The 64,896-nt window shown below is 33.3% G+C and overlaps 1 protein-coding gene and 1 non-coding gene across 2 annotated transcripts; both read right to left on the reverse strand.

Annotated features, from left to right (window-relative positions):
• Positions 1-25,314: 25,314 nt before the first annotated feature.
• LOC113870029 (uncharacterized protein At5g23160-like) lies at positions 25,315-26,363 on the reverse strand. Its single transcript, XM_027506625.1, has 2 exons — positions 26,115-26,363; positions 25,315-25,716 (listed from the first exon to the last, which is right to left on the reverse strand). Exons 1-2 carry the CDS (start codon positions 26,361-26,363, stop codon positions 25,315-25,317), a joined length of 651 nt encoding a protein of 216 aa, XP_027362426.1.
• Positions 26,364-50,424: 24,061 nt separating this feature from the next.
• Positions 50,425-50,531, reverse strand: LOC113870536. Its single transcript, XR_003505559.1, has one exon. It is a non-coding gene; the product is annotated as a small nucleolar RNA R71 (small nucleolar RNA).
• Between the last annotated feature and the right edge of the window lie 14,365 nt (positions 50,532-64,896).

Below are 64,896 nucleotides of genomic sequence, written 5' to 3' on the forward strand. Positions count from 1 at the left end.
GCATTTCTGGATGAGAAACATGAAAATCCAGTCATCATTAATAATGAACTTAAGGAAGAACAAGAGGAAAAATTGCTGAGAATTTTGAGAGAACACAAATCTACAATTGGATGGAGTATTGCAGATCTAAAAGATATAAATCCTTCATTTTGTAAGCACATAATTTTATTTGAAGAGAATTTTAAGCCTGTTGTGCAGCCACAAAGGAGGTTAAACCTAACCATGAAAGAGGTAGTTAAAAAGGAGGTCATGAAGCTATTAGACGCAGGAATAATATACCCTATTTCTGACAGCAATTGGATGAGTCCAATCCAAGTTGTTCAAAAAAAAGGTGGTATGACAGTTGTACCTAATGAAATTAATGAACTTATCCCTACTAGGACTGTGACTGGATGGAGAATGTGCATAGACTATAGGAAGTTAAATGATGCAACCAGAAAAGACCATTTCCCACTACCATTTGCAGATCAAGTGCTAGAAAGACTTGTTGGACATTCATTTTATTGTTTTCTTGATAGGTATTCAGGATACAACCAAATAGCTGTGGATCCTTTGGATCAAGAGAAAACTGCATTTACATGTCCATTTGGAGTCTTTGCATATAGGAGAATGCCATTTGGTTTGTGTAATGCCCCTGCCACTTTCCAAAGATGCATGCTTTCTATTTTTTCTGATTTGGTAGAAAACATCATAGAGGTATTCATAGATGATTTCTTTGTTTTTGGTGATTCTTTTGATGATTGTTTAGCTAATCTATCCACTATTTTGCAGAGATGTCAAGACACTAACCTTGTGTTGAATTGGGAGAAGTGCCATTTTATGGTACAAGAAGGCATTGTCCTTGGTCACAAAATTTCAGAGAAAGGAATGGAGGTGGACCAAGCTAAGATAGAAGTCATTAGTAAATTGCCTCCACCTATCAATGTTAAGGGAGTTAGAAGTTTTTTAGGACATGTTGGTTTTTATAGAAGATTCATAAAAGATTTTTCCAAGATTGCTAAACCCTTGAGTAATTTACTTATAAAGGATGCAGATTTCATATTTGATGATAATTGTTTACATGCATTTTCTATTTTAAAAGAGAAACTAATTTCTGCACCTATTCTTGCAAAACCAGATTGGAAATTACCTTTTGAACTCATGTGTGATGCAAGTGATAGTACAGTGGCTGCTGTGTTAGGACAGAGAAAAGATAGGAAATTACATGCTATCTATTATTCAAGCAAAGTGTTAAATCCTGCACAAGTGAATTACACAACAACAGAAAAAGAACTTTTAGCTGTTGTATATGCTTTTGATAAGTTCAGATCATATTTAATGGGTTCGAAAGTGATTGTATACACTGATCATGCTGCTCTTAAATATCTTTTGATAAAACAGGATGCAAAGCCCAGATTATTAAGATGGATTCTACTCCTCCAAGAATTTGAGCTAGAGATCAAAGACAAGAAAGGGAAAGAAAATAGTGTTGCTAACCACCTATCCAGATTACCTTTGGAGAGTTCAACCACTGAATCATTGGAAATAAATGAAGAATTTCCAGATGAAAAGCTGTTTGCAGTGGAAAACATGCCTTGGTTTGCTGACATTGCAAATTTTAAAGCCACTCAATTCATTCCAAAAAGGTTTACTTGGCAGCAAAAGAAGAAGTTCTTACATGACAGCAAATTCTATGTGTGGGAAGACCCATACCTGTTCAAAATTGGAGTAGATGGGTTACTTAGAAGGTGCATTCCACAAAGTGAGCAAGCTGAGATACTATGGCATTGTCACAATTCAGAATATTGAGGCCACCATGCAAGTTCAAGGACTGCTGCAAAAGTTTTGCAAGCAGGTTTCTTTTGGCCTACACTCTTCAAAGATGCCAAGAGGTATGTGGAAAACTGTGACAAATGTCAAAGAACTGGAAATATCTCAAGAAGACATGAGTTGCCATTAACCAACATCCTAGAAGTGGAACTATTTGATGTATGGGGGATTGATTTCATGGGACCATTTGCCCCATCATTTTCACACGAATACATTCTAGTGGCAGTGGATTATGTGTCTAAATGAGTAGAAGCAATTCCCACTAGATCAAATGATGCAAAGGTAGTGATTTCTTTTATAAGAAAGAACTTTTTTTTAAGATTTGGTATGCCTAGAGTGCTGATAAGTGATGGAGGTACTCACTTCTGCAACAAGTATCTTGAAGCTGTATTAATGAAATATGGTGTGAAGCATAAAGTTGCTACTCCATACCATCCACAAACAAGTGGACAAGTGGAGGTTTCAAATAGAGAAATCAAGCAAATTCTAGAGAAAGTAGTGAACAGCTCAAGGAAGGATTGGTCAAAGAGGTTGGATGATTCATTGTGGGCATATAGAACTGCTTTTAAAACTCCAATTGGTATGTCTCCATATCAGTTAGTATTTGGAAAGGCCTGTCACCTACCTCTAGAGCTAGAACATAGAGCATATTGGACTACAAATTGGCTTAACTTCAATCTGTCAAGTGCTGGAAGGAAGAGAGTTCTGTAGCTGCATGAATTGGAGGAATTCAGACAGCAAGCTTATGAGAATGCAAAGTTGTACAAAGAAAGAACTAAGAGAATCCATGACAAGTTCATTCTGCAAAAAGATTTCAGACATGGCCAGCAAGTGCTGCTATTCAATTCAAGAATAAAATTGTTTCCAGGGAAACTGAAATCTAGATGGTCTGGACCATTTTTAATTAAGGAGGCTTCTCCCTTTGGAGCAATTCTTATAGAAGATCAGAAAACAGGGAGGGAATTCAAGGTCAATGGCCAAAGATTAAAGATCTATCATGGAGAAGAGTTTGCAAGAAACATATCATGCTTGAAATTGGTTCCTCTTGAGTGAGGAACAACTAATGTCAAGCTAGTGACATTAAAGAAGCGCTTTGTGAGAGGCAACTCACATTTCTAACCCAGTTTAAGCTTTCTATAGTATTTTTAGAATTTTGCATATTAATGTTCTGTAAATTTCTGATATTCTGCGAAAATTCTGCAGAAATACTGCTGAATCTGATTTTCTGAGGTGCATTTGGATGCTTAAATTGAGAATTGATGAGGTGAATGTGAATCAAAGAGTTAAAATTCTGCATAATCAGATTTTCCAATTTTCTGTTGCTATGTGATTCTGCTGCATATCTTTGTTGAGGTGAAATTAATATGAGAATTGAGATCTAATATGTCTAATGTGTATCTGCAGAATTAGAAATATGTATAATCATGTTTTACAATTTTATCAAAGTTCTGCATATATGTTGCTACAACTGTCTTTATGAATTAAATCTGATAAATAATCAGAGGTTTGAAATTGAGATTCAATGTAGAGAGTGTGTATTTGATGGATTCGAGAGTGAAAATTGAATTAATTGAGGTTTTAGAGGTATTTGATTAATGAGAGGAGTCACTATTTTGCAGAAAAGAAGCTACCCAGAGAGTTCAGTTTGGAGGATCCATGCTGGAACAATCACTTTTTCTGATAAAAGTGATCATGTAGAGACAGATGGCAAAACTAGCTCTCTGGATCGTTCCCTTTTATTGGCAAAAGTGACTACGCACAGGTAAGTAAACTTCTAATATTTATGCGTTAGTACTTTTATTGAAAAAAGTTATCACTTTGCTGCGCGTTATCACTATCACTTTGCTGCGCGCCTCACTCTGAAAAATCCACTTTTTGGAACATTCACTCTTACGAATAATAGTGATTACGCTCGGAACAATTAGTTTTACAACGTTCATTTTTGTTAAAAAAATTGTCGCGTGCCCAGCGTAACCATATATAATCCCTAACTTGAGCACGCACACACACTTTTCATGCTTAAAACTTCATCTCTTTCTAAGTTTTCTCTGCAAATCTCACTCTCTGTGTGCGTCGACCTAGCATCAACAAGCATTTCTCATTCAATACTACATCTTCCTGCAAGGTACACTTACTCTCATCCCTCTGTAACTGTAGTTAGGGTTTTCTGCGTTTGAAGTTTTTGGAAAAATGTGGAATGGGTTACTGAGGCACTGTAGGAACAATTCACTGAAGAAGTCTTCCTTGTCATTTATTAAGCATTTGAAGCTGCATTGTACATATTTGAATAAAATTTCTGCAGAAATTAGGATGACCTAAAAAGACTTCAGTAAAAATGATTGAACTAAAACTGTTGAATGAGATTAACTGCAACCATACACTGCATGTAATACAATCGAATGTTTGGAAAACACCAGGACAATCAATTCTGCATTACTTTGATAGAATAAATTTTTGCTGAAAATGATTGGGTTGCAAAATATGTTTGAAAATTGGTTAAAACTTGAACAGATTGCTCTGCACTACCCTAATTCTTTATGACAGTGAACACATCCTGAATTTCTAGATTAGGAGTATCCAAATTTATCTGAATGTGATGGATTAATGTTGAGCATCTACACTTTGCATCTGTATAATACGTGTTTTGACAGTAGACTTGAATTCACACTCTGAGGCTATTTGGTTCAAAATAGAATGGATAATTCTCTAAATAGCTGTTCTCTGTCATGTATGTTAGTTGATGGGATAGTTGAAATCACATTGCACTATATGAACCAAATTTCTGCACAATCTGAATTAATGGCAACAAAATTTTCTAAAACTGTGGAATTGGAAATTAGAATACATAACTGTGCTGAAAGTGAGTTAGACATTAAATTTGGAATATCTGAAATGCATACTTGATTGCAAAATGAATACAACTTGTGAATTTCTGCTGACAGCACAAAATTAGTTTGAAAATTTGGTCAAGGCATGTAATTATCTTTCTGCGTTACCCTGATATTTGATAAGAGTGTGCACTCTAAAATCCTACTGTTAGATTTTGCATGTTTTGACTAAGTTGTGCAATTGGGTGTTGATATTTGCATGTGAATGATATTATTACCAGATGGCATGCTGTGAAGCATTAGAAAAATTAAAATTCTGCAAATTGCTTGATTGAACTTTCTGTAGTATAGGATTATTCTATGATTCTAAAATTTTAAACTGACAATTACTCCTTTCTTGCAGAAAAGTACAAAATGGTTAGGACTTCATTCAACACACCTGTAGGTCCTCCTAAGAAGAAGCAAGCTGCATCTTCTACCACTCCAAAGAAGAAGCGAGTTGCATCTTCCACAACCCCAACAAGAAGATCCAGCCGAAATCTCCAAGCTGCAGCATCAAAGAGGGCCAGAACTGATGGTGTCTCAAGTTCCTCACCTATTCAAATCTCTGAACCCTCACTTTCTCCCTCACCTCAGACAAGATCCTCTGCACCTGCATCTGAACCCTCACCTTCTCCCTCACCTCAGATAAGATCTCCTGCACCTGCACCTTCATCTTTGCCATCACCTCCACCAAGAACAGCTGCACCCTCAGGATCTTCACCACCTGCCACACATGATCCAAGATTCAGAAATTTGGCTCATGAAAACTTTTTCAGAGCCAACATTCTAAGAAGAAAAATTGTTCCCGACAGAGCATTCCAAATAGCTGGGAACAATTACCCTGAATTCAAGGAGGAAATCCAGAGAAGAGGCTAGGAATTATTTTGTGCAACAGCTGGCCTAGGTTGGAGGGAAATAACTCAGGAATTCTATGCCAATGCCATGAGGTTTAAAGGAAAAGGAATCCCTAAGTTCAGCTCTATGGTCAAAGGCATAAGGATTGACTTCTCTCCAGCAAACATCAACAGGGTGTTGGAAATTAATTCTGCACAACATGCTGTACAACTGGACTTCAAAACATTTAAGGAAAGTCCAGATATTGATTTTATGCAAATTCTGGAAAGGATTGGGAAACCAGGCACCACATGGGAGCTTAACCAGTCTAAGAAGCCAAAGCACATTATCACCAAAAATCTTCTAGCCTTTTCCAAAGTATGGAGCATGTTTATCTTAAATTCTTTCATGCCTGTCAAACATAGCTCCACACTAGCTGTCGAGAAGGCTGCTCTGCTTTTTGCCATAGTCTCTGACATCTACATAGATGTGGGAGAAGTAATAAGTGAATGCATTTTGGGAATACTAAAGACAAAAAGGGATTGATTAGCCTTCCCTTCAATAATTACATTACTTTGTGAAGATGCAGGAGTAGAGTTTGGCGATTACCAAGAGAAAATCAGAGTTGCACCATCCATTTCTGCAGCTCTGATAAAAGAGACTTATGCAATTGTTTCCTGCACCTCTGCAGCCCTAATTCCTTCACAATTCAAGAAAGAGAAGTCGATGATGATGAAGGACACTCTAAAGCAGCTAGCTGAAGGGCAGAATCAATTGGCTAAAAGGCAGACTGAGCTGCACAATAGCCTCAAAGCTGGAGTTATGTTAATGGAATGTATTATGCTGAATATTGGTCAGAAATTGGGAATGACCAAAGATGAAATGTATCATACTCCAGACTTGGCAGAGAATGCCCAGTGCCTTCGTTCTTCTATTTTCAAGAATATACCAATATACAAAACTCACTTTCCTCAGCCACCATTTGAAGAGGTAGTGGAAGAAGAAGAAGAAGAAGAAGAAGGTTCTGAAGAGGAAAGCTCAAAGGAAGATGCAGCAGAAGACTAGTTTAGGAATTTATTTTCTGTTATTAGGAGTTTGTAAATTTCTGGTAGTTTTAAACTTTTTGGGTTGTAATCACTATTTGGTACAATTTGGGTTAATTTTCACATACTTGTTCTGCATTTATATTAGTTTTCTAACTAATTACCTTTCTCTTGCTGCGAATTGATGGAATTCTGGTGTTTTTGTGCAGAGAATGTCACACACACAACACTCACACACATTGGATGGTGACACTTGCATAAGCTGCCATGAAAGGAGGGTTTCATTCTCTACCTCTTATTCATGTGTTAGCTTCACATTACACTGAATTGTTTTTTAAAAACACCAAAATACTAGAATAGATAATAAACTGCTGGCTGTGAATCAAATAAAAATGATTGACAATTTTGTAAATTCTGTGTGAATTTCTTTTTAAGTTGTTTTTCCCATTCTCAAAATAAGATCACACTTGTATTTAAAAAAAAATGAGGCAGTCTTGCCACTAGGTGCATATATTTCTGAAAAGTGCATTGTGTTTTCATTAATCCACATGATCACTTATAAATACCTAGTGAGATTTGAGTTGTCTAATTCTTTTTCTTGTGTGATTAATCATATTTGGCTGCATTCTCTAGAACTTGCCCCTGTTCTTAATTGAATATGCATGTTACAGTTTCCACCCACATGATATAGGCCATGATTGATATCCTTAGTTAGCCTAAAATGCCTTCCCTTATGATTATTTGCCCTAGTTTACCCCTTTGAGCCTAATATTCCTTTTTCTTGAGTTAACTTCATTACAAGCCTTGCTGAAAAACCAATTTTACCATTCAAATTAATCAGAGGCATTGTAAGTTTAATCAAGAATGAGTTTTAAAACTAAGTTTGGGGTAGCATCCATTTGTGTTGCTTGAGGACAAGCAAATTTATAAGTTTGGGGTAGAGGAATAACAGGCTATCTAAAGTCTGAAAAGCTATCTAAAGTCAGAAAATAAAAATACAATGTTGCAGAAAAATAAAGAGATTATGCAGCAAAACTGGCTGCAGGAAATTCTGAAAAGTGAAAAAAAAGAAAAAAATAAAAATTGAGTTCAAGAGAAATAGAATTGCAGTAAAAGGCTGCAGAAAAATTTTTGAACTCAGAAAAGCAAGGAAAGAAAAATCAACATGATAATTCTGCTGCACAAAAACAAAGTGTTTGCTGCAATATTGAGGAAGTTAAGGAGAAATGAGGCAAAACCAGATTAGTTTTTAAGTCATTCACTCAAAATGCCTCTGATTTTTTTTTGAAATTGCAAATTAGTCCTTATTTTGTTCAGTATCTGCCTTAACCAAAGCCATGCTATAACCTGTAAAAAGCCCTCTGGATGTGTGATTAATTGTATTAAGCAGAGGAGATGGAGAAATTGGGCAAGCATATGGTAGAGTGTAGCTGAATTGAAGATTATAGAGAGAAAACAGTACCTAAACACTGTTGAGCAATGAGGGAAACACTGTCCAGTGAGAAGTGATCATGATTTTAATGTTTCTCACATGAACTTGGCTGATATATATTCACTTAGATAGCAATTCGTGCTTAAAACTTGAGGAATGCATTGTGATTGCCATGCTGAGTAATTGGAAGAACATTTTAAATAAAAATTATGCAGAAAACACAGAATTACAAATTGGAAAATTCTGATATAGCAGTTTGTGAATTAGTTTTTGAAAATTGGAAGAATTACCCTTGGTTTAGTTTGATTTGCTTGAGGACAAGCAAAAATTTCAAGTTTAGGGTAGTGATGAATCCATATTTTTACTGATATTTTAGCATAATTCTAACACAATTAATAAGAAAAATATACGAAGAAAGTAGAAAAACTCAGAAAAAAGAGAAGGAATTGAAGTTTGTTTACATATGTAGTTATTTTAGTAATTGTAGAAATTTTGCTTAGAAATTAAGTTTTTAATCTTGTTTTTGAAAGAATAAATTGAGCAAGGATCATGGAAATGGAGGTTTGATGACAAGGAAGAAGAAAGAAGCAAGTCTGGACTCCAAAAACACAAGACCAAGAAAGTGCAGATTGGGCGTGATCACTATTGTCAGTAAAAGTGATCACTCCACAATTCAAAAAAAAAAGAAAGCTTGGGCGTTATCACTTTTATCAGTAAAAGTAAGCGTTCCAGAGAGGCAAATATCAGGAAAAGCTCTGCGTAACCACTATTATCAGCGAAAGTGAACGTTCTAGAGAGCCTTCAACCTGGCGAGTTGCGCGTAATCACTTTTATTCATAAGAGTGATCACGCGCAACCACTTGAACTTTGCGTAGTCACTTTTATCAGCAAGAGTGATAGTTCCAAAGAGCCTTCAATATCAGGAAAGTTGCGCGTGGTCACTTTTTCTCATAAAAGTGTTAACGCACAACCATAAACCTTCTACGTGGCTACTATTTCTCATAAAAGTGATAACGCATAAATCTGGGAAATTCTATAAATTCTATAAATCTGAGAGATTGAGAGAGAAGATTGGGGTCAAGTCTTGAAGCTTCCACAAAGAGGAATCGGATTGGAGCTTCCAGCTATGGCTTCTTGGAGTTTTTCTTCTTCTTCTTCTTTCTCTTTCTCTTCTCCCATGTCTGAGTAGTTTTCTTGTAGTTAGGGGTTTATGAAACTCGAATTGATGTATTGATTTGAATCTTGCTTCTGAATTTTGAGTTCTTGGATTAATTGAATTGTGAATTCTATTTTTCTTGCAATCTATGAATGGAAATTCGTTTGATTCATCTTAGAGGAACAATTACCAATGGAAGTTGGATTTGCTTCTCCGATCTGAGTTAGCAATCAGAATTTGGGGATTTCTTAGGGATAAGGAGACCTAATTCTGCAATCTTAAGGTTCTAAGTCTTAATGCAACTTGAAATTGAACTTCACCTAAGGGATTAGGGTGGTTTAGTTGCTTGTTAGGGTCAATGAGTTAAGGGATTAACCTTTGGCTATTGCTATGCGAAACTGATTGTCAATTAACCAAGTTCTTGAATGTTCAGAGGCATAATTGAATTAATACTGATATTTTTGTGAAGTAAATTTCTAACTATTCTTCATTCCTATCTCATTTCATTACATACTCTGTTTTTCTGCAAGTTAATTCTCTGTATTGTGCTAGTTTACTGCTATTATACGTTACAATTCTCTTTCTAAAATTCGTATGACTCAAATGGTTATAATTCTGTGAAGTGGTACTTGAAATCTAAATTCCCTGTGGAGATGATATTTGGATCTTAAATTTACTCATTACTTACTGCAATCCTAGTGCACTTGCTAGTGTTAGATTGCGAACAACATTATAGAAATCTTTTTGGTTATAGCATAAAAGGTCAATATACATGTCCAATATGTGAGGAAAAAATAGATTACCTAAGACTAGAACACTGTCACAAGAATGTTTTCATGGGGCATCGTAGGTGGTTGGCACGAAATCATCCTTTCAGAAAAATGAAAAAAAACTTTTAATAGAAGTTGTGAAGAATGACAATGTCCTTATTTGAAAAGTGGAGAAGAAATCTTTGATGAGGTTAAGCATATTAGAACAACATTTGAAAAACCTTTTGCCAAACAAATTCTAACTGCAGGTTGGAAGAAAATGTCAATTTTCTTTCAGTTACCCTACTGGAAATCTTTATACGTAAGACACTTTGTTGATGTTATGCATGTTGAAAAAAATGTTTGTGGAAGTGTGATTGGTACATTATTGAACATCATGGGAAAAAAAAAGATAGCATCAATGCAAGACTTGACTTGGTAAAGCTGGAAATACGATCCGATTTGGCTCCAGCGAGGAAGGGAAAGTAGATGTTTTTACCGCCCACAGCATGTACCTTGTCTAGAAATGAGAAATGTACTTTATGTGAGACTCTTTATTCAGTTAAGGTTCTATAGGGGTATTCATCAAACATTAAAAGTCTTGTATCATTTAAGGAGATAAAGTTAAAAGGATTGAAGTCTCATGATTGTCATATCCTAATGGAGAATTTAATTCCTATTGCTATACAGTCTATTCTACCCAAAAAAGGTTCGTGTGGCAATCACAAAGTTGTGTTTCTTTTTCGAAGCAATATATAGCAAAGTGATTGATCCTTGGAGATTACCAGCTTTGCAAAACCAAGTAGTTAAAGCTTTATGTGAGCTTGAAATGTATTTTTGTTGTCATTCTTTGATATCATGGTTTATTTGACCATTCACTTGGTGGAAGAGACAAAATTGTATGGCCCTGCATATATGCGATGGATGTATTCCGTTGAAAGATATATGAAGATTTTTAAAAGGTATGTTAAGAATAGAAGCAGACCAGAGGGTTGTATTGCTGAACGATATTTAGTGGAAGAAGCAATTGAATTTTGCAATTGAATTTAGTAGAAGAAGCAATTGAATGTGGTATTTCAAAATCACGTCACACAGGAAGAACTTTAGAGAAAGGTAGCAGTGGTTGTCAACAAATAGAGGTCCCTAGACCGCAATGGGATCAAGCACGCTTGTATGTCTTACAAAACACCCTTGAAATTGAACCTTATATAAGCATGCACAAAGATATTCTGAAGCGTAGAAATCCTAACAGCGGTGACAATTAGATAACAAAAGAACATAACCAGCGATTCATTGGATGGCTACAAGAACATGTATGTGAACAGTTGGTACAGACGAATAATTTTGTTTCAAAAAAGATTCGATGGTTGTCAAAAGATCCTTGTATTGATGCTTTTTCATACACTTCTTACTTAGTCAATGGATTCACATTTTTTACAAAAGAACATGACGACCAAAGCACAATGCAGAATAGTGGGGTAACTCTTGTTGCTAAATCATTACATATCTCAGTGCAGAGGATAGAAATCCAATATATGCGAATATGTCATACTTTGCAGTCATTGAACACATGTGGGAGTTGGACTACACTAGGTTTCGAGTAGCAGTGTTTGGACGCAAGTGGGTGGATAACAATAGTGGGGTTCAAATTGACGATTTAGGCTTCATAAGGGTCGATTTTAAAAAGGTAGGTTATCAAAATGATTTGTTTATCCTTGCATCACAGGCTCAACAAGTGTTCTACGTCCCAGATCCTGTTAACAAGTCATGGTCAATTGTCTTGCTGTCTAACAAAGTAAATGCTAAAACTGATGAAGAATTAACAGAAGAAGAAGTTAATGTGAAGGACGATCCTTTGAGAAGTGTTGAACACATGTCAATTGCAATACATAATCATCAAAAGCGTATTTGGTTAAATCCATCATTTCATTCCATAAAAGGTCATAAGAAACTTAGTAAGGCTTCTAAAAAAAGAAAAAGGTGCATCTATAACTAAATTTGAATTGATTATATTATATTTTTATGATTTTACTTCTTACTTGTATATAATTATTTAATGTTAACCTTTTTGTTATTGCTTGCAGAGATAACTCATTCAGATAACATAGACAGAGGTTCCCCACATCACTGCGCAGAGGCAAAAAAGAAAAATGGTTGAGGAATTACCAAACTACAGGTAATTTGAAACCATCAATTAATATTACTGATTTTATTGATCTTTTATGCTAATATTAGTAACACTTGTATGTCTTATCACTTATATTTGCATATAAATAGATTGGAATGCAAAAGGGCAACCTATTGACCCTAACAAATCAAAATTTGCACATTTCATTGGATTTGTTACGAGGAGCGCAGTGCCAATTAGTTATTCTGATTGGACAAATGTCCCTAGTAATCTTAAAGAATGCATTTGGGAGCAAGTTGAGGTACACGATTACATTCAATAATTTTATTTGGTTTAGTGTTTGTGTGGTATCTGATATGTTTTTTGAATCCATTGTAGCAAACTTTTGAGGTGAAATCTATCTACAAAGATATTGTTCTTTCATTAGCTAAATGGGATCTTCGTGCATTTTGCACACAGATGAGGAAACATATCTTCGACAAAGATGGAAATCGTGTCCCCCAACCTCTAAAGAAGTATTATAAATTCATCACAGTCACTGATCACTGGATGAACTTTGTCAACCAATCCTGCACAGAAGATTTTAAGGTAATTTGTCTCGGGCTAATACTTCAATTATCATTTCATGTACACATGGTTATTGATTTGGTACATTTTTTAATGCCTAATTTCAGAAAGAAAGTGAGGCTAATGCAATAAGGGCGAAAGGAATGTCGTACAAATACAGGCGATCAACTAAGGGATATGTCCAATTAGAGCAAGATTTGGTATGTAATTTTGTGTCATATGTAACCTTGTAATAGTTTTTTGACTCTTATGTTTTCTTTAACGAGGGCATTTAATCTTAATTTTTGTGTAGATTGCTACATCTAGGTCTAATTTGACCTCAGTCCCTCGACATGTCCTATGAAAAGTTGCTAGGGTCAACAAACAAGGTGGCATTGATGACAAAGGAGTTCAAAAAATGGTTCATGAATTTGTAAGTGGTTATTGTTAATGTGTTAGTATATTCGTTATACATAAAGTTGTATATGAATTCTCCTTTAATGACATGCAAGTTTATGTTATGTTTAATGTAGGAAATCCTTTCAAAGATCACTCCAGACGCTGAGTCTGAATCAACAACCCGAAATAACATACTCTCTCAAGCACTTGGTGTAAGAGAGCATCCACGTCGTGTGAGAGTTGTAGGTTTTGGAGTGACCCAAAAATCTGCATTTGGGTCAACACCATCATGTCCACATCCATCATCTACCAAGTGGCTAAACATGAAGCATTGGGTAGCGCATTTGACCAATGTAGTGACACAGTTGAAGGGGGTCAGGGACTGCCTCATTCATGTTAGGTCAGATGTCGTTCAACCCTACTGTCCCTCCACCACCATGTATGTCACCCCCTTTCAATATTGCTCTTCAAATGCAACCAATGGCAGATATTGGTCGAAAAATGATTGGAGATACACCTTCTACCAGCCATAGAGGTAGCTGCACACCAATTACATCTGTTGACATTGCAGAGGTATTTAAGCTCCACTAAATCATTATTTACCTTTTAATGTTTACTACTTTTGATTTAATTAGAAAAGAATATAACAAACTTGTTTTTGTAGGGTGATCATGACTGTTTGCTATACTTGAACACTCCTTTCACCTGGTCGCAAGAAGAAGAGTATATCATACAGTGGTTAGGGACTCCTTACATAATATGACTCTTCCTCTAGAGCATGGTAAGGTTTCACTAGAGGTAGTGCAATGACATGAGGAGGAGTCTGCATTGCTTATCCCAAATAAACAAGCAAACCTAATTTGTGTGAGAGATGTCATTGGTACTTATGTTGCTTGGCCATTTTCCCTAATCACTTTAAGACCCAATGTATGTATGCAAGCTTCTGTATAGTTTGGAAGACTAGATGTTACAATTAATACATATATATTTCAGGTTGCCCCTTCATCAACTAAAAGGTTAGGGAAAGAGATAGGCTACTCAAAAGAGTCCATTGTTGGTCCATCCAATAAAGGTAGCAGTGCTTGTGTATCATCAAAGATTCTTCAATTGGTAAAAGCCCAAAGTGTTGCATGCTTGGATATGATGAAGCTTTTTGTGAGAAGTGATCAAGTCATTGATACAGCTACAATTCATCTGACAACTCTGCATTGGGGTAAAGAGTTTTATGACATTGTGGGGAAGAAAAACATTTTAGAGGTCATACGTCGACATTGGTTGAGTGCCTCTAGCATTAACATTTATATACAGTAAATTACTTTATAAATTTTGTAATTCTTTAGCAATTTATAACTTTTTGTACATTTCATTGTATAATGCATTTCAATTCTACTTTTACAATACCAGATATTTGTGTGAAGCTTACTTGCATGGGACAAGAATGGCTAATAGATTCTCATTTATATCTCCTTATGAAATGTACAAAAAGCTCAACTCGAACCCACATCAACATATAGCTGAAATGTTGAAGTGTCATATAGGTGAAGATCACTTGATTTTTGCACCTTATAATGTTGGGTAAGTCAATCTGATTGAGACTTTGCTTTATGTTTTATAAATTAGCAGATAACTTTTAATTCTTGTAATATTAATCTTATATTTATACTCTTGATAGGCAACATTGGGTCTTGGTTGCAATCAATACCTCTGACAAGACTATGTATTATATGGATCCTCTACACAATCAGCTGAAGATCAGAACACATATGCAGAACTTATTTATTAAGTAAGCATTCATTTATGTCATGTTAAGTGGTTCAAATGTATCTAAGTTCTTTCATACACCATTGTTAGTGCTCTTGTCACGTATTGAGCAGAGAGGGAAGTGTAGCCCTCTAGGACAAAGATGCATCAAACAAGATGGGTTACTGTATAGGTAACACCATCATAAAATATGTTTTTAATCTATCTTAGTAAATGCTGGTTTATTTGTTTTTATCTTCCACACAGTGTCCAAAGCAAACAAATAATGATGATTGTGGATATTATGTGTGTCTATTCATTGGGGATGCTTTGCATAATGGACAAACTGTAATCCCAGTTAATGTAAGACCCTTACATATACTAACTATCTGTCATATGCTTATTATTTGACTTAATTAATTAATTAATTTTTGTGTTTTATTGTTTTGTATTCAGTACTTTTCAGAGGTGCAGATACCAACTTTTCCTGACAACAGAATTCATCAAGTGCAAAAGGAGTAGTGTGCATATTTGTACCATAGATATTTAAAGGAGACATTAAGCACAATAGATTTGTAGTATTTTTTTACAATACTTAGACAATTTTCTTTCAAGGCATTAGGCAAAAAGTGTAAATATGAGATTATTTTCCTCCTATCAATGTAAACTCTAATTGTAATCTGTACATGTGAATTGTAATTGAATAATGTAATGTGTAATTGCTTTGAAATTCTGGTATATCAGGCTCTATTTGTAATTTATATTCTAATATGGCAGTTTTATTAAAATAATTCAATAAATTTCTTAACTTTGGAGAGTGGTTTACATAAAACTGCTTTGCAAAGTTCACTTGTGAGAGCGGTTCACCGAATAACCGCTCTCAGAACTACCATAAAGAGACCAGTTAAAGGAAACCGCTCTCACAATTGAACTTTGCAGAGCGGTTACGAAAGAACTGCTCTTATAAGTGCAAAATAAGAGAGTGGTTAATTGTGAACTGCTCTTATAAGTGCAAAATAAGAGAGTGGTTAATTGTGAACCACTCTCTTTGGTCCACCTTCTAAGACCGGTTCACTTATAATCGCTCTCCAAAGTGCTATATGAATATAGAGCGGTTACGCAATTAACCGCTCTCTTTAGTTAACTTCTGAGAGTGATTATGCGCGTAACCACTTTCTAAAGTATACATTTCAGAGCGGTTAAACAACCGCTCTCCAAAATTCAAGACATTGCATAGCGCGGGATTTGATAGCACTTATAACCGCTCTCTATGAACAATCGAAACCGCTCTAACATCTCATTTCTGGTGTAGTGTGTGCCCTAACTTAAAAATCCTATTAGATGACTAAAATATGGTGTTTCCCGTGAAAATCTACCCAAATAGTTAAATTTTTAAGTAAATCTATTAGCTTAAACTACCTAAATCAGAAACTAAGTAATATTTGGGGGAAGAATGGTCCCCTTAATATCTTGGATCTTAATGATAAATTCTTTTTGGTTAAATTTGAAAACAAAGAGAATTATAAGCATGCATTATTTGAGGGACCTTGGCTTATCCTAGACCATTATCTTATTGTTTAGAGATGGAGGCCTTTATTTATGCTAAAGGATTATAGCCCTAGAAAGATTGCTACCAGGGTACGCATCTCTGACCTCCTTTTAGAATTGTATAACAAGAAGTTCTGGTGGCAAGTTGGAGCCTGTCTGAGGTTAATGTTAAAAAATTGACCCCATACCACTTTGTTATATAAGGGTATATTTGCCAGAATTTGCAGAGATAGACCTTAGAAAAATACCAATTCCCTCTTTTAAGGTTCTAGGTCAAGAATTCAAAGTAGAATATAAGGGTTTGTATTTTATTTGCTTCAAATATGGAAGGTATAGACATAGCAGGAGAACTACACTGAAATCAATGAATATAGTTATAGTAATAATAATCTTATGACTAGCTATGGGTCCAAGTTAGAAGGGCAACATAGGGAGTCTGATGTCCAAGAGGAAAATGATATAGAGCAAACTCAAGGTAGTTAAAATAGGAGTAATATTAAATAAATTGATCAGTTTAGTCCTTGGATACTAGTAAGAAAACCTTTTAGGAAGAAATTGAGTCACTTCTAATCAAATAGTAATCCTATTAGTAATGGGAAAGGGAAAGAGACATCCTCAAGCTCTTGTTTTGATATCTTAGGTAATTTTGTCCAGAATATTGGTCAAGACAGGTCTTCTGAGCCTCAACAGGATCTTGTGTTCTATGGATCTAAAGAATTAAGTCAGCATGATGTATCTTTTCCTAAGTTGGATTATAAACATAATAATGGTTTGAGGCTTAATCCTCTTAAAAAATGACTAAGAATAAACAACTGCCTAAATATGAGAAATTGGATAAGGACAAAGAGGATAATCTCTAAATAAGAACTCTGAATGATTCATGTAATAATTTGAATAGCCAACAAAGAGATAACCATGATAATGTAGATACCCTGCTTCTAATGAATAGATTTAGAAGGAACTCCAAGATAGGAATGAGTATGTGACAACCACGTCATAATAGTTTCAAACAAAACTAGATTCCTCAAATAATTTTTCAATATAGGGAGTAAACCTAGATCATCACACAAGGACACAAATTCATTCTATTTCTAATTTTTAAACATGCAACAGTGGTTAGATTGGGGAGTTTTTGTGATTTTTAAGAATTTAAACAGAGAATTGAATTATACCCAGAAAACGCAGTAAAAGAAATTAAATTGAAATTGAATTAAATAAATGAATTAAACTATAATTCAAATTAAATCCAGAAACAAAAACGAATCAAGGGAAAACCAATGCAAAACAAAATGAACGCAAGTAAAAACAATTAAAACAAACACGAATTGAACCCAGAAATTGAAGAAAGGCAAACAAAAGCAATCAAAACAAAATCAATTTAAACATAAATGAATTAGAAAAAGAAAAATGAAAAATAAAAAATGACAAACAAAATACAAAAAATGAAATACGAAATACAAAAATGAATTGGAAAATGAAATATGAAAATGAATTGAAGACGAACCCTAGAAAAAATGAAAATGAAAAAATATTGAAAATGAAAAATAAAAATGAATTGAGAGGAAAAAAATGCAGATTAAAATGAATAAACGCAATTGAAACCACAAATCACAGGCATGAACTAGGATTACTATATCGAATTTTCCTAAATCTCAAATGCAAAAGAAATCAATTAATCAATATTACACTCAAGAATAAAACCAAATTCAATCGAATTATGCATACATCAATCTTAATGAAGAATTGCGAGAAAGTAAAAAGACAAACTCGAAGTGATCAATCAATCTTACAATCCACGCTTGAAACAAGATGGTTCGCGAGAAAAGAATAATTGAGAATGTACCAAAATCCGCAAGGAGGCAAGTAAATGGAACGAAAAAGGTTTTCTCTCGAAAGCAGGAAAAAGTCTTACAAAATCCAAAATTATGAAAAGGAGAGGTCAAGAAGTCAACCTTTTGACCCCTATATATACTGGTCTTAAATGAAAACAGAAATAAATAGGCCAAGGCTACCACAAGCAATTATAATAAAATCCCTAAATAAAAACTCTAAATATAAAAGGTATGTTTTAACTCTGAACTTTAAAAATTAATAGAAAATAGCTTCAAACTCCAAACAACACCATTCATATGTCCAAATTGAATCCCAAGAAGGAATCCATTGCAAAAAAGAATCAGCCAAAAAGGAGATCTAAAGAAAAAGTTATGGCTGAAATAGTGGACAAAAGTCAAAATAGAGAAAATATGAAATACAAAGTAAAGATAACAAGTATTCATGAAAACTCCAATTTAGTGCAAGAATTGCAAAAACATGCTAAATGAAATAAATAAAGAGAGAAAAGGTATTTTGGAAGATGCAATAAAACTATAAATGTGTGTACAAAATATGAATCATCAGTATGTTAACTTTGTCCTGAATCTAATTGGTCCTAATCTTTCTTACCATTAGAATTCCCAACACTTGTTAAATAATGCCTATATTGATAGACCCATGATAGTAACCCTTCCATAGAGATAGACATATTGGTTAAGGAAAATCCTATAGCCTTCAAAGATGACCATCTTTTTGTTTATAACAATTGCATAACCCATCATCCTAAGGATGTTGTTACTCCTTTGCTTTAGTCTTTATGAATTTTCTCTTTTGAAATTGTAGGAATACTAGGAGAAGACCTTCTCGAGGTTAATAAATGATCTGATTGTCATTTATATACAAGATTTTATAGCCTTATTTGAACCTAGGATTAGTTTAGAAAAAAGTTGACAAGATTATTAAAAAGATTAACCTATAAGAATCAGTTACGGTGGATGTTGTTGGGTTTTCAAGTGGCATTTGGTGCTACTGGAACTCTAGGAAAATCAAGGCTTTTGTTCTTAAAAAAACTAGATATATTATTCACTTAAAAATTAGTAGTCAAGGTCAGAGTGATTAGATTTTCTCCTTTATTTATGTTAGTCCTTAAGAAAGGCAAAGAGTGAATTGTTGGAGAGAACTAATGGAGTTTAGCTCAACCATAGATGCCAGACCTGTATATTCATATATGTATTATTCCTTTTGAAATCATATATGCTTGTATTGTATGAATTTTCATATGGTAGAATATAAATATGTGAGTTCTATAGTTGCTGAATAAAGAGTCGTGCGTTTGCAGTGTTGAGTGATTGCTTTATTTGATACAATTAGTAGTGGGGGGTTTGTGATTAATCATTAAGTGTTTTGTGTGTGTACTAATATAAGGGTTATAACAGAGCTTTTCATTGGGACTTGATTCTCTAACTCTACTCCTTATTTCTTAGATTTCTCTTCTCAAAGGTTTCTATTTTGTAATACTAAGGAGATCTGAGCCCTTTTTGGTACCATCATTATAGAACTAACTGGATTAGGTTAGGAGATAGGAACAATTGTTTTTTCATAAGGCTATTGTGATTCGTAAACAAAAGAATATGATAGAAGGCTTAAAAAATGATAAGAATGAATGGGAATTTGATCCTTTAAAACTAAAATTCATGACTTTGGATCTTTTGTAGAAATTTTTATTCTGATCCAAATCCTTCTGCTACTTATTTAAACAGTGTAACTTTCTTCCTTTCCTTTAGGGATTATGATAAGGATAAAATTTACTCTAGCTTGTCCATGTATGAATGAGAGCTTCTCTGTTTAGTATTAGAAATTTCAAATCCCCTAGTTCTGATGACTGCATGCTATTTTCTTTAAAAGTTAGTGGCCTTTGTTGGCCCCTATTATATTTAATTTTGTCTTAAGACATTTTCAATGCCATTACTCAAATCCCTAAGTCTGAGAATCCTGAATACATTAAAATTTTCATACCTGTATCTTTGTGTAATGTGAGCTATAAAATTGTTACTAAGCTGTTAATCAATAAAATTAGGGAATCCTTGCGTCGCTTTGTGCCTGTTAACCAAACAAGTTTTATTCCAAGGAGATAGGGCATAGATAATGTCCTCATCCTTCAAGAATTTTTTCATTCCTTCGCCAAAGTAAAGGGTATATGTGGTTATATGATTATTAAAATTGATCTAGAAAAAGCCTATGATAGGCTTAGAAGGGATTTTATTGTTAATACCCTTCAAAACAATTGGTCTAAACTCTGAGTTTGTGAATCTCATCCATCAATGTATCCATTCTGCTTTTATGTTTGTTAACTGGAATAATAATAACATCCATCCTTTTAAGCCTTCTAGAGGTATTAGGCAGAGGGATCTTGTTTCCCCTTATTTTTGTCATATGCATAGAAAGATTGACCCATTTAATTCAGGATAAAATTATAGATCAGGATTGAGTTCCCTTTTCTTTCAATAGTCTTGGTCCCAATATATCTCATTTATTCTTAGATAATATAGTTTTAGTGGCCAAGGCTGACCAACACCAAGCTAATGTCATTCATAATGTCCTTACTGAGTTCTATCTTGCTTTAGGTCTTTCAATTAATAATGGCAAATCCTCCATATTTTCTCTAACAATATTGATCTTGTTCTTTCTTAGGAAATTAGTAATTGTCTTGGTATTAAATCTTCCATATTTTGCTTTGTATGTTTGTCCCCCTTAAGCTCTTTTTCTAAGTAAAATTACCATCAAAGTCCTAAACATGCTTTGAAATTTTTCAACCATGATGTCATGTTGTTAGGACTTAGTACTTGCCTTAACTTGTTTTTAACTTTTTGATTACTTGAGCCTAGTTCCCTCCTCATAATGGCTCCAATTAATGGTTGATTTGAAAAGGTTTAGCGTTGGTTTAACTAGATAAGTTAGTAAGGGATAGCACATAAACTTAAGTTCACATCCTTGCATCATAGTTTGGAGTTTTGATAAACTCAAGCTCTTCTCTCATTGGCTTATCAATCTAGCTGAGCTCATGCTTCAATTATATTTACTTAGCTTTTCTTTCAAGTGGATTTAGCCATGCAAATGAATTATAATTTGAAGCCTTGAAATTTTGACAATTTTGTTTCCAAATTGGACCAAATTCATATAATTTGTTAGTTGATTTTGTAAGACTTTTGGTGAATTTTTTCTTTGAATTTTTAGGCACCCTATGCTCTTTCACTAAGCTAAATGTCATAAAAATTTTAATTTTCTTTTTCTAATCATGAACTTATAGAAAATGGAGTGACACTCTAGGCCTATTTTAAATTATTTTTATTTTTAGCCAATTTTATAACTTGTATTTAAATTTCTATTTTTGTTTTTATACAACTAAATATAATCTTAGTATACTTTATTTTAGATAATTAAGAATCAACTAAGGTGATTTAGAAAAATAATTTTCACTTCTAACTAGATCACACTATGTTTGCATTTGACAATTTTTCCTTAATTACTTGATTATGGGTTAATTTCATTTATTGTATTTCAATTTTTAAATTGTTATCTATTTTTTATTTATAATTTAATTGAATTAATAGATGTTCTAATTAATAAAGATTAATAAAAATTTGGGATGTTACCCTTGAAGTATTTAAAGGGTCAAAATAAGCTTAACCAAAGACATGTTAAGTGGGTGGAATTCATTAAGCAGTTTTCCTATGTAATGAAAATTAAATCTTAGAAAATATTAGAATCTCAACTTAGGGTATGTTTGGATTTCATGTTTAGGAGGGAAATGGAAGGGTTAGTGAAGTTTAACCTTAATTTGGAAGTTACTTAATTAAGAGGAGAATAGTTAGAAAGTTTTTTTAAATCCTTCAAAACTCTCGTAATGTTAGTTTAAAAAAAAAAAAGAATTCTAGAGTAGATGGAGGAAAAAAATAACTTTAGAAAAAATTATTATTAAAAAAAATCTTATGCTAAATATATCTCTAAAATTTCAATTTTAAAATTATATAACATGATCATGTCATGATAAAGTTTTATAGTTGTTATATAGATAAAATATTATTAATTCACCTAAAATAATATTTTTTATCTCTTAAAATAACTTAAACAAATCCTGTTAAAATATGTTAAAAAGAAATTATCTAATTTGTTTAGGTTTGATTAATTTTCAATTTTCTTAATGTGTATTTATGAGTATATGTTAAAAAGTTAAAAATAAATGACTTTTTTTATTAAAAAAATTAGCTATTATCTCAATATCATAAAAAAATTAATATATACTTTTTATGATTATTCTTTTGCGCTAAACCCCGCATATCTTCCACACAAGACGCTTCTTATAATAATTTAAAATATTTAATATAATATATTTAATAATTCTTAATATATGTCATTTGACACACCTTAAACAAAATTAATTAATTTATGTTTGCAAAATTAATGAACCTAACAAAATAATTTTATAAATGAGTACTAAAATAAATTAAATATGCGAATAAACACCAAACTTGTCATGTTTTCACAACTTCAATAAGAATTCACACCTTCCATCACAACGCGTGATCCCTGTGTCTAGCGAAACTTCACCAGTCCAGCCTTCAATATTTGAAAGCAAAAACTTGGAAAGATGACTTTGAAATGCATTTTGACTATTGAAAATCCTATCTTTAATAACACAAATACATGTGTGTGTGTGTGTGCATATTATGTAAACAGGGAAAGATGGGTTCCTTGATTTACTGCGAAAAACAAAATTCAACACAAAAAACAAAGCATGGACTAAGTCAAGTTAGAAAAAGTAAATATAACTCACATTCACATATATTGAATACCATATGAAAAATCCATCAAACAAAACAAATAACCGTTGATCGTTTAGTAAACAGTGGGGAAAAAATATCATCGTAAGTGTTTTTGTCTTCTTTTAATACTTCATTTTCTATTATTTTATTGCACCAATCATCTTTGTTGAGTCCGCCATCACAGTCCCAACTTCTTTTAATCATTGCATCTTGCTGTATTTAGTTATTTAAATATGTATATTTTTAATTTAACATTATTTAATATAATGAAATACTTATTAGTTTAAATAAATTATAACTTAGTAACAATGATTTTAAAGTGCAAAAAAGAAATAATATTTAGTGTGAACCTCTTTGTGCTATTTGTTTGGACTGTAATAAAAATTCAAAGTGGATAGATTTGTCTGACTCAAACAAGGGAGTAACATACAAAAGTTTCAAACCAAACCCTTAATCGTTTTACACAGATTTTCCGAGGTTTGTTGATAAATCTCCAACACAACCAGATCAATTTATCTGCATATCTATTACCATTATTTTAAATCCTAACATTATTAAATATCACGTGTCTCGCATCATACATAAATCAAATAATTCAGAAGGAAGTATAGGAAATCAAACGGATAAGTTAAATGCCCAAAGTTTTTTAATCATTAATACCGTAAGATAACAGGTTAATGAAAAGTAGTCATATTTATCAAAAATAAATCTAAAAAATATCTGTACGAATTCTTTGACTTCAATTTTCTATTTATGGGTTTGGCATACACTTTCCCGTACACGCCATTCAGAGATCGCCGCCAGGTAACCGGCAACAAAAATTCCATATTTTAATGAAGAAAAATTCGTGTTTTCAAGTCCCTATTAATGTGTACTATTCAATATCTGTTTCTTAATTATAATATTAAAAAATATAACCATTGCAAGTTAACAATAGTATTTTTTATTTAAAGTGATAAATTTGTAGATGTGATAATTTGTTTTATCAGAATAAACATATTTGTATTCTTAAAATATAATATTCAATTTGTTTAGTAATAACCAAAGAGATGAAAATAAGTTTGACTAAATTTTATATAAATAAATTTTTTTTTTTAATAATTTTAAATCTTATCTGTTATGAATTTTTATTAAGCATCTTTTAAAAAAATTATTTTACTTTATTAGTTTTTTTACTAATTTATTTTATATTCAAATTTTTAATAGATCATTAAACTATTTTATAAACAAGTTATTAAACTATTTAGATAGATATGTCTTTGTAGAAGATATAAGACATATATAAAAAAATAATTTAACACCTTAAATATGTATAATAAAATTACAAATTTTTATTTTATCAAAATACTTAATCGAGACAGTACAAATACAAATTGACATTATGTATACAACAAATCAAACAACAATAACGCAAAAGACTTTAGCAAGCATAATAATCTCTCAAAAAGTATATATAATAAAGATACTTACAAATTCCAAAAAAAAAAATTAAGATTCATAATTTAAGATTTTATTTATTTTAAAATTTAATTTATTTAATATAATATTATATTATAATTTTGATATAAAATTATTTAATATATTAAAAAATTTTAAGTTTTAAATAGATCATTTTAATAAATTTAATAAATTTTATTTTTTAAGTTTAAATCTGATATTTTTAATTAATTACATTTTTTAAAAATTTAAATTAAGTCTAATATTTAAATAGGTCTAAATTTTAGAAAACTAAATCGTAAACCTAACCTATTTTCATTTTTAATATCTCGAATCATAATCAATATAATATATTTAATTATGAGGCAAAAGTTTTTATTACTCGAATTTAATAAATTGCACCCAAAAATAAATTGCACATGGGATGACTTTATAAATGTTACAAGACTTATGGCCAACTGGTCAAGTACCGGAGAAAAATAAGAATTATTTAGACAAAAATGTCCATTTTAAATAAATATTAAATATTGATTAATTTATTTAATTAGATTATATATTTTTATTGTTAAAATTAACAACTAATATTATTCGTATCATAAAAAGTGCCGATACTGGAAAAAGTATAACAAAACTAAAATTTCATAATATATAACATATCTAAGTAATGAACAAATTTTTATTATGACCCAACAGACCTCCATAGAGATGATTTTGACCATTTGATTTAATCGGTTGAGTAGCTGCGTGCAACAATGCGAAATAAAAATAAAAATCACGATGATTTAAAAAAGAATATTATATTTTAATTTTTAGAATGTTAAACATGGATACGGTAGGGATTTTAAAATTGTTTTCACTGTAACATTGTCAACAAAAATTCGTCAATTTACAGTTTGTTTTGTAGTAATTTAGACAAAATTGGAAGCAGACACAGTCAAAACGACAAGATCAACAACCAACCCACCTACCTAATTGCAAGAAAATCAAATCACAGAGCAGCTCTGTGATTTCTCTCCAGAAGTCCCTCCATGATCACCTTTTTCTTGTACTCCTCCGAATCCAGATCCACGCCGTTTGATTTCATCGTCGTATTAGGATCACCATCGTCGTTTTCATTATCGCTCTTCTTGAAACGCGGAATAAAGTACAACCACGCGGAAGTGCAGAGGATGGCACATAAACGACCCCAAAATATCATTATCAGCAAGGTCACCGCAAGCACGGACATGCCAACGACAGAGTCGTACGATCTCCTCGCGTTTTTGTGCTTCTTGCTTGTCGTTTGGCTTTGCATTGATGACGACACTCGCCGCGCCTGCCGTTTTACTTGAGGTGGAGAAGCTCTACCTTGTTGACGCGTATCCTCTACATTGTTGGGACCATGCCTCGTCTGGAACACAACATCACGAATAAGAACAGGTTCATCCAACTCATCGAAACTGAAATCGCCAGTGTGAGCGTACACAATACCAAAAAAATTAATACTTTAAAAAGTATATATCCCTTTTATTAAAATTACGACGCACTTACATATGTTTAATTCTTATTTTGAAAATTTTTAGGTAAAAATAGAGAACTATGGCCAAATAATTTTAAAGTATTTTAAAAATAAAAAAATATTGTGAACATAATTGATAAAGAAAAGTTTAGGAGTATAATAAATAAAATTAACTTTAAAAAGATATTTTTAGGATAAATATATATCTTAAAAACAGATATAGTATACATATATTTAAACTAAGTCAATTTATAGATATTTAGATAAAAGAAATGATAGATAAATAATACCTGAGAGGGTGTATAATAGGGTGTGGCGGGAGGCGGTGGATGATTGGTTCCCGGAGCTTGAGAATTGAGATGAAGAGTTGACTTTGACCTGGACTTGGAGTAATGAGCTTGATCAGATATTGAGGCTTCAAGCGGCACCGTTTTGTAAGCTGAATTCTTGTTGAGTCGAATCCTTCGCCACGAAAACCAGCTAGTTTTCTTCTTTTTCTTCTTTGAAATAAGATCAGATCCTTTGGTGGTTGATTCCATGGCAAGGGAGGGCCCAAAGCAGCAGAGAAAAATAGAGGTTTTGGGTTTTGATGGAGTTGTGTTTCTGGGCTTGGCCATGGAAGAGAGGGTGAGAGATTAGGAAAATTAATAAGGGGTGAACATGAACATGAACATGATCACGATGATGGAGAATTTTTGAGACTCGAATGGTTGGCTTAGTCGCTAGTGATGATGTTGTAATTGAAAGCATGATTATAATAATAATGGGGTAGGGTATAGGAAATGGTTTTGTTGAATGTGTGCATTTGTTTTATTTTAATTTTGATGCATATTAAAGTTATGGTTTGGAGAGAAGACTTGGACTTTGTCCCTTCTCAGTCTCCAACCCTTCCTTCCTCACACGTTTACACCTTCCTCACGTTTCCACTTCAATTTATATATTTGGAGGCTTTTTCAAGGTACTTGTAGTTTACGTGCATGCCTGTTGCATATACACACAATAAATTGAACTAAATGAAAACAATAACCAAGAATAAGAATAAACTGAGAGGGAATGAAAACGTCACTACTCACATTTTACCTCAAGGAGATATAACCATGCATATTCAATTAGTTACGTGTAGGCTTGACGAGAATGAAGAAATGACTTGTTTATGTATGATAGAGTTATTAGTAATTGGTGGGGATCAGGTGAAATTTTTGAATTGAGGACCACTCATGTTTTATTTTAACCTATCATGTGTATTAACATTTCAGACGTATGCACCCGTATTACGATTTTAAAACGTACAATTTTAAATTATTTTACCCTTTATTCTTGTAATTTTTAATTACTGAATGAATAAAATATTAAATATTTTTATTTGATATTTATTTATTAGAGACATAACTAAAAATGATGTTCAATAAAACTCTTTTTTTTTTATATATATATCACAAGTATCTTCTATTAAAAGTAATTATGTTCGAGTTATGTAGAATTGGGCGTGAAACATGTTTTATTTCTTATAATCAAATTTCTTTCACCGTGAAAGAAAATAAGTTCTTTACGCAAGCCTATTAAGATTTTAAAATCAATAATTTCAAAATTATTTTACGTTTTATTCTTATGATTTTCAATTATTAAATGAATAAAATGTTAAATATTTGTTATCTTTTCAAAATAATTAATATATTTTCTATTTGATATTTATTTATTGGAAAAATAAATAAAATAATATACAACAATTAAATTTTTTCTTCTAAATCATAAATATCTTTTATTAAAAATAATTCTATTCAAGTTAAGTATCTAAGACCACAACAAAAATCTCTCTCTTAATATTTAAAATTATGCGTAAAACATGTTTTATTTCTTGTAACTGATATGTAATAAGATTTTAAAACTAACAGTTTAAAAATTATTTTACCTTTTATTCTTATAATTTTTAATTATTAAATGAATAAAATATTAAATATTTTTTTTATCTTTCAAAATAATTAATATATTTTATTTGATATTTATTTATTAAAAAGATAACTAAAATGATATATAATAATCAATTTTTTTGGAAGTAATTTTATTAGAGTCACCATAGCAAAACTCTCTCTTTTAATATTTAAAATTATGCGTGAAACATATTTTATTTCTTGTAATTAAATTTTTTTTACTGTAGAGGAAAATAATGTCTTATTCATTACGTATAATTTCTAAATTAATTTTTCATTTATAATTAATCATAATTTATAAGACAATTTAACATATAGTTTCACGTGTAAATGGAGTTGGTAACGAAAATCACAAAAAGAGTATAGTATTATCAATTATGCAAACAAAAATTGCGTTGGCAAATTTATTGTAGTTAGATCCAACATAAATTTATAAAAGAAAAAGCTTACCTATATTAATTAAAACATTCGTTTTGTGTGTATGATAAAGAAAGGCGACTATAGTATATATATATATACAAGGGTTTCTTTCGGTTAGTTAACAAGCGGATTAAATTAAAACATTATTATAAAATCATGTTAGTTTCAAACTTCGAGAGCAATCAAACGAAGAATAGCCTCATTTAAATTTAAATACGACGAGACAGAGACAGAAAAATATATATAAAAAAGAAAATGACACCAATTTTTCTTAAAATCTGATTGTTGTTGAGATATTCAATATTGAACACCATATCTAATTCTTATTTCCTGTCAAACCTTTAAAACAGAAGACCCTACATGTTAGAATGGTGGTTTGGACATTAGAAATGTGCAATACTTTAACTGGATGCTTCTTGATAAATGGTTGTGGTGAGGCGTTAATTGTTTTAGTTTATTGCGGGTGCAGGTATTAGAAGTTAAGTATTGCATATTAGCTTCTTTTATTCAGCGTTCATTAGTCCACAACAGATATTTTTTGTGGTGGTGTGATTTGCTGGAGGTTATTCATAAAAAAAATTCATGGCTAGATGAGAAGTTGGATAGGAGTATAGATGCAGGTTTACATACTCTTTTTGGAGAGATAAGTGGGTAGGTAGGGTGTGATTATATTAGGCATTTCCGTAATTGTTTGCCGTGGTGAGGAATGTTGAATCTTGTGTATTAGAGAATAGTTTTAATGATAGCACTAGGTAGGTTTGGGATGTTAGTTGACAAAGAAGACTCTTTCAATATGAGATCTCAATCTTTAACCTTTTGTTGGAGCTTGTGAATGGAGTTTCTATTAAGGTATTATAAGAAGATAAATGGGTATAGAGGGCAGATTCTTCATATTATTATTCAGTATAATTTGCGTATTCATGGCGATTTGAACTTTTTGGTGGTCCTAATAATGTAGATTAGTGTACAGTGAACGCCTTGCAAAGGTTATGGAGAGGGAAGGTCTCTCTTAAATGTCTAGTATTTTCTTGGCAATTGTTGTTCATTACACTTTCTTGTAAAGGTTTGCTGATTGATCGTGGTGTTTAAATTGATGATATAACTTGTTGCTTCTGTCATGGTTTGGAGGAACTCAAACTCATTTGTTGTTAACGTGCTTAGTTTCATATCAAATCTAGTACTTTACTTGCGTTAGCTTAGATTCTCACTGGTTTTACCTTCAAATTTATAAATTCACTTGCTTTCTTGGATTGGTGTTAGTTGTAGTAAAAGAGAAGGAATATGTTTATTAATTATTTGGGTAAGTATAATGTGCCAATGGTGTTTTGGATAAGAGGGAAGTCCTAGATTTTATTATTTTGAAGTCCTAAAAATGACTATCACTTGTTAGTAAGGGAGAAGCTATTTTATTAACTAATTAGTATTTGAACCTACGAAATTGCATTCGTCTTAGCTACGTATAAGTATGTTTTTACTTTTTATTTTTCTAAGTAAATATTAATTTTTTTCTCTATGTATATGAGTTTTGAGTTCTCCTTGAACTTTCTCTAATATTATATGTTTTACCTATAAAAAAAAAAAGGGCCCTACATGTTTCCACAAAAAAGTTTATTCTAAGTTGAGATCAATTTGAAGGAACGACTACCATAAATTCATATATGTAGTATCTCCTTACACTAGTGTAAGTTTAAAATTTTTTACACTTTTTATTTAACTTACATCTAACAGATTATAATTTATTACTTTTACTAATCAAATGTAAAATTTTTTAGATTTACACTTGTGTGAGAAGATCTTTTCTGATATATATATACATATACATACATTCATTGAGAAAAAGGTTATTAAAATAAGTTAATATATTAATTTCTATGAAAATTGCAATACTTTTAATCTTTCCTTATTTAATGTTAATTCCACTAGTATTAATTATCCTAATAAATTTTATTATTAAATTTATAATTTAAGTAATTAATTAAAAAATAAAATTTAATAAATAAATATTTGAATAACTGGATATCAAAATACACTCTTAAGTTGTGTTTAGATAGATAATTATAAATTTTAGAGAATTTAAATTATATTATTTAAATTTTTATTATTTTAAAATAAAGTAATTAAGATTTCCTCCATTTCAAATAGTTTTATTTAGATACAATAATTAAATTAACTGTTTAAAAAATATAAAATTATTGTTGTATTTAACAAAATTAATTAAAAATATTTAATTTTTTTTTTTGTAAAAATATTTAATTTAAATTATTAAATTATTTACAATCAAATTAAAATATGAATAGAACACATGATAAATGAAATAGATAATGTCAAATTCTCACTCTTTTACTAAGACTTATAATTTTTTAATTTTAATCTATTAAAAATTCTCATTAAAATTTTTAGAATTTTAAGTTCTTTAAAATTCAATATCCAAACAACAAATTTTAAATCATAAGATTATAAATTCTTTTAAAAATTAAATTACTCACTTAAATATCTCTTTTAAACATACTCTTAGTTCTCATTCTTTTCATAAATTTTTTCTGACTAACTAATTTTTTTTAGAATTATTATATATCCTTATCATCCATAAGATCCTATTTTAATGAAACAAATACAAGATTTGGAATATTTTTTCATTATTTTTTATTTATTTATAGGTTGCAGTATAGTTGAAGTTTACAATGAACAGTTCAAATTTATAAGGCAAAGTTGCACAATTAATTCTTAAGAAGGCTCTTTCTCAAATTTGTATGACTTTTCAATTGCTCAATAAGATCAATCATCTTGAAAACGCGTAGTCCAACTTGAATATTTTCAAGCATTGTAGACCTGAACAAAGTCTTAGATAACTAGTATCAAGTCGTCCTGCTCTGAACACTACACTTCTTCTTAAGATGTATAATGGTTTGTTGTGGATCTATAACCACATGTTGTTGTTAGATTATTTTAATAATCTTGTTATAGTGGCCTATGTAACTTATAGCATGACTTTAATTAATGATTTAATGTGATGGTGGTTAAATATAAAATAGAGTCATTGAGGGTATGATTGTAAATACAATTATAAGGAAACCCTCCCCTCTCCCTTCATATAAATTAAAGAGCGGTTACCAAATGAGGGTTACGGCATTTCTTATTTTCTCACTTTTCACTCACGGTAAACGCATAAAGGAACCTTCTCTCAACCATCCGAGAGGAGCTGAAAGAGGAAGAAAGAGTTGGGAAAAATACAAAGAAATCAACAACATCAAAGAGTGAGGTAACATCAAAGAACAATGGATTCAGGTTAGTGCTCTCTAAACCCTTAATTGTGTGAGAACCATATATTGTGTTGTGAGAGTAACGTAATTCAAGATTTAAAAAGGGAAAAGGTAATTTCATAATAGTCATTGCATAATAGAAATTACATAATGGATTAAAGAAAATTTTTAACAGTTGGTATCAGAGCTAGGTTGTCAATTTCGTTGATTCTCCATAAGAGATCGGTTCTCCATTAAAGTTTTTCCCAAATTACATGAACCCTAGGTATTTTATATGATGGATTGGCATTATTTTGATGTTGAATAATTGCTTTGGATTCAATAATTGAAAACCCTAAGGTTTTGAAAGTTAGAAACATTGGATTTGAATCTGTAATATGAGCAGGGCCATGTATCAGTGAGCAGGGCCATGCATCAGGGAGCAGGGCCACGCATCAGGAAAAAGCACGGCCTTGCATATTATAAGCACGGCCGTGCATAGGAATTTTACGGCAGAATAAGGAATATAATTCATAAAATATATAGATAATTTTAGAATTATATCAAAGTGAATTTTACTCACCAAAGTGATTAAATTCTCAAGTTAATTAATTTTAAATTACATTATCATAATAAGAACTTCACAATTTAGTGCTTAATTTTAAGGGTAGCTTGTTAGTCACCAAAGTGACCTAGCTTTAAAAATTCTTTAAGCATTTAATTGTGTGTTATAAATTGTTCAAAATTATTTGATGTTATATGGTAACATAAAGGGTGAACAATTTAGCTCATTAATTATAACGCTAGGAGATCACCCAAAGGTGGATCATTGCATATAATTAATGACATTAAGGAGACATGTAAGCACTTCATAATATGTTTATATATCCAAAGATGACTTGCATATTGGTTTAAGTGACTGGTTGTCAATTAAAGTTGTTTATTAGCATCATTATAGATAAATTGTGTATTTACGCATTACCCAAAGGTAAACTTAGATGCATAATTGATGACAGTTGACTGTCCGAATCCATTAAGTTTATTCAAAGCATAAATGTTTAAGCATGTGTTAAATATTTCAGTCTCTATGAATGCGTATGGCATGAGCAATGGCGTAGTCAAGTTTAATGGGCTTAATTATGATGATTGGGCTGAACAAGTTTGTTTCCAGCTAGGTGTTATGGACTTAGACCTAGCAATCAATATGGAACAAGAGCCTGCAGCCATCATAGAGACCAGTATTGAAGAGGAAAGAACTCTTCGTGAGGCTTGGGAAAGGTCGAATAAGCTGGGCTTAAGCTTGCTGAAGATGACTATGGCTGAAAATGTGAAACCATCAATGCCAAAGACTGAAAATGATTAGGAATTTATGGCAAAGGTAAAAAAGTATGCACAATCGGACATTACTGACAAGTTCATTACAGGCACCCTGTTGACTGAGCTAACTACTAAGAAGTTTTATTGGTCACGGCCCATTTATGACCATGTGACTGACATGATCAATCAAGCGGTAAAGTTGAAATCAATGGGCATGGAGGTAAAGGAATTCTTTCTAGTACAGTTCATTTTAAACTCCCTCCCTCCTGATTTTGGTCAGTTCCAGGTGAATTACAATACTATTAAGGATAAATGGAACATACAGGAAATTAAGGCCATGCTGGTTCAGGAGGAAGGGAGGCTGAAGAAGATGAAAGAACACTCCGTCCATCTCACATTTCATGAAGGGGCTAGTAGTAGCAAGGCTAAGCCAGGTAAGAAGGATAACAAGGACAAGAAGGATAAGGCCTCATTAAAGATTCGTGAAGGCCGAATCCAGAAAGGCCAGAGGTGCTTCTTCTGCAAGAAGACTGGTCACTTCAAGAAAGATTGTCCAAAGAGAAAGGTTTGGTTTGAAAGAAAAGGTATATATTATGTTTCAGTATTCTTTGAATCAAATCTTATTGAGGTACCTTAAAATACCTGGTGGTTAGATTCTGGTGCAACTACTCATGTGTCACATGTAATACAGGGATTTCTTTTGATCCAGCCCATAAGCAGAACTGAAAAGTTCTTGTACATGGGAAACAGAATGAAGGCACGGATAGAAGGAATAGGGACTTACAAATTGATCTTGCATACTGGTTGTTGCATAGATCTAGAAAAGTGTCTTTATGTTTCTGAATGTGCTAGAAATTTAGTTTCTGTTGCAAAGTTGGACGAATTTGGTTTTAATTTTAAGATTGGAAACAATACCTTTTCTTTGTATAAACACTCGTACTATTTTGGATCTGGTACATTAATTGATGGTTTATATCGTTTTAATCTTAATGTTAAATTTGCTAAATCTTTGTTTCATGTTGAGAGTACTATTCGTAGTAATTTGAATATGCGTAATGAATGCTCTACTTTCTTGTGGCATCAAAGGTCAGGTCACATATCCAAAGAAAGGATGATGAGGTTAATGAAAAGTGAAATTTTACCTCAATTAGATTTTGTTGACTGGGATGTATGTGTGGATTGTATTAAAGGAAAACAAACTAAAAACACATCAAAGAATCCAGGCACAAGAAGCAGTCAACTCTTAGAGTTGATACACACTGATATTTGTGGTCCGTTTGACATCCCATCTTGGGGTGGTGAAAGATATTTCATTACCTTCATTGATGACTACTCACGTTATTGTTATCTGTATGTGTTGCATGAAAAATCTCAATCAGTGGATGTCTTATAGGTATTCATTGATGAGGTGGAAAGACAATTGGATAGAAAGGTAAAGGTTGTGAGGTCAGATAGAGGTGGTGAATATTATGAAAAATCTGATGAAAGTGGACAATGTCCAGGTCTATTTGCAAAACTTTTGGAAAGTTGAGGCATATGTGCAAAGTATACTATGCCTGGTACGCCACAACAAAATGGTGTGGCTGAAAGGCGGAATCGTACTATCATGGAAATGGTTAGGAGTATGTTGAGTTACAATTATGTACCTATGTCTTTGTGGATGTACGCATTAAAGATCGCTGCGTATCTGCTTAATAGAGTTCCTAGTAAGGCAGTTCCAAAGACTCCTTATGAATTATGGACAGGAAAGAAACCCAATTTAAGACATCTTCATGTCTGGGGTTGTCCAGCAGAAGTAAGAGTGTATAATCCACATGAAAAGAAGCTTGATGCTAGAACCATAAATGGTTATTTCATCGGCTATCCTGAAAAATTAAAGGGGTACAGATTCTACTGTCCTAACCATAGTATGAGAATAGTTGAGTCTAGAAATGCAAGGTTCATTGAAAATGGTCAGTTTAGTGGGAGTAGTGAAACACGAAAGGTGGAAATTAAAGAGACACGTGCGGAAACTCCTGTAATTAGTGTCTCTTCTCCAGTTGTTGTTCCTCTTGTTGTATCACGGTCACACAACATAAGGAGACAACAAATTAATGTTCCAAACCCACAAGAACATCATATAGTAATTATATTTCCTTTTGATTTTCTTAAAGATAAAGGGGTTAAAAACACAATTTCAAGTGAAATCAAGTTCTTAAATGTCTAAATACTAGCTAGAATTTATACAAAATAGACACTTAACAAAGTTATCTAAGATGTTAGAGACTATGATTGGAAATAAAATTACATGGGTTTTGTAGAGCATTGAAAAAAAGGGAATCCATACACATTTGATTAATTTTCATCAAGTATTGAGGTAGAAACCCCAATCCTATGTATGTTTATATTTTAAGATGATGTATTTGGTGTGCCAAGTATAAAATTTATTGCTTGTGTATGTAAGAGCTGTGTTTTTGACTATTTTATGTGAGTTTCAAATTGGTTTTGAATTTTGTTGTTCAAGTGTTGAATTTAATTTGGTTGTACATTATGAAATTTGTGGTTTGTCCTTGGTCATGGTTAATCCTTATTTTTCTTTCATGTTTACTCCAATTAATGGAATTTGGAATTTCTTGTGAGTTTTTCACAAGATAGGGTGTTTGTGGGGCCTGGTCTAAGGAATTTTTTCCCCTCAAGATCTTATGTCAATTTTACTCTTCAGTATTCACTTAAGTAATAAAGTAGAATTAAAATGAGTGGATGTAAATTGAAATTAATTGTCCACTATTGTCTTATAAGATTGTTTTGCTACGTCTTGATGTAGTATTGTTAATCTAAACCATAAATTTATTTGCTCTAACTAATGCATGTAGACTACAAAGGTCCTCTTTCATGTAAGCTCAACTTCAAATTTATACCAAAGCATTCCTTCGATATATATATTTTTTTACGTTTTAAGTTTGAATTTAAATAATTTTTTCAATGTTTGGTCATTGACCACCCTTTTCGAGATGGAGAAAGGCTTTTGTAGTTTCATCGTTATATTGCTTAAATAAATATGTTGCATTACATTGATAGATGCCTTGCCACTTACTATGATAAATATTTTGGGGCATGTTTGTAGTGCAATAGCCAATGGTATTGGTCAATGGTTACATAGCATTGGCAGCAAATACTAAAATAAATAAATAAATCTATTTTATTATAGTAACCAATATGAATAATAGTAACAACGAGACCCAATTGCTTTTAAATTTTTTGTAGTTTAAAGTTATTGATGAAATTTTTGTTTTTTTGGACATAAAAAATAATTTTGCGAACCTTTTTTATTGTAACAAAATGCTTAAAAATATTAGATATTCTTCTAATTTTGATCTAAAATTTTTTATACATATTTTTGACACTATTAAGCACATTATGTTCAACATACCTTCCAATTTGATATTATTTAATTAATTAAAAAATTTGTGTTCTATTATGTGCATATGATTAATTATTGTGATTATGTCATATTGCCATTGATGAATCCATATTTTTACTAGTATTTTACTATAGTTTTAACCCATTTAATAAGGAAAATATGTTAGAAAAAGCAGAAAAAGTCATAAAAATATAATGATTAAAGATTTTATTTAAATACATAATTGTTTTAGAATTTGTGAATTTTTTGTGTAGAATTTAAGAATTTTATCATGTTTTTTAGAAAAAGCTGAGCCAAGTGCATGAAGATGGAAGATCAATGGAAGGATAGAGGAAAAGTAGCAATTCTGGACTCAAAGAACAAGATTAATGGAATGAAAGCTGGGCGTGATCACTATTATTAGTGAAAGTGATCGTTACAGAGCATAAATGAGGAATATAGTCTGTGTGTGGTCACTCTTACCAGCGAAAGTGAGTGTTCCAAAGAGTCTCTCAGAAGAACACACAGGGCGTTATCACTCTTGCTGGCAAGACTGAGTGTTCCAGAGAACCTCAATCTCAGCAAACATCAGCGTGACCACTCTCGTTGGCGAAAGTGAGTATTCCAGAGAAGACTTAATTTTAGCGAGAAGTGCATAACCACTTTTATTGGCAAAAGTGGATGTTCCAGAGAGTCCTCAATTTGGCGAGTTGTGCGTGATCACTCTTGCTCTCGAAAGTAATCACGCACACTCCTCGACCTCCTGCATTGTTACTCTTATCAGGAAAAGTGAATGTTCCAGTCTTCCAGAAACTACATGAGCCTCTGCGTGGCCACTCTTATGAAGCAAAGTGACAACGCCCAAAGTCGGGAAAATCTATAAGTTGTAGAAATGCTCAGATTTTAGGATCTTTTGTTCATTTTTCATTTTCACTTAGTTTCTGGGTGTGGAGAGAGTCTGAGAGAGAGATTGGGGACGAACACTTTCTTTCTTTGCTGCAATAGCTGTGTAATTTCTTCATAGTTAGGCATTGTAGATCTAAAACGAACATGTTGAATTGATTATGGATCTGGATTTCAAGTTTTGGAATGGATTGAGTGGTTGATTCTGCACTTTATGTAGTAATTGAATGGAAATTTGATTAACTAATTTTAGAGGAACTTATGTCAATGGAAATTGAATTTGTTCTTCATATCTGAACTAATCACCAAGATTATAGCTTTCTTAGGGATAAGAGAACTTGATCTTGCAATCCTATGGTTTCTCACACTTAAAGCAACATTGAATAGAACCAGATCTAATGAGTTAGAGTGATTTAATTGAATGTTAGGTTCACTGAGTTAAGGAATTAACCTCTGAATAATACAACGTGAACTTGATTGTCATTCTTTCCAATTACTTGTAAGTTCAAAACTTTATTGATTCAACGTTAAGCTATGGTTTCTACCTCTGTTTTCTCACATTTGCTTGTTTGTTGTTCTGTTTTTCTTTTGATTTTAACATTGCCAATTTTAATTCTAAACACTCTCTGAAATTCATGAAGCTCAACTAATTGTGGCATTGTGAAGTGGTAATTGAACACTTTTATTCTCTGAGATCGATACTTGGGACTCTAATACAGTTCTATCAATTTTTATAACTTGTTACGTCAACACTAGTACACTTGCTAGTTAATTCAACTTCTCTTCTGAAGTGTGACAAGTTTTTGGTGCAGTTGTCAGGAAATATTGTTTTTAATATCATTAGTAACAAGAAAATAACTAGATTGAGCATTTTTCTTTTGTTGTTTTGCTTCCAAATTTTTCTGCATATTGTCTAATTTTTCTGCATAACTTTTTTTCTTTCTGCATTTTGTGTAGTTTTCTGCATAAATTTTTTGTATTCTTTTGCATTTCCTATGTAACACCTTAATTTTAAATTTCTGAATAAATATGTTTTTGCAAGGTTCAGAGTAGTAAAAATTTTTCATTCAGATAATTGTTCAAGCACAATTTCATAAAACGTTTCAAATAAGAAATTAGAGTGCAGTTTGCATCATTACTTGCTACAGGACTTAAATATACATCAGATTTTCAGAATAAATTTCTAAGTCCTATAGCAGTTTCATCCTTCCTTCCTTCAAGGGCCCCCGGTGCTGATCGTCTTGGTTACCTGAAAAATAAACGTAAGGGTGAGTCCTTTACACTAGTATAAACACACAAAATTAGACTCACCTGACTCATTATACATAAATTCTAATCATATTAGGGGCATACGTCAATGACCATCATGCATCTAAATTCTCAATCACAATAGGTGCGCTCACTGCACCAATTACAAATCCACACATTTACACAAATACATGTGCACTCACTGTACGTAGCCACGCTCACTGTGGCACTGTGATCACAGATTCCTGATGCCCTTGACCACATGGACTTACTCAGTTATACTATGGATGGTCGCCCGAATAGCTCTCGCTTCATGGATACAACATGTGCGATATTGAGCCCCCGAGGCAAAGGTGTTAGTCAGAGGCCGAGTCAGGAGGAGAGTGTGTGGCCTGTGGTGCACTCACGCTCACTGTTGGTGTCACCACCACCCTCTCTTCCCCAAGGTATTTCTCTCGCCCCCATCTTCCACACCTCCAGTGTATCTCTGAACCATTCATAGTTCCAACACCCAAACACATCATCATTCATTCAACATGCCATCCACACTCATTTCCAACCATTCACATTATTCAATTAGCAATCAAGGGCATGTCAACACAATTTCATCCACATTGTAACCAACCATTTCATCACAATCATCACACATCATGCTTAACGCATTCATAATCACATTTCTATCATACACACATCATTTCCTTGCATCCAATGACAACCAACACAAATCACATCACTCAATTTCACACAATGTGCCAGAGGTCGAACACCTCCGGACTCAACCCAATTTGTACAATTCATCAATACACATATTTCCACCTCCTATTTCTATCTCATTGCCATAAACAACCAAATAGACCTATTTCTAACAAAGATAACTAGAGTAAAGTCCTTCCCTTACCTCAAAATGAAGGCCCGCCACGAAACGTTGATGGAATCGCCTCCCTACACGGATTTCATCCCTAAAGCACACAGAAATCCCGAGGAAACTTAGGGGGAACTTAAAAAAATGAAGGAGAGGGACGAAAATTGAAACCCTAACCATAGAACTTACCTCCAAAGACTCCAAACGTATTTCCAACCTTCAACCAAGATCTCAAACGTCCTTGAAGGGTTTTTAATCGGTAGGAATGGGTTTGGGTAGAGAGAATTGTAAAGGAGAGAAAGGGAAATCATGAAAAATAACCCTTTCCTTGAACCTTAACCCTTCAAATACTCCTCTAGTTGCGACATTCTCGCTATAGCGACTCCTCTCGCTGCAGCGAGGCACCTCTCACTGCAGCGACGCCCTCTGTCGCTTAAGTGAAAAACTCAGACAAATCTGTACTCTGGTTTCTGCAAAATCTCGCTACAGCGAGACCCTCTCGCTACAGTGAGATTGCACCCAGAAATGCACCCTAAACTGTCGCTACAACGAGACGTCTGTCGCTATAACGAGAAGGCGACAGTCGCATGTTTTCCTCCCAAGGACCTCTCGCTACAGCAAGATTATCTCGCTACAGCAAGAATGCCCTGCACCAGGACTTAACCTATTTCTTTCAATCCAAATTCCAATCACCCACACGTATACATACATTTACATATATCTGTATTCACACACATATTCCCATCAAACTAAGGCACATCCGTACATCTATATCACCATCAAGTCAATCATCATACCACAAAATAGTATATATATATATATATATATATATATATATATATATATTCAAACAATATTACATTTTTGGGGCGTTACATCTTGCATAATTTTGTTTTTCATTCTTTTGCATAATTTTAATTTTTGTTCTGCATAAATTTTTGTGTTTTCTACATATTTTGTTTTGTAGCTTTTCTGTATTCTTTTGCATTTTTTCTGCATAATCTTGTTTTTCATTTTTCTGCGTAATTGTAAATTCCATCCTGCATAATTTTCTATGTTTGCTGCATGTTATGTTTTATAACTTTCTGCATAATTTCATATTTCATTTTTCCTAGTTACAAATGCGATTTGACTTTCGTTTTCTTTCTTTTTGTATGCAAGGAAAAACTAAAAAAATAAGTTGCTCTATTATTTGAAAACAACAAGCATGTATCAAAATTTCCATCAAAGCCAAGTTGCAAGAGCAGAAGCTTATGAAGTAGATGCTTTTGAAGCTTTAATTACTAATTTTCGAGCTGGAGTTGTCCAAACTAACCCCTTGGTTTGTGATTTTGATAGTGAAAATGATATGAACGAAACCTATGATGTGGATGCACCAGATTTTCAAGAAGAAATCAATTATGGAGAAAATTTTTAAAGACTTGAATCTACCTTTCAGCATATATATCAACATCAAGCTAACATGAGTCAGCCATATTATGATTGGAATCAAGAAATGCTTGCTGCAACAACACCATTTTCTAGTCCTCAATCTTCATAACCTTATTTTCAAATATCATATTCTCAACCTCAAGGAGGACTGCAGCCTTCACAGACTTTTCCAAAAAGAATGAATGAACTTGAAGAAACTTTACTCCAATTCATGGAATTTACTTAGTCAAGTTTTGAGAATCAAGATGCATCTATGAAGAAGATGGAGAAGCACATAGGACAAATTTCAGAGCAATCGTTAAATAGGAATGATGAAAATTACCTAACAATACCATTGTAAATCCAATAGAGCAAAGCCAAGTTGTCTGTACAAGGAGTGAAGTGGAATGTTCAAGTCCTAAAACTGTTGAGAAAAAGAAAGCATTAGATAAATTTGAAGAGAATAGTGATCAAGATAATCAACAAGAGGATTTCAAGGAAAAATAACTAACTCTTTTAAGAGAATTTAAGAGAAAATGAACAAAGGACTGCAGCAAGACACGACCTAAAAAAAGAACCAAAAAGCATATGTTTGAAGATGTTTACATGCCAATAGAGGAAGCTAAATGCAAAAAGCTTTTATTTCCTCAAGGACTGCAGTATCCCAAGCAGGGAAAACAGAATGATAATTCTATACAAAGAGAGATCCTTGTTGCAGTAACATACCAAGATAATGAGAAGGAGGGAAAGAAACCTAATGAGTATATTAAACTACTAGAAGTCCCTCCACTTTTACTTTTTGCATGTTCAGAACTAAATGAAGAGCTGCAAGTTGGTGAGAAAAGGTGGAAATATGTAAGGATAGAGTGAGAGTCATTATCTTCAAAATCATCTCTTAGAACCAAAGATTAATAGGCGTTAAGCTAGTGACGTTAAAAGAGCGCTTTGTGAGAGACAACTCACATTTCTGAACCATTTTAAGCTTTTTGCATTGCATTTGAATTTTCATTATTCATTTTGTTCAATTTCTACAATTTCATTTATGTGATTCTGCTGCATTTGTATTTTGGGGTTGATCTGATGAATGAATTAAGATTTCATATAGTGAGTGTGTATTGGAAGGATTAGAATTTGATAAGTGAGTTATTTGAGGTTTTAGAGAGCTTTGATTGATGAAAGGAATCACTATTTTGCAGGAAAGGAGTAACGCAGAGACTGCATTTTGATGTTCCCCTCTGGAACAATCACTTTTACTGATAAAAGTGATCACGCAGAGGCATGAAGAGTAACATACTCCTCTGGAACAATCACTTTTACTGATAAAAGTGATCACGCAGAGGCTGACTGGAAAACATGCCCTTTTGGAACATCCACTCTTGCTGATAAGAGTGACCACGCAGATGTCTAAAGGAAATAACTCCCTCTGGAACACTCACTTTCCCTGAAAAAAGTGACCATGCATAGGTAAGTATGAGACATCTCTTTGTGCGTTTTCCCTTTCATTGATAAAAGTAATCAAGCTCAGGAAATAAGCTTGCGTGTTGTCACTTTGCCCAGCAATAGTGACAACGCGCATTTCAATTATAAAATCAACCTCTCTGGAACGCTCACTTTGTTTGAAAATAGTAATCACGCTGGATGCCTTTAATACTGTAACGTTCACTTTTTCCTTAAAGAGTGGTCACGTGCACACGTGTGATTATAAATATTGCTTAAAGTGATCACACACACACACACACACACACACACACACACACACACACACACACACACTCATCCCAAAAACTCACATTTCTCTCTACGTTTTCTCTGATTGTCATTCTCTATGTATCGACTCAGCAGTATTTCTTCTTTCATACACTTGAACCTACATTTCTGCATCTCCATTCCAGGTACATTCTTCTTCATTTCTAAAATCTGTGGTTAGGGTCCTTTATGTTTAAAATATTTGAGAAAATGTTTGAATAAGGCAAATGAAAGAATTTTCTGAGATAAATTGATTCGAACATGGAACTAAAAGAGAATGTGGCTAGATTTTCACTTCATTTGATGTTCTTATTGGAAGATTCGAAGCACATTATGATATATACATGAACAAATTTCTGCAGAATATGAGTTGACCTATAACACTTCATTGAAAAATATTTGAATTGAAATTCTTGAATGTGATTGTCTGAAATTAATTACTGCTATGTACTAAGACTGAATGTTTGAAAATTTTCATGACAATTACTTCTGCATTATCGTGATGAAACTTCTTCTTGCTGAGAATGAGTGGGTTGAAGAATTTTATTGAAAATTTATTGAAAACCTGAATGTGTCCTTCTGCGTTACCCTGATATTCTGTGATAGTATGTATTCTGAAATTGCAAATTGAGACAAAAATTACAATCTTTTTGAGTTTGATTGCTAATGCTGTGCAGTTGTAATTTTGCATATGCGTATTGATAAATTCACATTTTACTATATTTTTAGCCTAGTTTTTGTTAGCAAATAAAGAGTTAAATAGTAAATAAACTTGAAAATATCATAAAAATTACATTAATATTCATAATTGTATAAATAGTTTAGAATTTTAGATTTTATTCCAATTCTGGACAATTTTGCTTAAAAAGACTTAATTTTGTGCAGAAGCTTGAGCTGAAGATGTTCGAGTTGAAGATTGACGTGAAGAAAGTAGAGAAATTGAGCTTAAAAGATGAAGAATCAAGTGTTATGTGGTGGGCGTAGCCACTTTGAGTGCATAGAGTTAACACTTTGAAGAAGAAAATCTATGATGACCAAGAGAGTAGCTACTTCAAGTGTTCAGAGTAGCTATGCAGTAAGCGCATAGCCACTCCAGGTGCTAAGAGTAGCTACGCCCAAGGCCAATTCAGAACTGCACAGTGCGCATAGCTACTTCAAGTGATCAGAGTAGCTACGCAATTGAGCGCGTAGCTACTTCAAGTGCCCAGAGTGGCTACGCAGTCAGTGCGTAACCACTTCAAGTGCTCAGAGTGTCTACGCAAAAGTAACAGAATTTTAAATATCACTTCTAAGTGTCAACTTTGGACGATTTGAGTTTCTAATTCTGTTATAAAAGCTTCTAGAAGACCTTTCATGCTATAATCCTTAGAGAATAAAGTGTGAAAGTGGAAAAGGCGGGAAAAATATTATAAATAGAAGTTAAGAGTTCAGAATTGGAGGTCTTTTTCCATTTTTTATTTTCTTTTCATTTCCACACCTTAAGAGAGTTAGAGAGGGAGATTGGGGGCGATTTCCAAGCTCTGGACCTTGAGGAATTAGGCTGGAGATTGGATTTATGAAGAAATTCTGCAGCTCCTTTTCTCCTACTCTTTCTTTCTATTTTTCTTTTAGAAACATGTTATGATTTCTTTTTGTTATGGATTGATGGATCCGATTTTGATATTGTAAATTGATTATGGATCTGGATTTTAAGATCTTGATTGTATTGAACATTTAATTCTGTTCTTAATGCAATTGTGAACTAATCCTTCATTCAATTGAACTTAGAGAAATCTTCATCAATGGAAATTGAGTTTATTTCTCATATTTGAATTAAATGTCAAGGTTATGGATATCTTAGGGATAAGAATTCGTGATCTCTTAATTTCTAATGCCCAATGCAATGTTTGATTGAATTACACCTAAGAAATTAGGGTAGTTTAGCTAGATATTAGGATCAATGAGGCAAGGAATTGTCCTTTGATTAATCTAGTGAAATTGATCATCAATCAATTAAGGAACTTAAGAGTTCAGATCTACTTCAGTTTGGCAATTGATAAAGAGATGAATCAATCCTAACTTCATTTACATATTATTTCATTTCTAAATTCGTACCTTTATTTTGCTGTATTTTTCAGATTTTTGCCCTTTATTGTTTTTGTTTGTTAAATGATTCAAAACACTCCAAATTTGTTTGGCTCAACTAGTTATTGATTTGTGAAGTGGTAATTGATAGAACTAATCCCTGAGGACGATACTTGGGACTCATATTGATTTCTAAATTTTATTACTTGCTACAACTACCTAGTACACTTGCTAGTTAGTTCTCCAAATTTGTGACACGTATAAACAATTGCATTGTCTTGACAGCGGATTGCACTTTAACTTGTTCAAATTAATTTTTCTTAACAGAATTTGAAAATTACAAGAACTTCAAACAACACTCTAGTAGGATCTTTAAAGGGAACCCCAAGGACTAAGAGGGGCAGACTAGCAGCAGCTTCATCCTCAAGACCTGTTGCTGAGCATGATCCAAGGTTTAGGAGCATAGCTCATGAGAACTATTTCAAGGCTAACATTCTGAGAAGGAAGATAGTTCCAGATAGAGCATTTGAAATAGTTGGAGACAACTACCCTGAGTACAAAGAGGAAATCCAAAAAAAGGGAGTGGGAATTTTTTTGCTCAATGGCTGGTATTGGCTAGAGGGAAATTACACAAGAGTTCTATGTCAATGCCATGAGGTTCAAGGGAGACCAAATACCCAACTACCAAACAATGGTCAAGAGGATGGAGTTGATTTTTCTGCTGCTAACATCAACAGGGTGCTAAACGTCAACACTGAAAGGCAACTTGGACAACTAAACTTCAGTGTCTTCAAGAATAGTCCAGAGAAGGACTATGTGGAAATCCTACAGAGGGTTGGAAGACCAGGGACAACTTGGCAGCTGAACCAGGCAAAGAAGCCCAAGTGCATCACCACCAAGAATCTTCGGCCATTTGATAAAGTCTAGAGTACCTTTATTCTGAACTCCTTTATACCAGTAAAGCACAGTTCAACACTAGCAGTAAAAAAGGCCAAACTCCTATTTGCTATTGTAAATGACATGTATATTGATGTAGGAGAAGTGATCAATGAATGTATTGTGAATATCCTGAAAACAAAAACAAATTCATTGGCTTTTTCCTCATTAAGAACTGTGCTGTGTGAGGATGCAGGGGTAGAAATTGGTGATTACCAAGAGAAGATCAGAGCTGCACCTTCAATCTCAGTTGCAATGGTGAAGGAGATCTATGCAACTACATCCTGCACTTCAGAAGCTCCTATCCCTTCTCAGTTTAAGAAAGAAAAAACTAATGAAAATGAAGGACACACTATCATTGATGGCTGAATGGCAGAACCAGTTGGCTAAGAGGCAAACTGGACTTTATAGCAGTGTTAAAGCTGGAATCATGCTGCTAGAATGTGTTATGCTGAACCTTGGTCAGAAGATGGGAATGACCAAGGATGAGATGTACCATACTCTAGATTTTGCAGAGAATGCTCAGTGCCTTCGTTCCTCAATATTTAAGGATCTGCCAATCTACAAAACTCACTTTCCCACATCCAGATGAAGAAGTGGTGGAGGAGGAAGAAGATGAAGAAGAAGAATCAGAGGAAGAAGCAACCTCAGATGAAGAGGATGAAGCATAAGATTTTAATTTAGATATATGTAAATTTTAACAATTAGGAGTTTTTGTTTCTGTAAATGCAGTAGTTGTTCAGAACAATTTTAATACTTTTCAATTGTAATGAAGTTCAATTTCTTTTAGTTTTAGAATTCTGCAATTTTCATTACCTTACTTTTCTGATAATTGATGGAATTTTTGGTGTTTTGTGCAAAAATTGTCACAATTACACAACACTCAAATACATGGATGTTGACACTTTCACAAGCTGCCATGAAAGGGGGGTTATTGTTTACCTCTTGTTCATGTGTTAGCTTCACAATACACTGAATTTTTTTAGAAAAACACAAACATATTAGTATAGATTAGTATAGATATTGAATTGTTTTCTATGCAACGATTACATTTCAATTGATAATTCTATGAATTCTGACTTAATTTTTCTTTTTAAGTTGTTTTTCACATTCTCAAACTGATATCACACTTGTAATTGTCAAAATGAGGCAGTCTTGCCACTATGTGCATATAATTATGAAAAAGTTGAGTGTGAGCTTCTTTGATTAACATGTTCACTTAAATATAGTTGGTGAGACTTGAACCTCATGCATTTCTTGTTGTGTGTTGATTGATCTCATATTTTGCTGCACCTCTAGAACTTGCATTGTTTCTTAATTGAATTTGTAAATTGTATAATTCACATATATGATGGAGGCCTTCCTTGTTCATGCTTAGAGCCTAAATAAACCTCCCTTGTGCTAAAAATCCTAGTTCACCCTTTTGAGCATTTTACATGTCTTTTGGTAAACTTCAATACAAGCCCTACTGGAAAACCATGAAACCTGTCCAAATAAGAAAAAGGCAATTTGAGTTTAACCAAAGATGATTTTCAGAATTAAGTTTGGGGTGACATGTTGTGATATTGTATGACATTGCTTGAGGACAAGCAAAATTTTAAGTTTGGGGTGGGTAACAGCAAAAGTATGAGTTACTTAAAAAGAAAAGAAACAGCAAAAGCTCCAAGTTCTGAGTTAATTGAAAAGAAAAATGAAAAGCAAAGATTGAAAAGAAGAAAGACAAAGTGTGAAACACAGAAAAGAAATTTGTGCATAAATGCATAAATTGATACATGAAAAACAATTGAAATGTTGCAAATATTAGAAAATGTCGTGCAGGATTGAATGGAAGATAAAAAGAATGCAATCTCACTCTAAATTCTAAATCTCATCTACTTGAATTGCATTTTTTCTATTTGGCATAACCTACATTGTTTCCCAAATTGATTGAACATCTACCAGTCCCTTAACCTTAATTTTACCTGAAATGTCTTCTTGATATGTGATTTGTTACATTTTTATAGAGGAGATTGAGAATATATGCAAGCCTATGGTAAAGTGTAGTAAAAATGATGATTTAGAGAGAAAATAGTACCTAAACATTGTTAAGTGCTGAGGGAAACACTTCTTGTGAGCTGTGATCATGCTTTTCAATGTTGCTCACATGAACTTTGCTGAGATATATGAACTTAGATAGAAATTCTTACTTAGAGTATGATTAATGCAGTGTGACTATTATGATGAGTAATTTGATGAACAACTTGATTAAAAATTTTGCAGAAAAACACAAAATTGGAAATTGGAAAATCTTAGAAAAGCAGTTTGTTAATTGAATTTGAAAATGGAGGAACTTACCCTTGATTTAGTTTGATTTGCTTGAGGACAAGCAAAAATTCAAGTTTGGGGTAGTGATGAATCCATATTTTTACTAGTATTTTACTATAGTTTTAACCCATTTAATAAGGAAAATATGTTAGGAAAAGCAGAAAAGTGATTGATAGATTACATTCAATCTCAACAAAAAAGTGATTTAGCTACTCATTGTAATGAGTGTCAATCTGATAAATCCATATTTTACCATATTTTTAGCATAGTTTTTGGTTAATAATTAGGAAAATAGTTCTAAAATAAACTTGAAAAGATCACAAAAATAATATAATTAGTGTAAATTGTTGTTTTGTTGAAATATTAAAAATGGTTTAGATTTTTGTAGGAGTCATGCAAAAAGATGAAAAGTTGTTGAAATTTCTTAAAGGAAGGATTAGCAGCTGAAATTGAAGAAGAATAGTCAAATAATCAAGATTTAAGAAATCCTAAGAGCTGGGCGTTACAACTCCAAGTGATTGGCGTTTGAACATGGAAAGAACAAAATACAGCACTTGGTTTACGTGGCCACTTTGAGTGATGCACGTTAACACTCCAGCAACTGAAACTGGATAACTGTCATTGCGTTGAAATGCACATCACCTAGCGCTTTGGTGCGCAACAGAGCGTGGAAACGCATAGCAGATGGCATAGCAACGCAGAGCTAAGCACATAGAAGAAGCATTCATTGAAGTGCTATGCGTTGAAACGCACATCATTTGAAGCTTTGCCGCGCACGAGCGCGTTGCAACTCATAGCACATGCAACCAAGGCGCACCTTTACTCCAGCCACTGCGCGTTTTGGCGCAGAATTCTGTAACTTTATAACTTCTTCTTCTTTCCAATTTTGGACGTTTGGAGCTTTTGTATCACTTTTAGAAGATTCCAGAACACCTGGGGACAACTAACTTTTAGAATTTCAAGGGTTAAGTCGAAGAATTAGGGGAACTCTATAAATAGGAATTAGGAATTTAAGAAAAGGGGATTTTTGTCATTTTTTGTTTTGGTATTCATTTTGTAACCGTTTTAACTTCCAAGGGAAGTCAGAGGGAGAGGAGAGGAGCGACTTTTGTTCTTCTTTGCTAGAGGAATCTGGGAGAAGGCAAAGTTATTGAGATGACTCTCTGCTTTTCATCTTCTTGCTTCTCTCCATTTCATTGTAATGTGTTTCTAACTCTTTTGTTAAGGATTTATGGTTCTAGAATTGATATATTAATTTCGTTTTGACTTTGAACTTTGAGTAATTGATTTGATTGAGGGATTAATTCTGTGTTTACTTGATCTTTGAATAGAAATTCAATTGATTAATCAAAGAGTAACCTTTACTAATGAAAATTGGGTTTGTTGCTTGGATCTGAATTAATTCCCAAAACTCTTGATTTTCTTAGGGATAAGTGGTCTTAGTTTTGCAATCTTTTGGTTCTAATTCGTAATGCAATATTGAACTGAATTTGGCCTAAGGAATTAGGGAGATTTGGTTGAATATTAGGACCAATGAGTTGAGGAATCAATCTTTGGTTATTATAAAGAGAAACTGACTGTCAATCAATCAAATACTTGAATGTTTAGAGGTAGAACTGAATTGATATTGATATTCTAGTGAAATAAATTCCTAACTTTTTTCCATTCATGATTCATTTTAATAGTACAAGTTAACATTCTGTTTTTAACAATTTCTCATTTCCTTAATTTTGAATTTTACTTTCTTGCATATTGAAATTTGTTCAATGAATTGTTTGGTGCAAATGGTTATTATCTTGTGAATTGGTGATTAAAAATAAGATCCTAGAGGACGATACTTGGAACTCAATCTGATTTCCACATTTTATAACTTGCTACAACTACCTAGTACACTTGGTAGTAGTGAAATTACACCATTTAACTGCTGCGATAGAAAAAGCGTGTAACAAGTTTTTGACGCCATTGCCGGGGATCTTAATTTTTAACATCATTAGTAACTAGAGGATAGCTAGATTGTACCACTTACTTTTTGTTTTAATTCAGTTCTGTTTGATAGTTCAATTTCGTATTAAGTTTTGGTAGTTACTTTACATATATTAGCTGTTATTATTTTAATTTTTGTAATACTGTATTGCTGTTCTGTTTTTAAATAAATAAAGATTATCTCTTTTAGCTCTTGAAGAATATTTTGATTGTAATTTCTCTGCACTCTACTGCTCTGTGTTCTAATCAAATTTCAAGTATTAGTGCTTGTGTTTAGTTTTCCTTGTGTTATATGCGTGGGAAGAATAAAGACAAATTTGTTCTTGTATTTGATCTGGACATAGACAGAACTTTGAGAAGGATAAGGAACGAATTAAGGGCAGAGAACTCAGCTAAAAAGAAGCAGAATTCACAGTTTACACCTTCTTCACCAAACTCAGCAGAAAGAAAAGCTAATTCTCCAACTTCACCTGTAAATTCAGAAGCAAAAATGGCTGAACCACATAGACAAAGGACTTTAGGAGACTATGGAGTACCTAATATGCATGGATACAGTTCTTCTATTGTCAAGCCAACCATTTTGAGACTAAACCTGCCTTACTTCACCTAGTTCAACAAGATCAATTTTCTTGTTTAATTTCAGATGATCCTAACTTACATATTTCTAATTTTTTGCAGTTATGTGATCCCATAAGGATTAATGGAGTCAACAAAGATGCAATTAGATTAAGATTGTTCCCATTTTCCTTGAGGGACAAGGCAAAATGTTGGCTCCAAGTCCAACCACAAGGGAGCATAACTACTTGGACAGATCTGGTCAACATGTTTTTCTCTAAATATTTTCCACCTTCTAAGGCTGCAAAGCTAAGAGGAGAGATCACATCCTTCATGCAGAAAAAAGGAGAAACTTTATATGAGGCATAGGAGAGATACAAGGAACTCTTGAGAAGATGCCCACACCATTGCATACTGGAATGGATGCAACTTGAAACCTTCTATAATGGGATGAATCCAGCAACTAGAACCATGATAGATGCAGCTGCAGGAGGTTCATTGAACACCAAATCACTAGAAAAAGCTCAAGGAATTATAGATATGATGGCCTCCTCTATGCATCAAAGCTGTAGGTTAAGACAATCAACAAGAAGTAGTGGCTATGAGGCATAACTTCTTGAGACTTTTTTGACTCAAAATCAGCTGCAAAACCAATTGTTTTCTAAACAAATAGCTGCACTCACCCAACAAATCAGCAACTTACAAGCTGCACCAACACATAACACTCCACTTGTGTGTGACTTTTGTGGAGGGAATCATGTAAACAGAGCTTGTGATGAGAATAATTCTGAATCTCAAGAGCAAGTCCATTATATGGGGAATTTTCAGAGACAACAATCTTCATTTCCCCTTGGTTTTTAGTTCTCTAACAATAGAAACCAGCAGCAACATAGTTGGAATAACCAAAATTCCAATTGGAAAAATTCTAACTCTGCTATCCCATTTTCAAATGCAAGTCCAACAGCACAACAACCTTATTTCCAAGGGAATCCAGCCAACCAACTTAAAAAAAATAAGAGGTTTTCTAAACCACTGAATGAAAGGCTGAATGAAATGGAAGAAACAATGCTGCAATTCATGAAAGTAACACAAACAAGCTTCAAAAATTAAGAATCTTCCATGAAGAAGCTGGAAACACAGATTGGATAGCTAGCTGAGCAACTGTCCAGTAGAGACGATGGGAGATTCCCTAGCAACACAGTTATAAATCCAGAAGAACAATGCCAAGCTGTGATGACTAGGAGTGGAGCTGTTATGGGCAGTCCAAAACCAATTGAGAAGAGAGAGAAAACCAAGGAAGAGGAGAAGATCAAATCTGATTTAGAGGAAGGGAACTTCACCTTATTGAAAAGAGAAAATTCAGAAGTAGATACCTTCCTTAAAACTGTGAGAAGAACAAAGAGGCAGATTTTAGAAGATTCAAACAAGCCTATAGATGAAGAGAGATACAAGAGAGTACCCTATCCACAAAGAGTCACCAATTCTAAGCAAGAAAGGCAGTATGAGAGATTTCTAAACATCTTCAAGAAGCTCCAAATTAATATACCATTTGCTGAAGCATTAGAACAAATGCCTTCATATGCAAAATTCATGAAGGAGCTGCTGTCCAAGAAGAGAAAGTTAGAAATGACAAGACAGTCCCTTTGACTGAAGAATGCAGTGCTATTTTGCAGAGAAAGCTACCTCAAAAATTAAAAGACCCAGGCTCATTCAGCATTCCATACTCTATTGGAAATTGCACAATAGGAAAAGCTTTGTGTGATCTTGGGGCAAGCATCAACCTTATGCCTCTTGCCATCATGAAAAGACTTGAAATAGAGGAAGTCAAACCAACAAGCATCACTTTACAACTTGCGGATAGATCATATACTTATCCATATGGTATTGTAGAGGATTTATTGGTTAAAATTGACAAGTTTATTTTCCCTACAGATTTTGTGATTTTAGTCATGGAAGTGGATGCCGATATTCCTTTAATATTGGGCAGACCCTTCTTAGCTACAGGGAGAGCTTTGATTGATGTGCAAAAAGGGGAATTAATGCTTAGAGTGCAGGATGAAAAGGTTACTTTTAATGTTTTTGAAGCACTCAAACATCCTAGTGATGATAGCACTTGCATGAGAGTTGATATTTTAGAATCTATTTCATTTCCTCAATTAATTGATAATGTTGATGAATTTTCTATGTTAAGGGAAATTATAGTTGCAGGAAATTCACAAGCTACTGTAAAAAGAGAAGAAACATTCATGGAATATATGCAGCAACTTCAAACATTGCCTATCATCCCTTTATCCAAAAATTCAACAAGAGAGGAGCTGAAAAAAGAAGAGGAAGAAGAGAAAGTTGAGCTGAAACAATTGCCATCTCACTTGAGGTACTCTTTTCTAGATCAAAGACATCAATATCCAATGATTATAAGCAATAATCTCAAGGGAGATGAAGAAGAAAAGCTGCTGAGAGTTTTAAGGAATCACAAATCTGCAATTGGATGGCACATCTCAAATTTGAAAGGTATTAACCCATCCTTTTGTAGACACAAAATTCTGTTTGAGGACAACTACAAGCTAATAGTACAACCACAAAGAAGGTTGAATCCAGCCATGAGGGAAGTGGTTAGAAAAGAGGTGATGAAGCTATTATATGCATGGATAATCTACCCAATTTTGGATAGTCAATGGGTCAGCCCAGTTCAAGTTGTTCCTAAGAAAGGAGGAATGACTGTAATAGCAAACGAAAAGAATGAATTAATACCCACTAGAACTGTGACGGGCTGTCACATGTGCATTGATTATAGAAAGCTTAATGATGCAACAAGGAAGAATCATTTTCCCTTACTATTTGCTGATCAAATGTTAGAAAGATTGGTTGGACATGCATTTTATTGCTTCCTTGATGGATATTCAGGCTATAATCAAATAGCGGTGGACCCTATGGATCAAGAGAAGACTGCCTTCACATGTCCATTTGGAGTATTTGCATATAGAAGGATGCCATTTGGATTATGCAATGCTCCAGCCACCTTCCAAAGGTGCATGCTGACCATTTTTTCAGACTTATTAGAAAACACCATTGAGGTCTTCATGGATGATTTTTCTGTCTTTGGCAATTCTTTTGATGATTGTCTATCTAATTTGTCCATTGTTTTGCAGAGATGTCAAGATACAAACCTTATGCTAAATTGGGATAAATGTCATTGTATGGTCCAAGAGGGAATAGTCCTTGGCCATAGAATTTCTGAAAAGGGAATTGAGGTGGACCAAGCTGATGATGGTTTATTTTGAGGTGTTTAAAAGATTTGTCGCAAATCCTCATCAAAATTTAAACAATTTAATGTAGTACTAGGGTTACCCTAGATTGTTTCCCGTGAACATTAGCTATTAATCTTCATTAAACATGTTGAAGGCATTAATTGAACAAGCAATTAAAATGGGAGGGGGGTTTGTGGTTTCAAATCAAAATAAAGAGTAACAAACAAACGAGTTTAATTAGTTCAAACAATGGAAAGCAACAATCCTTAGTTCATCCACAAAGATTCTATCCTCATTCCACTCAAGATTTAACATTCATCCTCTCTTCCATGAATTAGGTTAATTTAACAAGCGAAAATCAACCTTATGGTCCCAACAAAATTACGCAATTTGTTAGGCTCTAATCTCTCATCCCAAAATTACACAACCTTAGAATTAAACCTAGGATTAAGCAATCCCTAGTATAGAATCTCCTTAAAATGAAATTAGGGTTAATTGAGCAATACCCCCCTTATTCACCATTAATTCAATTCAAGAGACAAGGAAGAAGTAATTCATGAAAAGAAAGGAATTATATTATCATTAAATTCAAGTAACTCAAGAATCTATGCGAACTTACTAAGGATTACACAAAATTTAGCCCTCTATGGAAATGGGGGTCAAAAACGCAGTTAGGAAATGCAGAAAACTCATTAACATTAATGTAAAAGCAAGAGAAATGAGAAACCAAATCCTAGGTTGGACCCTTGGCTGTCACCCAAGGTTGCCCTAAGCTCTGGAAAAATATCCTAAATTGAGTAAAGAAGAGAAAAGGTTCAAAAAGTGTAAGAACCCCCTACCCTAATTTGGTAAAAATCTTCTTATACTAAAGCTGGCACCCTCCAAAGTAGTTACTCTCATTCTTTCATAGTAAACACGCGCAGCATCAGTTGGGTTTTGCCTCTCTGGAGTGATTACTATGAATATTCATAGTAATCACGTGCAGCACTGGGACATTTTGGACTCTCAGGATTTGTCACTATGAATTTTGATAGTAACTACGCGCAATACCTTCAATTCTGCATGCTCTGGAGTGACTACTATGAATATTCATAGTAACCACGCGCAGGTTTAGTGGATTCTGGGTTGCTGTAGTTGTCACTTTGAGCTTTGAAAGTGATCACTTTGGTCCCTTTGCTGGAAATGGCTTACTGTAGTTGTCACTATCAATTTTGAAAGTAGTTACTTTCACCTCAAATTCCTCAAAATCCAATAATTCTTCAAAATAAGCATGGGGATTCCTGCCACATTATTCAAATGATAAAAACATGTAAAATAAACTATCTAAATCAATGTAAATTAACCAAAAACTAAGAAACCGATATTATGTAGCCTAATTGGAATATTCATCTTATTTTCACTATCTAAGTCTATTCTTTTCTATAAAGAGTAATAAATGATGTATAAAAATTTAGTAAAATGTGGATTCATCACAAGCAAAAATTGAAGTCATTAGTAAACTGCCCTCACCAATTAATATTAGGGGAATTAGGAGTTTTTTAAGCCATGCAGGTTTTTATAGGAGGTTTATAAAAGACTTTTCAAAAATAGCAAAACCTCTTAGTGATTTACTTGTCAAGGAAACTGAATTTGTGTTTGATGAAGCATGTTTGCATGCATTTTTTGTTTTAAAAGAGAAACTCATTTCTGCACCCATTCTAGCTAAACCTTATTGGAATTTACCATTTGAATTAATGTGTGATGCTAGTGATAGTGCAGTAGGAGCTGTTCTAGGATAGAGAAAAGACAAGAAATTGCATGTGATTTATCATTCTAGCAAAGTTTTAAATTCTGCACAAGTGAGTTATACAACTACTGAAAAGGAACTCCTTGCCATTGTGTTTGCCTTTGACAAATTCAGATCATACTTGATAGGATCAAAAGTAATAGTATATACTGACCATTCTGCACTTAAATATTTGTTGTCAAAGTAGGATGCCAAACTAAGATTGTTGAGATGGATTCTGCTACTGCAAGAGTTTGAGCTGGAAATTAGAGATAAAAAGGGCAGGGAAAATGGAGTAGCTAACCATCTGTCCAGACTGCCATTGGACAGTTTGAACTCTAATTCTTTGGACATCAATGAAAAATTTCCAGATGAGAAGTTATTTGTGGTCAAAGAGTCACTTTGGTTTGCTGATTTAGCAAATTTTAAGGCCATTCAGCTGATTCCAATAAAGTTTAATTGGCAACAAAGAAAAAAAATTTACATGACAGTAAATTTTTTGTGTGGGAAGACCCTTACTTGTTCAAAATAAGGGTTGATGGTCTACTGAGAAGGTGTATACCACAAGGAGAACAAGCTGAAATTCTGTGGCATTGTCATAACTCAGAATATGGAGGCCACCATGGTAGCTCAAGGACTACAGTAAAAGTCTTACAAGCAGGATTTTTCTGGCCAACATTGTTTAAAGATGCCAGGAATTATGTTGAAAGCTGTGACAAGTGTCAAAGGACAGGCAATATCTCTAGAAAGCATGAACTGCCCTTGAGTAATATTCTAGAAGTGGAGATGTTTGATGTATAGGGAATTGATTTCATGGGACCATTTCCCACATCTTTTTCTCAGGAATATATACTTGTGGTAGTAGATTATGTGTTTAAGCGGGTGGAAGCCATCCCAACAAGGTCCAATGATGCTAGAGTGGTGATATCCTTTATCAAGAGAAACATATTCACTAAGTTTGGAGTACCTAGATCTTACTGAGTGATGGAGGTACTTATTTTTGCAACAATTATCTTGATTCAGTCTTAGCAAAATATGGAGTGAGACACAAGATTGCTACACCTTATCATCCACAAACAAGTGAAAAAGTGGAAGTTTCAAATCGAGAAATTAAGCAAATCTTGGAGAAGGTGGTGAATCAATCAAGAAAGGACTGGTCAAAGAAGCTAGATGACTGTCTATGGGCATACAGAACAGCCTTTAAGACTCCAATTGGTATGTCACCTTACCAATTAGTCTATGAAAAGGCATGTCATTTACCTGTGGCATTGGAACATAAGGCTTATTGGGCTACAAAGTGGCTAAATTTTGATTTGGCAAAGCCTGGATAGAAGAGAATTTTGTAGCTACATGAATTAGAAGAATTCAGATAGCAAGCCTATGAAAATGCCAAAATATACAAGGAGAAAACCAAAAGGATCCATGATAAGTTCATCCTGAAAAGGGAACTCAGACCTGGACAACAAGTGTTGTTGTTCAATCCAAGAATGAAATTATTTCCAGGGAAACTCAGATTAAGGTGGTCTGGACCCTTCCTCATTAAAGAAGTATCACCTCACGGGGCAGTCTTGGTGGTAGATCCTAATACAGGGAGTGAGTTCAAAGTCAATGGCCAAAGGTTGAAAATTTATCATGGAGAGACATTCTCAAAGGAAATTTCATGCATCAAAGTGGTTTCTCTTGAATGAGAAACATCAAACGTCAAGCAAGTGACGTTAAAAGAGTGCTTGTGAGAGGCAACTCACGTTTCTAAAACCTGAACTTTTATTGATTGTAGTTTAGATGTTGAATTTCTATTTAATTTTGAGTCATAGTAGTATACTTTTGTTGAATTAGGTAGAAATTAATATTTTGAAATTTAATTTTTGATAAGGAAGTGTAGTGAAAATTGATTGGTTGTTTGCTGTGATTCAGAGAAAAATTAGATAGTGAACTTAAGTTTCAAGATGGGTCATAATCAAGGAATTCAGATTGCAGAAAAATTGCAGCTCTTAAGTTGATATGGAATAAACAATCATGAAAGTTGAGACCTCAAGTGAGTAGAGTAGCAACGCAGGGATCTTATGATCTGCGCGTTGAAACTTTAAACACTTGAAGCCAACAGGCGCAGACCAATAAAGAAGAATCTGAAGCAGTGAGTTGTGGATTTTCACTCTAAACAATTGAAGTTTCAACGCATAGTTGCTCGCTGACACGCTAAATGGATAGAGACAAAATGCAGAAGCTCTGAGTGAAAAGCTGAGGAGGAGCAGTTGTGCATCTTCACTCTACTCATATGACGTCTTGGCGCATCAAATCGCGCCTTCACTCTAAGTGAATAAAGCCAAGATGCGTTCAGAACGCCTTACACAAAGAAGATGCGCGCCTTAACGCCAATTGGGTGAAGTTACCATGCGCAGTTGAGCGCCTTCACCCTAGCTGTTTAAAGCCAACACGCGCACAGGTCAGATCCTTTAAACCTTAACTTCCTTCATTTTAAGTAAGCACGTGAGCTGCACGAGGATTTTAAGTTGAAATGCAGAACGAGTGAAATAACCATGCCTAGGGTATTTTTGAACTAAATCTTCTGCGTGATTACTTTCCCTATTTAAAGCCTTCATGCGTTCAGAGTTTTCACTTAAAACCCCCACAGCCAAAACGCACTATGCAAAACCATAGCTGCCCAGATACCTTAATAAAAAATTAGCAACTTTCTGTTTGTTTTGAACTGAATCTCAGACTTCATTCCACCACATTATCACTGTCGAGTAAGTCTATATGAGTTCTGCACTCCAATTCCAAGTGATTTTCTTCAATTTGCGAATTTAAATTCTAGGGTTCTTCTGAATTTGATTTGGGGATAATTTGGGGATTGTGATTTGGGAATAAATTATGCTTAATTGATGATTGGAACATGAAATTAAGGTGTGATTGAGTCGAATTCATGTCAGAACTGTAATTTTTCATGAAAATTTGAATCTGGATTATGAATTTTTGTTTTGTTCCTTTGCTGAGTATGTGTAGAAATATAGCCATGAATATTTTAGGAATTTTATTTAAAAATTTGTGCAATGTAGCATTGAGTATGATGAGAAACATGTTCTGTGAAGTGTTTAATTAATTTTACTCAGTTTAATATCCAGAAAAATAATTCAAATTGAATCTTATGAGTACTAATGTGATTTTTGGTACTAAAAATTGTTTGATCAAGACATTCTGGATTATTGTTTTGATGCATTACAGTGATTTGTTCTGAGTTTTTTTTTTTTTTTTTTACCATGGAACTTTGATTCTACATTTGTTGTCATACTGCTCTGCATTTAGCACGTTGAACATGAAAATTAAGAGTTGAGCTGAACCTAAAAACTTATCCTACACTTGGACATAGCTAGATACTGATGAATTTCACTGGAATTATAACTTGTTGATGGTTCACATAGCTTTAAGATAGCATATTCTCTGTATTTGGAGTTAGAAAAGGTGCTGCAATTGTTGAAATAATTCCTGCACACTTGGTTAAATTCTGAACTAATTCTTTCTTGATTTAAAATTGTGATAGGTACTGAAAAATGGCAAGCACACCAAGGGGAACTCTTAGGACAAAAAGAGGCAGATTTTTAGAAGGTCCTTCTTCAAGAAGCATACCTGAGCATGACCCTAGATTCAGAGGCAACCCACAGGAAAACTACTTCAAGGCTAATATTCTGAAAAGAAAAATAGTACATGACAGAAACTTTGAACTAAAGGAGGATGAACACCCTGAATTCTCTGACCAAATCAAGAAGAGAGGATGGGAACTATTTGTATCAGCTACTGGCAAGGGATTCAGAGAGCGGACACAGGAATTTTATGCTAATGCTTTGAGGACTAAAGGAGAACATATACCCTCCAATCACACTTTTGTAAGGGGCAAACTGATCAATTTCTCAGCTGAGAACATCAACAAAGTATTGCAAATCACAGCTGAGAGGGGAGAAGAACAGAAAGACTTCTACGAATTTCTGAATGAAAAAGACAAGGATTATACAGAAATTCTGCACAGGATAGGCAGATTAGGGATAACTTGGGAAATGAAAGCAAGAGATGAGGCTAAAAACATCTCCACACCCAAGAATATCCCAACCAGAAATCTGCTGCCCTTCACAAAAGTGTGGAGTATTTTTATTTTGAGTTCTTTTATGCCTGTAATTCACAGCTTCACTATTGCCATCAAGAGAGCATAATTGATCTTTGCAATAGTGAATGACTTCTTTGTGGATGTTGGGAAAGTGATTAACAACAACATTAAAGCAATTTTAAAATCAAAGGTTGATTCTTTAGCTTTTTTAGGCGTGTTAGCTTTGCTGTGCAAGGATGCTGGAGTGGATTTTGTAGATTTTATAGAACAACTTAAGGCCACTCCTCCTATAACAGCTGCTATGATCAAGGAAATCTATACCAACACCCCTGTCACTGTTGCCTCACCTCTTCTAACTAAATTCAAAAAGGAATTACCTCTAAAAATGAAGTCTCAGCTACAAAGAATTCTGGACAGACAAGAGTCCTTGGTTGCAAGGCAGGATGCTTTCCTTGAAAGTCATAAAGCTGGACTTCTCTTGATGGACACTATGATGATGAACATAGGAAAGAAGCTAGGAATGACAAAGGAGCAGTTGTATGAGTCTGAAGTTCAAAATGTACCATGTCTGAGGGCCACTACATTTAACAATCTTCCATTGTTCACTCCTGGTATGCACACTCCTCCAAGAGAAAATGAAGAAAATGAAGAGGAAGAAGAAGAAACCAGTTTAGAGGAAGAGGAGGAAGAAGAAGCATAGATTAGGAGTTATTTTGCTTTATTTTACAGCTGTAAAAGTTTGAGTGCTTAGAACAATTTATATTCTATATAATTCAGTTAGCACTTTTGAATGTTGAGAACATTTTAAATCATTTTCAGTCGTAATGCATTTTGTTGTTAATTACTTTAAAATTTCTGCAGTATTCATTTCATGAAATTCCTTTAAACTGATGATGATCTGAATTTCGTTTGTGCAGAACACTTCACCTTTGCACACAACACTCACATTTGAACTGCACACCTGCACAAGCTTTCATAGAAAGGGGGTGAAATTCTATACCTCTACTTCATGATTTTAAGTTGAAACCACTTCCTGAAAAACACAAAAATAATTGAAAAAGAATTATTAAACTGCATCTTTTGAAATAATTGAATATAGTGAGATTCTGTGAATTCTGAATTTCAAATTTTTTAAGATGTTTTTCCCATTCTCACATGATTGTCACACTTATCATTTTCAAATTGAGGTAGTCTTGCCATTCTGTACATACAATTCTGAAAAAGTAAATTGTGAGCTTGATTATTTAATATTTTTACTTTAATTCCTTGGTGAGACTTGAGCCTCATGCATGACATTTCTTGATGTGTGAAATAGATCTCATATTTTGCTGCACCTCTAGAGCTTGCATTGTTCTTAATTGAATTTATAATATGTTAAAGTCACATATATGATGGAGGCCTTCCTTGTGGATGCTTAGAGCCTAAATAAACCTCCCTTGTGCTGAAAATCCTAGTTCACCCTTTTGAGCCTTTAACCTGTGTTTTGGTAAACTTCACTTCAAGCCCTACTGAAAAACCATGACACCTTTCCAAATAAGAAAGAGGCAATTTAAGTTTAACCAAAGATGATTTTCAGAATTAAGTTTGGAGTGGCATGTTGTGATATTGTATGACATTGCTTGAGGACAAGCAAAGTTTTAAGTTTGGGGTGGGTAACAGTAAAGTATGAGTTATTTGAAAAAAAAAGTAACAGAAAAAAAAAATCTTAGTCATTTGAAAAGAATGATTAAATGATTGAATGAAAAACCAAAGTATTGAAAAGAAGAAATAGGAAATGAAAAACAGAAAAGAAATTCGGGCATAAATGCATAGACTGGTATATGAAAAGCACTTGAAATATTACAAAATTCAAAAAATGCTGTGCAAAATTGAATAGAAGAAAAGAGAATCCAATCTCATGATAAATTCTGAATATCATCTACTTGAATTGCATTTTTTTCTGTTTGGCATAACCTACATTGTTTCCAAAATTGATTGACCACCTACCTATCCTTTAACCTCAATTTCACCTGAAAAGTCCTTTTGATTTGTGATTGTTACATTTTTTTTAGAGGAGATTGAGAATATAAGCAAGCCTATGGTAGAATGTAGTAAAAATGATGATTTTGAGAGCAAATACTGAGCCTAAACACGAATTGAGTGATGAGGGAAACACTACTTATGAGTTGTGAACATAGTTTTCAATTTTGCTCATATGAAACTTTGCTAAATTACATGAATTAAGAGTTTAAATAGTGTAATGATCATGTTGATCAATGGATGAATAACTTGATTTGGATGAGAAATCAGAAAGATACAGAATTGGGAATTAGAAGTGTTGAAAAATCAGATTGATGATTGAATTCTTGTCAATTGGATTATTCCCTTTCCCTTTTGTTTGATCTGATTTGCTTGAGGACAAACAAAATTCTAAGTTTGGGGTGGTGATAAATCCATATTTTACCATGTTTTTGGCATAGTTTTTGGTTAATAATTAGGAAAATAGTTCTAAAATAAACTTGAAAAGATCACAAAAATAATATAATTATTATAAATTGTTGTTTTATTGAAATATTAAAAATTGTTTAGATTTTTGTAGGAGTTCATGCAAAAAGATGAAAAGTTGTTGAAAGTACTTAAAGGAAGGATCAACAGCTAAAATTGAAGAAGAATAGTCAAATAATCAAGCTTTAAGAAATCCTAAGAGTTGGGCGTTACAACTCCAAGTGATTGGCGTTTGAACGTGGAAAGAACAAAATGCAGCACTAGGTCTGCGTGGCCACTCTAAGTGATGCGCGTTAACACTCCAGCAACTGAAACTGGATAAATGCCATTGCGTTGAAATGCACATCACCTGGCGCTTTGGCGCGCAACAAAGCGTGGAAACGCATAGCAGATAGTGTAGCAATGTAGAGCTAAGCACATAGAAGAAGCATTCATTGAAGTACTGTGCGTTGAAACGCACATCATTTGAAGCTTTGGCACGCAAGAGCGCGTTGCAACTCATAGCACATGCAGCCAAGGCGCGCGAATGCGCGCCTTTACTTTAGCCACTGCACGTTTTGGCGCAGAATTCTGTAACTTTATAACTTCTTCTTCTTTCCAATTTTGGACGTTTGGAGCTTTTGTATCACTTTTAGAAGATTCCAGAACACCTGGGGACAACTAACTTTTAGAATTTCAAGGGTTAAGTCGAAGAATTAGGGGAACTCTATAAATAGGAATTAGGAACTTAAAAAAAGGGGATTTTTGTCATTTTTTGTTTTGATATTCATTTTGTAACCATTTTAACTTTCAAGGGAAGTCAGAGGGAGAAGAGAGGAGCGACTTTTGTTCTTCTTTGCTAGAGGAATCTGGGGGAAGGCAAAGTTATTGAGATGGCTCTCTGCTTTTCATCTTCTTTTCTTCTTGCTTCTCTCTATTTCATTGCAATGTGTTTCTAACTCTTTTGTTAGGGATTTATGCATCTAGAATTGATATATTAATTTCTCTTTGACTCTAAACTTTGAGTAATTGATTTGATTGAGGGATTAATTCTGTGTTTACTTGATCTTTGAATGGAAATTCAATTGATTAATCAAAGAGTAACCTTCACTAATGGAAATTAGGTTTGTTGCTTCGATATGAATTAATTCCCAAACTCTTGATTTTCTTAGGGATAAGTGGTCCTAGTTTTCAATCTTTGGGTTCTAATTTGTAATGCAATATTGAACTGAATTTGGCCTAAGGAATTAGGGAGATTTGGTTGAATATTAGGACCAATGAGTTGAGAAATCAATCTTTGGTTATTATAAAGAGAAACCGATTGTTAATCAATCAAATACTTGAATGTTCAGAAGCAGAACTGAATTGATATTCTAGTGAAATAAATTCCTAACTTTCTTCCATTCGTGATTCATTTTAATAGTACAAGTTAACATTCTATTTTTAACAATTTCTTATTTCCTTAATTTTGACTTTTACTTTCTTGCATATTGAAATTTGTTTAATGAATTGTTTGGTGCAAATGGTTATTATCTTGTGAATTGGTGATTAAAAATAAGATCCTAGAGGATGATACTTGGGACTTAATCTGATTTCTATATTTTATAACTTGCTACAACTACCTAATACACTTGCTAGTAGTGAAATTACACTATTTAAGTGCTGCGATAGAAAAAGCGTGTAACACAATCCCAAAATACAAGAGAGAATGGAGTAGAAGAAGATGAAATGATGAATCTCCTCATTCCTAGGTTAAATCCCTAGCTCTGTGGTCCTTTGTTCTTTCTCTATTTTTTTTGTTCACCCTCTCTGTTCTTTTTCTATTTTTGGTTTATACCATTTGGAGAGAGAGGAAACCACTCAGCTTTTGGGAAATGGCTAAATGGTTAAGAGAATTCTTCATGATTAAGAAACCTAAACACTAGGCTCCTAGAAAACTACTAGACACTTGGAAGGCCGAGATTACCATTCTTTCTAGAACCAATTCGCTTAACGCTTATAAAATAGTTGAGCAGTTGAGACATACTTCTAAAGCTTGCTCTCTGCCTCCAATCCACTTAGTGCTTCCCCAAAGGTTGAGCGATTGAGAGACTCTAAATCTTTCAAAAACTTTCTAAGTCTTGCACGGTTGAAATGAAAGAAAATTAGTTCCAAAAGCCAACAACTCTAAACAAAATATAGTAATTATATTTCCTTTTGATTTTCTTAAAGATAAAAGGGTTAAAAACAAAATTTCAAGTAAAATCAAGTTTTTAAATGTCTAAATACTGGTTAGAATTTATACAAAATAGACACTTAACAAAGTTATCTAAGATGTTAGAGACTATGATTGGAAATAAAATTACATGGGTTTTGTAAAGCATTGAAAAAAAGGGAATCCATACACATTTGATTGATTTTCATCAAGTATTGAGGAGAAACCCCAATCCTATGTATGTTTATATTTTAAGATGATGTATTTGGTGTTGCCGAGTATAAAATTTATTGGTTGTGTATGTAAGAACTGTGTTTTTGACTATTTTATGTGAGTTTCAAATTGGTTTTGAATTTTGTTGTTCAAGTGTTGAATTTAATTTGGTTGTACATTGTGAATTTGTGGTTTGTCCTTGGTCATGGTTAATCCTTATTTTTCTTTCATGTTTACTCCAATTAATGGAATTTGGACTTTTTGTGAGTTTTTCACAAGATAGGGTAATGTGGAGAGAGAGATACCTACAAAAGGTCATACAAGCTGAAGTTTGTGGGGCCTGGTCTAAGGAATTTTTTCCCCCTCAAGATCATATGTCAATTTTACTCTTCAGTATTCACTTAAGTAATAAAGTAGAATTAAAATGAGTGGATGTAAATTGAAATTAATTGTCCACTATTGTCTTATAAGATTGTTTTGCTACGTCTTGATGTAGTATTGTTAATCTAAACCATAAATTTACTTGCTTCAACTAATGCATGTAGACTACAAAGGCCCTCTTTCATGTAAGCTCAACTTCAAATTTATACCAAAGCATTCCTTCGATATATATATTTTTTTACGTTTTAAGTTTGAATTTAAATAATTTTTTCAATGTTTGATCATTGACCACCCTTTTCGATATGGAGAAAGGCTTTTGTAGTTTCATCGTTATATTGCATAAATGAATATGTTGCATTACATTGATAGATGCCTTGCCACTTACTATGATAAATATTTTGGAGCATGTTTATAGTGC

The sequence above is a fragment of the Abrus precatorius genome, unplaced genomic scaffold (genome assembly GCF_003935025.1).
Source record: "Abrus precatorius isolate BTA unplaced genomic scaffold, Abrus_2018 Scaffold6, whole genome shotgun sequence".
NCBI classification, from domain to species: domain Eukaryota; kingdom Viridiplantae; phylum Streptophyta; class Magnoliopsida; order Fabales; family Fabaceae; genus Abrus; species Abrus precatorius.

Bases quoted from the DNA above. Each gene is read 5' to 3' on its own strand.
- LOC113870029 (XM_027506625.1), bottom strand. From the start codon at position 26,363: ATGGAATCAACCACCAAAGGATCTGATCTTATTTCAAAGAAGAAAAAG. The intron at 25,717-26,114 runs GTATTATTTATC...GTTGTGTTCCAG, and splicing joins CCTATTATACACCCTCTCAG to ACGAGGCATGGTCCCAACAA.